The sequence below is a fragment of the Thermobia domestica genome, chromosome 12 (assembly GCF_964235325.1).
Source record: "Thermobia domestica chromosome 12, izTheDome1.hap1.1, whole genome shotgun sequence".
NCBI lineage: Eukaryota > Metazoa > Arthropoda > Insecta > Zygentoma > Lepismatidae > Thermobia > Thermobia domestica.
In genome coordinates this window covers 161,203,092-161,275,180 of record NC_137465.1, presented here as the reverse complement: position 1 = coordinate 161,275,180, position 72,089 = coordinate 161,203,092, and the positions used below count along the sequence as shown (strand labels likewise).

The 72,089-nt window shown below is 35.2% G+C and overlaps 1 protein-coding gene across 1 annotated transcript; it reads right to left on the bottom strand.

Moving 5' to 3' along the window:
- Window positions 1-13,337: 13,337 nt before the first annotated feature.
- Window positions 13,338-56,228, bottom strand: LOC145666795 (uncharacterized). Its single transcript, XM_081734354.1, has 2 exons — window positions 55,898-56,228; window positions 13,338-17,476 (listed from the first exon to the last, which is right to left on the bottom strand). Exon 2 carries the CDS (start codon window positions 17,459-17,461, stop codon window positions 15,941-15,943), a length of 1,521 nt encoding a protein of 506 aa, XP_081590480.1. The 5' UTR covers window positions 17,462-17,476; window positions 55,898-56,228; the 3' UTR covers window positions 13,338-15,940.
- Between the last annotated feature and the right edge of the window lie 15,861 nt (window positions 56,229-72,089).

Here is a 72,089-nt window from a genome sequence, read left to right as displayed (position 1 = left end):
CTCCCCTGGATCGCTCAATCACCAGATCAGAACATCATAGAGCCATTGTGGTCTCAGAAAGGCGTGTTCGGTCTCATTACCCTCCACCAGCATCCCTTAAGGAACTGGAGCATGTTTTGGAGGAACAATGATACAAAACTCCACACACCACGATTCAGGAGCTGTATACATCCATTCCACGTCGGATCCAAGTTGTTTTGGACGCAAAAGGAGGCCCCACACCATACTAGGTATGATTTTCACACTTTTGTAAATGTTTTAGATTTTTTATCCATCCCCTGTAGATTCGTTACTTCGATATCCCACAAGAGTTAGAGACAATTGACTTAACTTATCTATCGAAGTAGCCAACACTTTTATCCTGAATAATTTAAGACACATATAGCTAAAAAACAGGCCTTCAACATTTCACGAAGACAACAACTCTAATTCTTGTCTGCCTTTTAATTATACGTATGACGCAACTCCAGGCGCAACTACTCGCATATCGAAAACATTTTTAATGTAGAATCTACAGTTTTATATACATAATATGCTCAGAGAGTATCTTAGCTCTGCAAACGCAAGATACACATTCATATAAATCTATTACTTTTTTTTTATAAACAATATAATTAGTGAATAAAGGCTTCGACTTAGCAGAGAAAATAATAAGTGTGAAATTCTGTGTAATAAAATTCATCACAAGATGAATTCTGATCCGGGTCAAATGAACAAAGGATCACAAACACCCAAATGCCCATTACACAATTGTTAATTAATACTCTCAGGTGTGGTTTAACTAATTCCAATAAAAGTGAAATGAGAAGGTGGGAGGAATCCTAGTCCAATATTTTACTTCACATACGTTGTATAAATTTTGTGTTAAATTAAAAACTTCCATATAAGAAATACGAATTATTTCTAGTGGCTAATCTTTCTCAAACTATGTAAGTAACCTGGGTTATATACGGCAGGCATAAATGAAAATTTAGTTATTTAAAAATAATCCTCTTTATAATGAAGAATCTTCTTAAATGAATACAATCAATATACAATAATTCCCCAATAATAATATACAAATAATAAATAGGGAATATTACGGAAAACCAAACTGTATTTCAGCTAATCTTCTAACGTTAGGTCTTTTGATTTCAAGGTGAACTCACAACATACAAGGAGTTGCTTCCTATGTAACATACGCTCAATATTTTGACAAAATAATAATTTAGAATTGCTCTTATTGAGAAAATGATATACAATATTACAAAGTAAATCAAGAACTTACTTAAAAGAAGAGAGCAGAAGTTTTTATTGTTTCTGTCATTCTGTCTGTTGTTCGTATCCCAATCATTCGAGAAAATTAAGACACTGAATACTACCAACACCTATTACTTGCTACTGATACCGATTCTCCTTCTCGACTACCTTCAGGTCTTGTCTCTAGTATGTCTCGTTTCTAACGCTCTTTCAAGTTGGCAACTCAGTAGAAAGCTTCTGCTGCGATGTTAACAAGGGATAATAGCGATCTCCAAGGAAAACGGAGTCACCGCTTGATGGACCTATACTACTAACTAATAGTGATGAGCGCAAGACTCTTGGTCTTGTAGTTTTTGCAAGAGTCTTGCACGCAAGACCAAGACCAAGACCATACCTGCAAGACCAAGACTCTTGCGCAAGAGTCTTGCACAAGTACCGGTATTACTTGAATTCTTTTATAGAATTTAAAAAGGGGAAAAATCATTACATCTTTCACTTGAAGTTCTTGGCTTCAGTAAAAATGCCACTGGAGTGAATGTGTTCCCAGTAGTTTATGCAATCCGTGTGATCTTCCCCTGTAGCATATAGCTACAGTATATCATTTTGTGACTCGGTTGTTCGCGTTTTCTGTAGTTATTACTCGTTTTCAAGTCACACAGATGTCATTCTAATCGAAGCTTTTTGCATACAAAGAAACGTTTGTATTTCCGTTACTATTGACGCATTTTATAATTTATTATCCCTTATATTCAGAGTAAAATTTACCTATGAAAAGCATAAGATTTCTTAAATGCAAGACTTACAAGATTCTTGCATGCAAGACCAAGACCAAGGGTTCCGGTACAAGACCAAGACCACCCGGGTCTTGGTCTTGCATTTGCTCATCACTACTAACTAAAGCCGGGACAAATGAGGCTAACAAAAATCAGTGATTCTTTATAAACAAATCGTTCAGAAGTAGTTTCTTTTAAACTATTTTAACTATAACTTAATCTCAAAATTGCTACTACTAGACAAATTATGAAGTTTATCACAGAGCCAGTACTACAATCTTCTGATTGCTAACCATCAGGTGAGATACCAAGATGATACAACCTGGTCACAGCAGTAATACTATTTTGTGTAAAATGGTAATTACTCCCGTGTCCAGATTGTATCATCCCGTTATCTGATGTTTAGTAATCAGAGATATATTAGGAGTTTGTGGGACTGATCCACAGATATTCTATTCAGTAGGTTGAGTCAGATCACAGATTTATCATTTCGGAGAAAATTAAGCATTAAGCATTTCTGAAAATCTTACATTGTAGAAAGTATGCAGAACAGTAAATCAGTGGTAACATGAATTTTCAACAGGATATACTAATTAATGCTCCTCTTTCACATCTAATCTGAAAACTAATAATATTAATTTAGCATCGACGACCAGGATAGTAGCGTTAAGTTTAAATCTAAATCCTCAGAGGATAGAAATGAGAGAATGAGTCAATAGGGCCATAAAAATTTTCCTAGTTACACCGAGGAAGAATCTTGGTAATCTCCTCAGTCGAAATATTTATCTACGAGAGATCGATCACACTATCTTCCGAATATTAAGCTGATGTTCTACAGCTGAGTTTTGACCATTCGGTGTGAAGTTTGTGTATTTGAATTTACGTCAAATTCTAAAAACTAGTGAAGGTAAACAAAGAAAAGAAAGAAGAAAAGGGCAGTACACTTATTTTGCTGTAAGGAGTCCCGATTGACATGTCGGTTCTAACACTGTGTGATATTCGGGAAAGAAAAATACATTCCCTCTCTCTCTTTCAAAATGTGTTCACTTCATTATTTTAATAAAGTAAAGGCATATTCATTAGTCAGTTTTAGAGTGCAAGGGTAAAAGTAACCAAATATAATTGAACTACGGCCAGATTAAAACAAGATGCTGCAACAGGGGCAGTTGTCCCGGGCACCAGCAAACTAATCTGTGTGTTTATTGTTGTAGATGTAGATGAAGCGAATGCTAATCACAATATTTGCCCTGGACACCAAATGTCTAGTTTCCTCACTAATTAGGCTACCATATATTTAGAGCGTGAAATCGGGACATTTGTCTGAAATATTAAGAATACACGATAATTATTGGCAGTTTACTTTAAAGTGAAACTTAAGATTCAAGAGCAAGGCTTAAAATTTAAAGTAGACTGGGACAGCAAATTAGTGTCTTGTTAAAGTTCAGTTCCTGTTTCTGTGCGACGTTTATATCTTAAGAACCGTTGTCCATGTCCATCACTTTTTACTTTATTATTATTATTATTATTATTAGCATTAATAATAATAATAATAATATAATAATAATAATAATACAGTTTATCTAAAAGAAAAACAACTATTTACGTTATATGCGGTATTAAACCATATCTGGAACTTGTGATATTTATTTACTTCCATTGTTCTATTCGGCAAATTAGTGTGATCTGTACGAGAGGGAATGTTTTCGGGCTGGTAAAATTTGAGATGACTGCTACTATGCTATAAACTTGAGCTTTGGATCATGAAGCAAAATCGTTAGATCAATCACCACTCTACATCTAAAAAGTGAAAATTTTCTAAATTACAACATTGTGGAGCCTATGGCCCAGTATTATGGAAGTGATCTGGAAATATTCAAATGTTAGCTCAAAATCCTCCCAAACACAATTAAGTTGTATGAAAACGAGAGAAAACCAAAGTTGATTCCTTGATGAATTTAGTTGATCTTTGCATCTACAAAAGCGCATTCCTAGAAACCTACAAGCTAGATATCATCTTTGTGCAGGGGCGTATATAAAGGTCCGCCAGACATCGTATTGCGGAGGGTCTCAAGCCATAAAGGGGTTCCAAATTGTGAAGTGGGACTTAGAGAAGGGGCCCCACTCCACGCTGTCTGCGGGGAGGTCCCCCAAGCCTTTAGTTACGCCACTGTCTTTGTGACTATATCAATTTCTAGTGCTGCGTGTGAAAGGCCATTCTCATATTTGAAAAGAATAAAGACATTTACGCAATTCAATGACTGATGATAGATTGAAAAACTTAGGATTACTTTATATTGAAGAAAACTGCTAAATTGTTAGATCTTGAAGAAGTTGTTGATAAGTTTGCTGCTGCCCACAAGAAAAGAAAGATCCTCTTTTAAGTAAAGGCATGAACCTATAAGCTATTTCAATTACCTGTAAAAATGTATTTCTCTGCTTCCACTTAAATCAACCAGCCACACATATTTGAAACGCAGTGATTAAATGGCTACTTATTTATATTAGAAATCAATTGTATCATAGTTGTTTGAGATATTAAATTCTTACATTTTCGCTGTAAAAGAGTAAAATCATGAACAAAGATGAAAACATTCATCTTGAACACACACTATGACCGTCATCAGGTTATAGAAGTATTTTTGTTGACACTCTGTATATTTCTTAGACAGTAATTATTTTTTGAATTATACTTTATTATGCGACGCAAATAACTTTTTTCCTCAATGAGAACTGTTTTTCTTTTCTTCCCACGCAACAGGACAAAGGAGTCTTTTATCCTTCATTCATATATATATATTTAAAACATTGCTTTGTGGTGAGAATGTTTCAGTGAATGACAAAGGTTCTCAGTGTTTTTTCCTTATATATTAATATGCAAAAACTATGTTCCATAGTTATTTGGAACTGAATCAAGTGTTTTCTTCAATCGTTTATGGAAATACTAGCTGACCAGATGTTCGAACGCCAGAACGACGACAACCACATCGCTTTGCCAGTTCGTTATCTAAATGTTTCCACGCCCAAAGTATCGCAATGTTTTGTTCGTCGTGGCCAGTGGACTAAAAAATTAACGTCAATTCTTTTTTATATTTTATTTGCATATACATGCAGGTGATTTAACCTGAGTGTATTTTGAAATGAACTGCCAACATTGACCAGTCGGTCAATGAAGCTCTTATCTTGAACCTCTGAGTTCGAGGACTGTTATTCCGTATCGCCAAGAAGACACCACGTCCGTGGCATCGAGCATAATATTATGTTAAGGGGCACAAGCTAATTAGCCGATGAAGGACGCATCTTACGGCTAGCCCCAATCAGTGAAGTCCCGGGTTCGCAAACCCAGTGCGTATCAGTTGTAAACGCGCCCTCCAACATTTTTATTCTATTTTGGCAACTGTTTACATTGTTTTTGCTAGAGGCTAACGTCAATTTTTGTGGATTTGTGCAGCAGCCACAAGTTACTTTATGGGATTATCCCGGTGTCACCTCCACAGTGCTAATTCCCAATGTGCATTAACAGTGTGAGAAAAGTATCTATAGTGAAACTTTCTTATAATCTTCCATATATATATATATATATATAGGGCCTATATATATAAAGTGATAAAAGGGCTATAGTATAGTGAAAAAGCGAAGTGTAGTTTTATTAGTTAAGATAATTATATATTCAATTTTGAGTGTTGTGATTGTTTTTCTCTCCTACATTATTTTTATGGTGTTTTAATAAATAAGCATAGTGGCATTTTATTCAATGTGTTTTTGTTACATGTATAAATAATGTTTGTGTGCTTGTGGTCTAAGTGACCGTCTAATCGTCCGTGAGTTTTTCGAAATGAAACATCCGAACCTCTCGGTGCTTAATGCTCATCTCGTTATTGAAACCGACGGGCAAACTTGGGAAAAATTCTGTAATCCTTTTTTAAAAATGTCTTTCAATGTCTTAACCAGGTAAATCCAGGTCTCCTGAAAATACTCATTGGTAGGACAACGGATGACAGACCGCGGAAAGTGGATACAATACACACACACACACTATATATATATATATATATATATATATATATATATATATATATATATATATATATATGTACGTGTGTGTGTATTTATCTGAATAAAATCTTTTATTCATTGGATATGGCCCTCTCAAAATTTTCTTGGGCTCTTCATTGGCCCCCCTTGAAAAAAAATTCTAGCTACGCTACTGAGTCCACCCAGATTGGTCTAGTTTTTCTCTTATCTTGATGTCAGGAATCACCTCCCAAACGCTGTCCGTGTTGTTTTGAAACACCATATATATATATATTTCTTTAACCCTCGCAGGACCAAGCGTCAACCCGTTTCGCTGTGGACCAAGGGGGGGGGGGGGGTAAGAATGTCCACTGTATGATTGCACTTAAATGAGATTTTATTGTTGTGAACTTTAGTATAATTAACAAATACACCTTTTCATATAATATTTATGATTGTCCACATGGGTATTTAGGCTTATTTGTATGTAACTGTATGCTGAGTATTATTCAATAAAATTAATTGGATACATAGCTTTCATATATTATTATGTAAATCTAATACTAAATTTATAATTTTGGCAATGTTTACATCACACTAATTTTGAGTTCTTGAACAATGTACGCCAATGTTCATATGTTATTGATGTAAGTAACTTTGTAGTACGGAACTTTTCACGGAGTATTCAATCGGAGTTTTTAGTGTCGAGCTGACAATTCTCGCAAATGTTTACTTTCTCACTATGTTTCCCACAAACAAATCTGCTGCATTTGGTACACACGGTTGTTGTTTTAGGAAGCTTGTTTTGTTTTTCATGTTTCGTTCTCGCGTGGGAGTTGCATACATAACACCTACCTTTGACTGTTGTTGCAGACCGTGCAATGTCCTGACAATGAGTGGTGATTTTTCTCTTCAGTAAGTTTTTCATTGAGGAAACAATATTACGCTGCATACCCCTAACATTTTTGGTGCGTTCTTCAACGTTTGGCTTGATGAGTTCAATTCCCAGTTCTTGAAGAAACAAGTGCCTTCTATTACTTTTTGTTTTATTCCAATCAGGAAAGTTCATTGTGTACAAGGTATATGCGTTTATACAAGCAATGTCAATAAGCGTAAAAAAGACGGATAGTGGCCATCTCCGTGTACTTCTCTTGGTGCTGTATTTACGTGCCATTTGGTCGATTGTATCGACACCACCTTTTGTTGCGTTATAGAATAAATTTATGTCTGATTTGTTCTTTCCCTCAGTATCTGATATCTTGTCATCATTATGTTGAGTTGACAGTAGTAATAAGTTTTTTCAGTTTTTCCTTACCTACATAGGACACTATTGTTACCGGAGGTTTTCCACTGTTGAGATCAGTAAATGCAAACATATTAGAATGTACAGGGTGCGGCACGTAAAACCGGCCCGTCGTAATATTCTGGTATATTGTGTTTTTGGCAACACTTAAATAATCTACCTTCCTACCAAGAGATGGCGTGTCGAGGTCGGGTCGACTTACGTGGCCTGCAGCAGTCACGTGCAGCCGCAGCCAGTGAAACTTGTCGAAACCAGTTGAGAAAAAGGCCTCGTTGTGTTAAGCCGGGTGAGTGTCAGTGTGTGATAATGCCGTATTCGATACCCGAGCGTGTTGCCATTGTTGAAGGGTTCATTCTCACTGGATCTTTTGTGAAAACAAAGAATTTGTTTCGGGAGAAATTTCCAGGACGTTCTGTGCCAGCAAAAAGCACCATTCAGAAATTGATTGAAAAATGGCGGTGTACAGGATCGGTTCAAAATGCTCCCAGGAACAGACGACCATCTGTCTGCACACCTGAATTAAAGGTGCAGGTGGAGGAGATAATGACAAGAAGTCCTCGAAAGTCAAAAAGGAGATTGAGTCAACAGGTTCATGCGAGTGAGAGAAGTTGCAGACGTGTTTTAAGGGGACTGAAGTTAAAACCGTACCGGATAAGTGTTGTGCAAGAACTGAAGGAGCCTGACCTGCAGAAGAGGGTGCATTTCTGTTCATGGCTGTTGAGCAATGTTGCCAGTGGTTTCTTGGATCCACTAATGCTCATCATGAGAGACGAGGCGTGGTTCCACCTGTCTGGGTACGTAAATTCCCAAAACAACCGGTATTGGTCGACAGAAAATCCACACGCAATCCACCAGGTACCCTTGCATGATGAGAAGATTGGTGTTTGGTGTGCCATTTCCGCCACACGCGTTATTGGGCCCATATTCTTTGAGACGACAGTGAAGAGTGACGTGTATATGGGAATCCTGGAGGAGTTTTATACACACTTGACCGAAGAGGAGCGTCAGTTATGTTACTTTCAGCAGGACGGTGCAACATGCCACACATCAGCTGCATCATTGTCCCTTGTGCATGAGATGTTTACACCAGAGAGGACAATCAGCAAAGGCTTGTGGCCTCCTCGGTCACCAGACTTGTCCACATGTGACTTTTACTTATGGGGACTGTTAAAGGGAGGAGTATACGAAACAAATCCACACACAATTGAAGAACTCAAGACCAGGATCCAGGATGTCACCAATAGCATTACAACACAAGAACTGACAAGGGTATATATGAATCTCCTCAATCGTTCTCACATGTGTGTTGAAGTGGGCGGAGGACACTTTCAGCACCTGCTGTGAAGGTGAGTAGTCATATTCAATACATTACATTTCATTTATGTGTTGTAGTTAATCATATTCAATACATTACATTTCATTTTATGTGTTCACTTTACGGGCCGGTTTTACGTGCCGCACCCTGTAGTTCCCTATTGTTGATGGATTTCAGTTTCTCAGGAATGTGTTTCCCACTGCTTTGTAATGTTTCTACTAATGTTAGACCATGGTCAGTGTACAAATCTTCAGTCAATTCTACAGACGTGTAGTACCTGTCTGTAGTGACATTCCTACTTGTATTCTTTATAGGAGTGACAAGTCGTTTAACTACTTCTTTTGGTCCTCTTGAGGCAGTTGTTGTGCCCTCTTCCTTACCGGCATATACTTCTATATTATGAACGTATTGGTGATCACAGTCAGCTAACATCCTGATGAGTATACCGTATTTGTCAGGTTTCTCTTTCATAAAAACTTTGACTTACAATTTCCGCGGAAAAGGGAAAGCATTCCATCAATAACTGTATGAGTTCCAAGTTTATAATACTTTGGAAATGTGTCGTTCAGAAGGTTGAACACTTCGCGTAAAGGTGCAAATTTGTCCTTAGCTTTCCTTTGTTCTCTCGTAGCCTTGTCATCAAACCGAAGAATTTTGAGGAGAGAACGAAATTTGTTCCGACTCATGCTTGCAATGTATACAGATCATCCTAAATCCTCAGACCACAAATCGTGACAGTCTAAGTTAGTGTCATCATTTGCTCCCATCAGAATAAGCACTCCTATAAGTGCAAGCGCTTCACTTTCAGTGGTGGGGTCAGTATTTTCTCTAGATGCTTCTTCATTGGTATGTTTCACGATTTCTGATAGAATTTCGTCTGTGAAAAATTTCAGAAAAGATTCACGAATATTGTTTACAACACCGTCTGGCTTTAGTCCAGGTCGTTTACGTATAATATTTTGCTTTGTTCTTCGTAGACTAGGTGGTGGTTTATCAACGTACACTCTACCAGATTTGCTTATGTACTTTGTAGAAACATACGTTCCCTTACTATCGTTCACATTCGGATTATCACTAAATTTTGATGTTACCGATTCCGAGTCAATGGAATGGTAAACTTCATCGTTACAATCATAAATGATTTCGATGTCACTTACATGTCTTTTTCCGACAAATATCTACTCATTATTATCTTGTAAAAGAAACACAACGCACTGAAAACTATACAAAGACTGTTCACAGACTGAACAACTGTTCTCAAAGGAGTATCACCCTTGGCGTACTCCTAATGGCTAATGGAGTACTGCTAATGGCGAAGATGTAGACAGTCATTTGTCTACTATATGAACACAGTAGCCAGCTAAAAGCATAAATTAAAAAAAAAAAAATCCAAAATTCAAGGTACTTAATTGGATCAGGGGGGGGGTATTTTATGTCCACCGTCGAATTTTGCTTTTATTATTAACCAACGAAACAGAGGAGAAAGATTTGTCTCATCGAAACAATTATTTTAGATACTTACTGACACAAAATAAAAATATGGAGAAGGGGCTCACAAATATTCAACATCAAAACAACGATATTCAAAAGTGTGGACATTTTATAGCCCCCCTTGGTCCTTTGAGGGTTAAATGTGATGGTACTAGGAGGATCTCTTGCGTCATTCACTTCCTTCTATATACCTAGGTATTATGTATCATGCTTGAATGGAAAGCTTTAATGTGAAGATTATATCATATAGACTGAACAAAACAGTAAGTAGAAGGAAATTATTGTAAAATAATTTGATGTGAAGAGAGTGACGAAGAATAGTAACGCTGTAAAAATCCACGGGCACGGTTTTGGATCCATAAACTCACCACTCTCACCAAAGATTTAAAAGAAAAAATAGATGAAGCCTTTAATTTCCACGGTAATGCATTTCAGGCTAAAGGAGATGGATAATTATTGAAAACTAACAATCATAAAGGAATTAGTGGTACGAGAGTGTGGTAAGAATGCGGAGAATCTCAACAAAACCCACGGACACCGAACCAGGGACTCTTCGCAGCAGTGAGCGACCCTGCCTACTGACTTAGCGAACCAGCACTACCTTACAGTCCTCCATATCACATTCCAAATTCAAAGAATTCGGAAAGCAGAAAAGGTTCAATGTTGAAACCACCATTTCAATAAGTTTCAACCACTATTCTGGGCTTTGTTTACCAGTTTGTCATACACATGGGGATCAATCGCTTTATGAACTAATTTGGATTTTTTGATGAACTGGTTGTACCTGTAGAAAAGAAAATCATTTTTGCAGCGATTTCTTTATGAAAGAACTAAAGATTTAACGATTCGACTATCTACACTAACATTGTGAAAGTCCTCCAGATACGAACAATTTCAGAGTCTCACTTTGGACCACTTAATTTCTTAATGTAACTTATTCACTTAACTTTGAACATTTGTGCAAAAATTAAATAATAATTAGTTGTTTTAAGGAATTATGGAGTATGTAACTATTGTAATTCAATAAAATTCAATTTCGTTGATATGTGACATTAACACGTTTTGTGTCCGCTGAAATACCGAGATAGCATTCTTATATCTGTTTTTGTTGCCATGGCAAGTTTTGTAGAGTGGAAACGATTTGGGGAATCACAAGATCTTGTCAAGACTTTTAATTGTACAGATGTTTTATGTTAACTGCATAAGTTACATCAAGAAATGAAGAACAGACGAAGAAAACTTTTCAATTTTTAGTGTCTACAGAATACTCGTTAAGTCTTCATATTTTTATTGAAAAAATCGCTGGAAAAAATTTCGTTACGGAAAACAACCAGTTTGTAAAGCGATGTTATTTAACTTTAAAATCCTTTGTATAAAGAATGCTAAATATGTCATAGAACGATTCATATATACAGTAAATATCTTTATATGTTTTTTGCTTCAACATCAATGAAAAATTTAAGTATATAAGTAACAAGGGATATTTACGAAGAACTTTAAAAATATATTAGTAGCATCCGGAGGTGATTGATTGTAGTCTAGCATCAGTTTTCAGCAGTAATTATAGAAACTGAGACTAATGTTTAAAGTTGATCCAAGCCGCTCCGAGATCCAGGATTGAATTTGGAACCACACTTACAGGAAGCTGGGGTGTTACTAATGTGTGGCGAGTATTGTTTTCAGTTATATGCGAGTTTCTCACTAAAATTTCTAAACGATCAAATTTCAAGATTACATCTTACATAGATATCCATATCAAAACTTATATAGTACAATGAAACAAAAATATTGTCATTTATGGCAATGCTTGCGACTGTTTGATATTACCATATAAAAGTGAATATATATATATATATATGTTTTTTTTTTTTTTTTTTTTTGGAATTTAACATTTGCTTTTATTGTACCGAGGCTACATAAGTAGTGTGCATACAAGTCAACATATGTCACATCACGTGTACCTCCTGCGAAAATTGCACATGCGTTCTCCCTGCGAAAAATGGAGAGAATTAATCATTAAGCTACAACAAAACTACAAGCTTATATATATTATTTGAAGTATGAAGATTTCAGTAATAAAGATATATAAACGGTGTGAGGACATAAATTTAGCTTGTAATCAGAAGAATAAGAATTCCCCATTGAGAACCGACTGCGGGAACTTCAATGCTAAACATGATAAAGAAAAATAGCAGTTTTGTTTTGAGTATTTGGCATAGAGGTACGTCATTTGCCTAGTTGGAAAACAATAAAAGTTTTAAAAGATTAAAGTTAAAAATTGAACTTATGAAAATATAAATACTTAAATTAAAATTTAATATCAGAAAAAAAGTAACGATAAATGTAAAGTCAATTGATTAAAATTAAAAGGCAAAATTTTTACTACTGAGGATTGTCTTGAGTTGTGAAAATTAATGTAAAAATTAATAGATAAAGTTAAGGACATAGGAAAGTTATTTTACAGTTACGAAGAGTTCTTAAACAAAACTTAATTAATGAACAGAAAAATTAAAATATCGTGAAACTCAGAAATATCGATTTCAAGGAATTTTCAGAAAACACGACGATTAATTTCCTAATCGTTACCATTCTTTTACGATTATCAATTAAAAATGTAGTTATGGTTACCAGACCACTAGAACTGGAGTAAGAGACCAGTTCATTTTTCTTGTACTCTAAATTTTACATTCAAAACTGGGAACTAAGGAGAAAAAGTTAAGTTGAGAAGTAGGATTAAGGAACAATACTATGTGTTAACCGAGAAATTACTGCTTTTATATAAAGTTTACTTGGACATGTCAATTAGTGTTCTTACGATATAAAATACTCTGACCTGCTATGGCTTTAAGATGTCATGAACTGATAAAAAGTATTTGTAGCAGAAGACAGAGAAAATGTGAGAATAATACTGAAACGAGTTAGCCAATAATAGCTATTTTACCGGAATAGCTAAAACGGAATTTTAAAATTCCAATAGTAATAACGGAATAGCTAAAACGGAATTTTAAAATTCCAATAGTAATAACGGAATTTTAGAAATGGAAATAATTACTATTTCCTCAAGACGAACAAAAATCGAGTTCCATTTAGCTTTATACAACTCAAGAAAAAAGCGGTTATCAGTAACTATTAGAGTAGAATATAGATCTTTCTAATTCAGTCTGTAATTTGATTTCTAGTAGTTTCTGAATGAACAAAATCTTGATAAGCGTTCAATTTCTATATTCTAACTTTAACATAAATATACAGACAGGATTATTATTTGAGATTACATTCATTACATATTCTGTTCAATATTTACAATTGAATTACCAATATTGTCAAATACACTGACAATTTAACAATTTAAAAATGAAAAAAACGTATCCCAGCACTAAGCATAATTAGAGAGAGCTGAAGGCTGTTTCTAATAACCAAGGCTATTTCTAATTCCAATATTAAAAAAGAATAACAACAAAGAAAAAAACAATGACAGCTTTATCGAAATTTTTAAATACATTTGTGTAGAGATTATGATATACACCGTGTAGGTATTCAAATATTGTTTTAAAAAATAACCAATAATAATAATAATGAAAAAGACTAGGTAAGAAATAATTCTAATATGCATAACAATATTAAATCAAATAGAATAGACTAAGAAAGAATTTAGTTATTTCTGAAGTCTCTAAACCATATCTAAATCAGGAATTTCCTTAAATTCTAATACTCATAAAAATGTAAAGTTAAAATAATTGACTGACAAGGAAAGCTATTCAATTCTTCGACGAGTATCACATTGAAACTTGCACAAGTGGAAGGACATATTGAAAGATGGTAATATGGTTACTCTTACAATTCGCAACGTTGTTGAACCGGAAGTAGAATGATTGTTCTTCCATAGACTCTGAAAGTTATGTACTCTGATCATACATGTCAGAATGTGATACACTGAAACCTGTTTTCTCACAAAGACAAATATTGCAAACTCAAGGTGATAGTCAGTGGTGATTAGGATCTCTAGTACGTCATTGATGCGAACCGATGTCAAATGGAACACGATACGATACACCGATTGTAAGTTCCATACGAACACGCTTACTCGCTGGAGAAAAAGGTACAGGCTGAAACCACAACGCAAAAATGGCTTTCTATTATTATTATTATTATTATTATTATTAGTAGTAGTAGTAGTATGATTAGTATTAGTAATATGAGCAGTATGATGAGTAAAACTAATAATGGAAAGACAACAAATGTATTGTTGGGCCCGTTCAATAACGAAGGATTTCGGCCCGTCTTGAGTGTCCTCAAGCACTGCTTTAAAATCCACAGACAACCACACCGCAGCCGAGATTCGAAGTCAGGACCCTTGAGTCGCTGGCTTGACGCCTTAGTCCACACGAACACGAGGTCTGCAGGAAGAAGAAAAAGTATAGGACAGGATTTATCAACCTGGGAGTCACGAAGATAAGCGAAAGAGGTAAATATAATTAGAATCTAATACCGGAAAATATTTTTAAATAATTATTATTTTGATTTTTGTTCTGACAGACAATATTTATTTGTATATATACTGTCAAGAACAAGAAAAAAAATTGGTCTACTAAACATTTTCAACAGGTGCAGAGTTAGTTAAAAATCAATTTAAATGAAAAAGGTAAGATATGAAACTAATGAGAACTGCATATTGAAATACCAGAAGAATGCAAATACATTTTATTCTTTTATCATATGACCCAAAATTGAGGGAGTTATGAAGTTTCAAAAATTTCAAACGGCTTCCATTTTGAAACAGTATGAAGATCGGATCCGATGTTTGTAATATAAATGAACGGACCAAATTTGGTTTAATGCATTCGGTTTTAGGGAAGTTACTGTATCCACTATATACAAGAAATGGATTCTACTATTATAGAAATATATGTATATAGTGAGATCTCCGCAATAGGTATATTAAAGATTCGACACAAGCTTATTACAAGCCAGAAATTATAAGGAGCTCGCCGGTAAGAGGATGTTATAATATGGGAGGTCGTGATCGGAATTAGGTTAAGAACACTGGTATACAATTATTATTATTATTGTTTCTTTGTCGTCGTCTTATTATTATTCATGTTCGTGTTGGTTGAGGAGTCAGGCCAGCGTTTAAGGGCCCCGACTTCGAATCCCGGCTTAAGGTTGTTTGTGGATTTTAGAACTTATAGCAGTGCTAGAGGACAATCAAGACGTGCGAAAGTCCTTCGTAACTTAACGGGCCCAACAATATAGCCTATTTGTTGTCTTCTTCTCATTATTATTACTTTTACTCATGATACTACTGATATTAATAATGCTAATCATACTATTACTACTACTACTACTACTACTAATAATAATAATAGTCATACTAATAACAATAATAATAATCATAGAAAGTCATTTTTGTGTTGTGGTTTCAGTCTGTCTTTTTTCTCCAGCGGGTAAGCGTGCTCGTTTGGAACTTACAATCGGTGTATCATATCGTGTTCCATTTGACATCGGTTCGCATCAATGACGTACTAGAGATCCTAATCACCACCGACTGTTATCATCTTGAGTTTGCAATATTTGTCTTCTTGAGAAAACAGGTTCCAGTGTACCACATTCTGACATCTATGATCAGAGTAAATAACTTTCAGATGCTATGGGAGAACGATCATTCTACTTCCGACGACGTTGCGAATCGTAAGAGTAAGCATATTTCCATCTTTCAGTATGTCCTTCCACTTGCGCAAGTTTCAATGCGATACTCGTCGAGGAATTGGATAGGTTTCCTTGTGAGAAAGAATTTAGCTACTGCTAAACCAACTAAACAATATTCCAATTATAAGCACCCTCAAAATAAAAATATATCTCATATTGCTTTTCTGCAATTTGATTCCGGATGCTACCTGCATCATCAGCACTTATATATAAACAGGTTCTGATTGAGAGATAGGTTAAACAATTTTCCGAGGATAAAAGATTTAAGATATGCCATAACTTCAAAGTTTTGCAGTGGGATATACGAAAAGAGAGTAGATTAGGCCAATAATTTTCAGATGTCACCTCATCTAACAATGCTTCATCAATGTCAATGTCATAAAACGAAATTACACGTAATGTTTTAGATTTGAGAAGTATTGAACTGAAAGATATCGGTGGGCCCATTAACTTTCCAATGCTCAGAACTCTTATACATTCAGGTATTGTGTTAACATTTGACATTTCACTGACATCTCTACAAGAAAACATGACATTCAATTCCACTAAATTAGGACAAAATGATGCTAATTTAACTATATCCACAAAGCCATTCAATACAAAATCAATCTTTCGTATACTTTCACTGTATTTCAAGACAAAATCAAATATTTCTGTATTTTCTCCTTCATCTGGGATAAACCAATCTTCATTTATATATATTTCTTCAACGGACTGAAGACAAATCAATACATTCAAAATACTAGGTAACACTTTTCGAGATATTTTTCTTGCAATCGCAACCTTAACAATTTGTGGGCACAATTTAATCATCAATGCCAAGCTTTCGGTGATATCAAAACCCATTCTATAATGAGAACCGCTATCACAACCTATGGTCACATTCGTCAAATCATAAATAGGATAATTCCCTTTATTCCGTTTGTCTTTGTACATGCTATATAAAGCAATTGACACATAGGGATGGTTGAAGTATTTAATCTTTGGGACAGTCTCTAGGACTACAATAATATCCTCAACTGACAGATCTGAGTAGCATACGTCTAAACTAACAATATTGTTCGCCGTTCCCAAACGAACTTTATTATTGTAGGTAGTCCACCAACTGTTTAATAAACTACTTACATGACATAAATCTCTCATTAATTTATATGAAAATAACTTTTGTAAATCGTTATTCGTAAAATACAATTTTCCAATTGACCGAAGGTCAGTTGAAAGTATAATGGGAATTCCACTCGCAATGACTTCCTTGAAATTACATCGAGTTTCCTTGTGGTTCTGCACAATAGTGAGTTCTTTCAAACTTTTACATCTATGCAAAAACTGAAAATCATCTTCCGAAGAGAACATAACTATTTTCATAATTCTTGGTGTGAATAAAATTCTTGGATTTCGAATTACCTTTTTAATCTGAGGTATTTCTCTCAAATGGATGTACTCTCTGTCTGAGAAAATATTTAGAAAATATATTTCCATTAAGTGTGTGACGATTTTTCCTGGAAGATGATCACAAGGCCAGTATGTAGTTGAAGAACTCATGTGTTCTATCCTTTTGACTGTCGAGACTGAAGCTTCTAGGCTTAAGAAGTATAATGTTTGTGGTACTTGCTTTCTCTGAGGCATGATGATTTGATTATCCTGAAAGATAATGAATGAGAGGATATTCTTAAAGTATCATATTATACAATTTTTTTTACAGTGTTAAAACTACGAATAATTAGCAAGTATATTTATTTTATGTACGCGTGCGTTGAATCTAATATGAAGATCTTTTATTTGACAAGAAACAGAGGTATAGAGCACAGTCTTTTATCTTTAGTTGAAAGAACAAGTTTGTGAATTTTCTAAAAGAACTAAAAGAAATTATCCAGTAATAAAACTACTTAGTAACTATGTTGTTATAATTGAAACTAATAATAATAAATTTATTATTATTATACAAGTACTTGATGTTATTAAAACTGAATGTTAAGGCTTCTGTAGGTCTTGATCAAATTCCGATTTTTATAATTAAAGGTATATCTGAAATAATTGCTCCAACCTTGACATCATTGTTTAATTGGAGTTTATCATCTCATCTCTATTCAAATGTGTGGAAGACTGTTGCTGTAACTCCAATCCCTAAAACTAATGGAAGGACTGTAACTGATTATAGACCTATTTCTATTCTTGATGTAATATCTAAAATTTTTGATCAACAAATAACTATCTTTATAGTTCCGTTCAACATCGTATTATTGCTGAACAGTATAAATTTATGAACGGTAAATCTACGGAATTAAACCTGAATAAGTTTTTGACATTGGTTTCGCCTGTCGTTCATAATCGTGGTCAAGTCGATACAGTCTATTTTGATTTTGTTAAAGCTTTCGACAAGATATCTAGTTATATTCTTCTTAAGAAACTTGACTCCTTTAAAATTTTTAAATCTGTGATACTTTGGTTTGCTTCCTACTTGTTTGGTTGTAGATTTGTCGTCAGATATATGAGTTGCAAATCATCTGTGTACAATATTTCTTCGGGCGTTCCTCAAGGATCCAATCTGGGTCCTCTTTTGTTTATAATATATAAAAATGATATTGGTAAATCTTTAAAGTGTCCCTTTCTATTGTATGCCAATTGTTTGAAGATTTTTTCTAAAATAGTAAATTGTCAAGATAATTTGAAATTAGAAGCTGATATTAATTCAGTTTATCAATGGTCCATTCAGAATGCACTACCTTTGAACATGAATAAAACTATATTGTTTTCTAGGAAAACGAATGTATCCTTTTTTTCGTATTTAATCAATCATCATACAAGTTTCATCTAATAAACATTTAGGTATTATGATGGAGAATAAGCTATTATTTGATCAACATATTTCTACTATGGTATCTAAAGCCAGGAGGAATATTGAGCTTATTAAATGGGTTGCTAAAGACTTTAAAGATATTATAACCTGTAAAATTTTATATTGTGTCTATGTTTGATCTCACCTGCAATATGCAATTTTAATATGGATCCGAAATTTTGTTAGTATTACTCAAGTATTGAATCAATTCAAATCTCTTCCTTGGCCTGGCTTAAGATTCAAATTTAAATTGAATGAGATGACCATTGGGAAGATTCTCGCTAGGCTCGACTTGCTCTCTCTTGATGTTAGGAGGAATTTGAGGCAAATCAGGCTTATTCACAATGTAATACATTCTAGGGTGAAACTAATGGAACATCTATATATTAGAGTTCCTTCGCATAACTCTAGGAATTATCAATCTATTTTATGTAATAGCAAATTAATTGATAATGCACTATTTATTAGTGTAGAAAATATAAACAAAAAATCTCTGAGAATCGATCTATTCAATGTAAATTTTGTTCTACTTAAAAAAACAACATTTAAATTCTCCGTTGTTCCGTCTGGTATATTGTATATGAAATTCCAACTGTCTTTCGTTTGATGTACGTTTATTTTTATCTAATCATGTTCTCTAATATACATATTCTTGTGAAATTTTGTTTAATTTTATTAGTGTTCATTGTATTTTACTTTGTTATACATTACAGTTTTCTGTTTAATAGATACTTGAATGGAGTTAATGTTGAAATTTTACTTTGTAATCTAAGCTTGTATTAAGTTCATGTATAACATATAATTTTGTGTCTGGTTGAAATATTTTGATGTACACCTTGTCTCAAAAAGGTTGAGCGCATTCTTTATTGGTGTTTTGAGGCAAAAATTTTCTAAGTCCAGCTTCGGGTATCTTCGGGAAAAAGTAAGCCAGGTTCGAACCTCCAAGCCAGCCTTTGCAATCGGGAAAAAGTTTGCAAATGTGTTTTTCTTCTTTTAAATATAATAAGACTTGTTACCAAGTGTTTAAAAAAGCAACATTGATTGAAATACTTAATGATACAATATTTCGAAACCTTTTATTAATGTGAGCACATGCTTGTTTGTCATTTAGCTTTCTATACGTAACGGAGCATTTAAATACGTGGAAGAATCTTTCCATATGTAAAAGAATGCTCAAAGTTAAGAAATAGAACATAATTATCGCCTGAGTACTAAAATAAAAGTCAAAGTAGAACAGAAACAGCGTTTGTAATGGATATGAATGTCATAATTATCTTGAGATCCGTTATACATCGCTAGAAGCTTAGTTCTAGAAGTCCTTGTGTTAGCTCATTGGTAAGCTGTCGGATTTCAAATCATAAGGTTGTGAGTTCGAATCCCATCTGGGTCAGTACTTTTTTTAAAATTATATTTTCCGCAATGCATGAAAAATTATATAAAATAATTACATTAAAATACATAAGTTGTTTATATATAATATAATAATTGCAGAACATAGTAATTATTATGTTTAAAATATAACATCTGAGATAATTTTCACAGTAGGTCGTTATTATATATGAGAATGTTAAATACAAGTTAGGAAAATCGTTTAATAGCAATAAATAAGTTATGTAGTGTATTTATTTGCAGCTATTTGTCATACAGATTTAACTTCTCAATATTCTCATTACAGTATGTTATTTATATTCGTGAAATACAGTATATTCCTACGGATATAGAAAGTGTATGAACAGAGTATCCAAAGTCGTATCCTGCTTCAAGACACATAACTTTTCCCGATCCCCTTAACGTCACGGGAAGAAACACAAATTCTCTTTAGAACGGAATGTCGTTACTTAGTCTCATTCGAATACGTTAAATATGCTTTTGTGTATTCATCTCTCTCTCTCTCTTTCGCTTTGTTTATGTGTGTGTGTGTGTTGCGGGATATCCCAAGTTGAATACAACATTTGCAAAGTATATGAGCATCATTGTCATCGAATACCAGAAATTGAAAGTCGTGTTTCTTCAGGTTAGGTTTGCGTGTTCATGTTAGCTCACTGGTAGAGTACGGACTTGCCACTGAAGAGGTCTTGAGTTCAAAGCCTACAGCTAATTATCATTCTTTTGTTAGTAGGATTGCACAGAAATCGGATACAAGGAGTGGTTTACTTCTAGAAATATTTTCAGAAGCGTTTAGGTAGCCCTGAAAAGGGCTGGTTTTCGGGAGTTAAGGCGGGGACATTAATATTGTGTCCAAGACCCTTCTGAATTTATTACACGCTCCATTCTTCTGGGCATGGAATATATTACATGGGTGACAAATCTATCTCCTTCCCCTACCTCCAGCCATGCTTCGGAAACAAGATGCCACAGGTCATCCTGAGTTCTTGGTGGATCTGCCTCAGGCCAACTTTCCCTTAGAGTACGCTTCACTTCTGCCCACATATTTTCCATGAGATTGAGGTCTGCTCCACGAGGCGGCCAGTCGATTAAATCAATCTCAGGGTGCCCTGCGAACCATTCCTGAACCACACGGGAATTATGTATTGGCGACTGGTATTGCTGGAACTGAATTACACCATCAGGCTGAAATACTCGTACAGATGGCACCATGATATTACTGATAATGTCTAAGTACTGAGCATTGTCCAGATGTCCTTCAATTCTATGAAGCTGTCCTGCTCCGCGTCTGGAAATCCAACCCCAACATAAAATAGATACATGGCCACTGCGATTGCAAGCAGCCACATATCCATGGTCATATTGGGTGCCTCTCGGACGATACACAAAACGGCGTCCCTCCTTTGATGTTGTGAATATGGATTCATCTGAGAAAACTACGTTTTCCCAATTGAGACCCACATTCGCCTGTGCAAACGCGAGACGGTAAATTTTGTGGTCGTCTGAGAGTTTTTCCTTCACGGCAGCAACACGGCCACGTAACCCAGCATGACGAAGCCTTCGCAGAGCTGTATGCTTACTACCAGGAAAGAGAGAAGCTTCCCTTAGCTGTCTAGACGTCCTTAGTGGGTCTAACCGGGCTTCGTTTACTAATCTCGCATCTTGGGCTTCGGTTGACACATGCGGACGACCAGGAGATCGTAAATTACCAGTCTGACCTGTAGCACCATATTTCCGAATCCATTGCCTTCCTGTAGAGGCCGGGACACCTACTCGCCTGCTAGCTGCAGTTGCAGAATAACCTTCCAACTCCCATAAAGTAATTACTGCTGTACGTCTATCCATAGTTACCAATGTTCTGAGTTGTGAGAAGAAAGCAATAGGTAAAAGCTAGTACCTGACGTGTGATTGGTTACTTGCACGACACGCCTATTTGGCGAACGACTTGGTCAACGACTCGCGAAAGAAATCTGAAAATGGTGCGCCGTAATAATAATAATAAAAACAGTTTTTATAAAGGAATATTAATACATACGAAAAGCTGTTTAAAGAATGAATTGTTATACTGACTTTACACGTATAAAAACATATACCATATACCAAACATTGAGCGATATGATTATAGCTGTTTTGAGGCGAACACTTTCGAAGTCCAACTTCGGGTGTCTTCGGAAAACAGTAAACTAAAGCTGCTGGTTCGAACCTCCAAAGCCAACCTTAGTAATCGGGAAAAGATGTACAGATATGTTTTTCCTTCTGTTAAATATAATAAGACATGTTGAAATGTTATTAAGTGTAGAAAAAAGTAACATTGATTGAAATACTTAATGATACAATCAGTGGCGTAGCACACTTTTGCGGGCCCCCCCGCAAAGTATAGAGAAGGGGCCCCACTTGTAAAGCCGACACAAGTAATGTGGAATTTCTACTTCTTTAAAACCTTATTCATCGCAAGACTTCGGGCCCCTATATATCGGGGCCCCCCGCACTGCGGGGGTTGCGGGGGCAGCTGCTACGCCACTGGATACAATATTTCGAGACTATGTATTCACACTCTCGTTTCGTCATTGTGATTTACATACGGAAAGGAGCATTTACGTATGAGCTCAGTTATATTTCAGAAGCAGCTTCCGAAAAGCGGTCATGTTAGCTCAGTGGTACACCACCGAGCGTTTAAATCGTGAGTTCGATACCCGTTCAAGTGAGATTCCTTTATGATATTCTACTTTCCTCAATGCATGAAAATTATGTAAAATAGTTACATTACAATTCATCAGTTGTATATATATTTTCATATCATCAGTTGTATATATGAGTTGAATATATATATTCATATCATCAGTTGTATATATCAGTTGAATATATATATTCATATCATTTCACGACATAAGTAATTCTTATCTTTAAAATATAACATCTGAGGTATTCACAGAACGTCGGTGTGTTATGTGTGAATATTGAATACAAATTTAAAAAATCGTGTAATAGCAATTAATAAGTTATGTAATATATTTATTTGCAGCTACTTTCATCGCAGATAACTTCTCAATATTCGCATTACAGCATTTAGGTAGAGCATATCGAAAATCGGATCGTGGTTCAAGACAAAAAACTAGCTAGCCCCAAACTGTCACGTAAGAAATTCACGAATCGCAAAAGTAAAGTGAAGAGATTGAGAGCGGTAATTCCTTAATCGCTCTCTCTCAACTCTCTCTTATCTGCATTTATACATATAAAAGTGTATGTATGTATGTTCCATCATAACTCATGTATGCCTAGAGCAGGGTTTCTCAACCTGGGAGTCGCGGCCCCTAGGGGATCGCGAAGATAGGCGGGAGAGATAAATATAGTTAGAATACCAGAAATTATTTTTAAATATTATTTTTAATTTTGTTCTGATAGGCATACTTTTATTTTTTATACACACTGTAAAGAACAATAAAAAATAAGTCTACTGAACATTTTCAAAGGGTGTAGAATTCGTGTTACTATTCGGTTCAAAGTCTCTTGTCGTCGCGAATTCTGTCGAAAAATTTGAAGCTTAAAATATACAAAACGATAATCATGCCTGTTGTTCTGTATGGTTGCGAAACATGGTCGCTTACTCTGAGGGAAGAACATAGACTGAAAGTATTTGAGAACAAGATCCTTAGACGAATATTCGGACCCAAGAGGAACGGGAATGGGGAATGGCGGAAACTTCATAACGAGGAACTACATAATTTATACGGTTACCCAACATTGTTAGGGTCGTCAAGTCTAGGAGGCTTAGGTGGGCAGGTCAGGTAGCTAGAATGGAAGAAAGTAGAAACGCTTTGAAAGTCTTGACTGGAAGACCAAACGGAAAACGACCATTAGGAAGACCTAGGGGCAGATGGGAGGACAATATTAAGATGGATCTCGCTGAGATAAGAATACAAAGTAGAAACTGGATCCAATTGGCTAAGGATACAAGTCAGTGTAGAGCTTTTGTGAACGCGGCATTGAACCTCCGGGTTCCATAGGCCATAGAGTTAGTTAGTTAGTAGAGTTGTTTAAAAATGAATTTAAATCAAAGAAGTATGATATAAAACTAATGAGAACTGTATATAGAAATACTAGAAAAATACACATGAAACAAAACCTGCACATTGAAATACAATTAAAATTAAAACCTAATGAGATACCTAAGCATGGTGTAATTTCACTAGTGCAGTAATGCCCGGTTCAATCTTCATGACGAATATTATCAAGCCATTTTCAACTGATAAGCGATTTCTTATCTTTGTTTTAATGTTTACCATAAAAAAAAAGACACTTTCGCACAAGTACGATATAGCAAATGGAATTATTACTTTTAAAGCAGCAATCACCAGACCAGGATATTCTTCTCTCCTCATCAGGCAGAACTTGTCCAAGTCTTCGTTACAGAAAACCAGTTGCAAAGACTTGTCGCATGATCATTCTATTATTTGGTCAAGAAGTTGTGGGCTTAGATCGGATACGTTAATGGCCTCTTCAATGAAGGAGTTTAACATCCATCTTGAACCAGCACCTTCGTCGTTGGGAATATAGATATTACAGTTACTGTATCCACTGTCAGTGCCGGGCGCCGAAAAGAGGGGCCACACATTTCGGAGGAAGTGTGTTACTCAAGTTAGGAAAGTGCATGTGCACATGTGTAAAATAGAAGGAAAAACGTAATAAAATGTGCTCAAAATTAAGGAAAGGTAGGGTTTATTTTGAAAATGTTATTGAGCTTCGTGCCAACCATGGTGGCGCTTCGTAGCTAGTCTGTCGACGTCACTCATATATACGGTTACATCGTACTATACTCTCGCCCCGGGCAATGTTTTTCCATGGCACTGTTCACTATAAACAAAAAAATGGATTCTACTATTATAGAAATAGGTATGTTAAAAATCCCACACAAGCTTATTATAAAACAAATTATAAAAGGGTCGCTGGCAAGAGCGTGTGATAAAAGGGGATCGTGATAGGAATTAGATTGAGAACCACTGGCCTAGAGTAATTTTAACCACATTTCTTATAGTTTCAAAAAGAGTGCTGTCGGGTTATCTATGGTGAATGGGAGGGGGATACATATAAAAGGTTGCTAGAAAATGATCGATATTAGATTCATAGTTTTCGGGGTCGCTTAGATAAATAGTGAGACTTTCAATTTTGCTTAACTCCGATTAAGCTCTCATTAGTAGGGATGGGCACGAACGACTTTTCTTTGAAACTCGACTCGACTCGAAACAGACATCTTTGAGGTCTACTCTTGGACTCGGCGCGAAAAATATCTTCCAACTCGACTCGGATTAGAGTCAAATCGAACCAAAACGAGCCAAATCCTGTGTGTAGTCCTACCTAGACAATACATAGACAATAATTATTCTATCATCAATTATACTACTGTTACTACAAATAATAATAATAATAATAATAATAATAATAATAATAATAATAATAATAATAATAATAATAATAATAATAATTATTATTATTATTATTATTATTATTATTATTATTATTATTATTATTATTATGACAACACCGTGTACAAACATGAACGATAGATGGTTAGTAAAGGAATACTAAAAGCTAATTGACTGCCGACGTCGGTAGTCATGAAGTCTACAAGGCAAGGACATCGTTCATTACCCTAAGCTGTAAGCGTCGGTGGACTACAGATGGTCAACTATTAACCTCTCGCCAGAAATTGGTGGCCCCGCAGCGACGATCCGTGATGGCCCAAGTTCCATTTTGAAAACTTTACTACCAGCGGCAGAGACGCGATGAAACGCCAACGAACCACAAAATTACTCTCCCAAAATATGTTAAAATGCCTATATGTGTGATTTGTTTATATTTAGGTGAAACAAAAAAACACAAAACAAATACCCCGGGGTGGACGCGAACTATCAATATTACGATTACGATTACGATTACTACGTGTTCTTCTGACTTCCCCACGGAAACGATCATAAAAAGCTTGGTTGTTGAAGGATAAATCATTGACGTCTTAATTTAGCCAATCAGACAAACCCCTACATCTCGAGTTCTAGGAGGTCATACCGTGAACCGTTTCAGATTTATTGCTTTCTGGTGGAGTACTATCCATGCGCAAAATTTGAACATAATAGCCGACATGCATCTTCGGTGCCTCTTATCTTTAGTACAATTTTAACCAGAGATGGTGTGGGTCAATGAAAATTTGATCCACGACCCACCATGACCCACTCTGACCCACCACCCAAATGACCCATTGGCCCTCTGACCCATCAACCATCGTGATCCACTCTGACCCACCACCAACTATGAATCACTCTGAACCATTGCGACCAACTCCGACCCACCAAAACCCATCGACATCAACTCTGACCAATGACCCACGTCCTCCTCTCCATTGACTAAAGAGATTACACTTGTAATAAAACAAGACTGTGAAATTATCACTTATCGGAGTTTGAATTTCTACCGTCATTGGCTCAAGCACCTCTTTGTTACAATACTGGTGGGTCTGACCTTTACGATATATAATGGCAAAGTGTTTCTCATCTTCCGAATTAAAATGAATTTATCATATGTAATTATTTCTTTGTTGCCTTACAGACACATTTCAGTAGAAAATAGGGTGAAATTTAAAAGTTTCGAATCAAGGAAAAGTAGACCAACGTAAAAAAAAAAAAAAAAAAAAAAAAAAAGAGAGAGAAACTAATTTTCTATATAATTAAGCATGCCGTACTAATTGAAAATGCCCATGTAATTAAGTTTAGAATACAAATTTTATGGCCATTTTCTCTAACTTTATGGCTTGATTGCCTTATGCTCGGAACGCTCCATATATTAAACACCAGCTTCAGCAATTATAAATAGAAAACAGTGGGTAGAAAATTCAAAAAGAACTTTAGTTTGCATTACTCAATTTTTTTCTCAACTAATATCAATCGTTTTCGATTATTTTTACAAATCAACCCACTACCAATTTCCAATATATAGAAAATGCACCCCCGTCCCCCCGCTCATAAAAGACAATTTTAAAAAATGCCAGGGCATATTCTCTTTATTTTTAATAAAGAGTTATATGCTGAATTTCAGCTCTCAGTTGAACGGCTTGTGAGATACTAAATTTTTCGCAAAAATTCGGACTTCTACTCCCCCTAAGGATATGTATTATAATGAAAGTGACACGCGTATGATAACTTCCCAGTTGGGATTGGAGCCTAATTATATACCAAACGTCAATTCATTTGACTTTGCAATTTGACCGTGATGATTACGCAGACATAATTACTTTCAATTTTTTATGATACATATCCTTATTTCATATGTTACAGATGATTCAAAAATATTTTTTCAAGCAGTTAGCTCCTCTAGAATCTCACAGGCTGCATCCCAAAATCCAACTCCTACTATCCTATGACAATCCAAAAGTGACTGAACTTTTTTTATTAGGAACAAATGACAAAAGAAAAATGGAGATCTTGAAAGTAAAATGTAGAAAAGCTCAGTGCCCCCAATAACTCCATATTTCTCCGCCTCTTCATTCCGAACTTAAAAATAAAACTTAATTCGAATATGGTTAATTAGTGAATTTATTACAGTTAAATTCCACTCACTACATGCTACAGCTACAACTATGTAAGAAAAAATAACAACTGTGAAACATGTTCTGAATTACTATTACATTTCTTACGCTATTATTAAACATATTAGAATACTAAAAGAGGATTGTTCGTGAAATAGTATATTTGCTCATGATTTTTAACTTTTTCATACGGAAAAAAATTAAAATATTATTCAAGTTTTAAAATTTGCACTCTGCAAATATGTTGCCCTCTAGGCAATGGGACTAATGTGGACTAATGGGAAATGCTGCACTGTTAGCGGCGCTGAAAACTTACGATTCGATTCTAATATCGGTTGATTTCGATATCTTTATGTCGCTACGTAACCACCCTGGGTGCTAATGGGAGCTTAATTGGACTTGAATTGAAAGTAGAGCTATTCACCTAAGCGACCACGAAACTATGGATTCAATAATAATATCGACCCGTTTCTAGCATTTTTGATATGTATCCCGACAGTACTCTTTTTCCAGACTGTAAGAAATATAGTTAAAATTGCTCTGGATATATCAGAATTATGTTGAAACACACACATAAATCCACTTTTATATTCTGTATAAATAGAGAGTGAGCGAGCGAGCGAGCGAGAGAGGGCGACTCAAGGCATCACCACTTCCACATTGCAAAAGCATATATCAGGAATTGAATTGAAAATCTATGTAAAGACTTTCTGCTGTGGCATGCTTCATAAGGACAATTCCAGTCTGCTCACGTGACCTTTGGGGTTCATGAATTTTTTTGCGAGCGTTCCGACTTTGGATTCTCTGTTTATGCATCGAATAACTTTTCAAGAACATAAATGACATTCTATATTATGAATGTTGAGAATTACTCTCTATATGACAAATAGCTGCAAATAAATACACTACATGATTTATTTATTGCTATTGAACGAGTTTCTTAACTTGTATTTACATCCTCATATGTAATACCGACCTACTGTGAAAATTATCTTAGATGTTATATTTTAAACATAATAATTACTATGTTCTGCAATTATTATGTTATATATAAACAACTTATGTATTTTAATGTAATTATTTTATATAATTTTTCATGCATTGCGGAAAATATAATTTTAAAAAAAGTACTGACCCAGATGGGATTCGAACTCACAACCTTATGATTTGAAATCCGACAGCTTACCAATGAGCTAACACAAGGACTTCTAGAACTAAGCTTCTAGCGATGTATAACGGATCTCAAGATAATTATGACATTCATATCCATTACAAACGCTGTTTCTGTTCTACTTTGACTTTTATTTTAGTACTCAGGCGATAATTATGTTCTATTTCTTAACTTTGAGCATTCTTTTACATATGGAAAGATTCTTTAACGTATTTAAATGTTCCATTACGTATAGAAAGCTAAATGACAAACAAGCATGTGCTCACATTAATGAAAGGTTTCGAAATATTGTATCATTAAGTATTTCAATCAATGTTGCTTTTTTAAACACTTGGTAACAAGTCTTATTATATTTAAAAGAAGAAAAACACATCTGCAAACTTTTTCCCGATTGCAAAGGCTGGCTTGGAGGTTCGAACCTGGCTTACTTTTTCCCGAAGATACCCGAAGCTGGACTTAGAAAATTTTTGCCTCAAAACACCAATAAAGAATGCGCTCAACCTTTTTGAGACAAGGTGTACCATTTCTTTTTAATTTGTTTATTTTGTATTTACTATGGTGTAACCCTCCATTGTATAGTGTTAGGCAAAATGTTTCCTCGAACATCAGTAAATGAGAACAGAGGTGAACGGAAAGCTTTTGCGAATGCGGCATTTAATATCCGCATTCCGTAGGCCATAGAGACGATTAGTTACTTAAATTTGTTAAAAGTTCGAAGAAATATAAAATACCAAATATATTTCATACCCATATTACTTTGAGATAAAGCTACTTTACTATCATATTCGTATTGTCAAGTGTATTCTTCTCGGTGGTTGAATTATTCTGTATACATCATTATCTCGTTTATACCAACTTGGATAATTCCAACCAAACTGTATTGAAAACTGATAAAAATCGGGGTAAATCGAAGTTTTGAACTCCCCTTTGGATAATTCGAAATAATATAGCATAAAAATCTTTGAGGAATGCAGTTTCAACTGGTTTTCTGTTATCCAGAAGCATCCTTAGGGAAGAGTGGCATAAAGACACAATCCATCTGGTGATGATAAAGAAGATGAAGAGGAGATAGGTAATAAGGAAAGGACATTTTTCGAACTAAACTGAAGTTCTCGAGATGCTTGAAAATTCAGAAAATTTATTGAATGCCCACCAAATGTTATTAATGACGTACACACAAATAAACGAAATTGAAGATTTTGATGACCATGTAAAATAACCAAATGAAAACAAAACTCACGAACTTTCTAAAAGTAAAAATAGATAACTGCGGTTGTTACTCGTATATGAGTGGTTCTGTATGTTTATTCTGTGTATGTAGAACTGTCCTTTAATGTGTTTTCCATGGTATGTGTGGCTTAACTTATGTGTAAATAAATGGCTTTTGTTTGTTTGCGGTGTTGGATCATGTAAATAATATATTGACTTAAAGGTAAGTTCTACTGCATTTCAAGCGCATATATTCTGAAAACTCTCATAAAATGGAAATGAACTCCGAATTTAATAAGTCAACTTTATTAACTTATCAAAAGTAAGATTAACATTCAAAAAATATTAACAATGAAGAAATAGAATTTCAAAATAATTTGGTTAAAGGAAATAGAATTCAGTTTTAGAAATAGTTCTGATTTTAGTGTGCGAAATTTACATATCTTGTAGATTTGCAACATAAATGGATAAATGCGAGAACAGTCAACAATTTAATAAATTACATTCCATCCACACCTTTACATTCAAACTTTTACTTCAAAATATTAATACAGTGAAACCTTTCAATAACGGACACCAATGGGACATGAATTTTTGTCCGTTACTGAGAGGTGTCCGTTACAGAGAGGTTACAGCAATTTAATTTCTCGCAACGGTAATTGTATGGAGTAATATACAGTAGATATATTATGTATGAGCGTAAATACGTAAAATTCAATATGAAAATACTCTATTTAGTACGTATTTGAATTACTGGAAGGGATGAAGGAGAAATTAATTTATGTTAAATAGTATTATTGCTGGGGGATGTGTTAATATATTCGTATATTGCAAAAGATAATGCATGTATGATCATTTTCTTCCTACATGGGAGGGGAAAGCGGGAGGGGAAGAGTTTTTTTATTTATTTCAAATTTTCAGGACCTTCTCAAAAGATGCGTTAGGAACCAACTAACCGGCTAAACTCATTAGCTAGTGTCCTCTGAGAATCCTCAGTACGGTTGCGGAAAAAATATCTGTGTGTGTGTGTGTTTGCTTGTGTACTGGCGGAATGGATATAAAGGCAAGTTATTGGGAGTGCATATGTTTGTTGACTCAGCCCCAATCGCAAAGAATATCATCTTAGAGAAAGTTGCTTTACTAAGAATGTAAGAGAGGAAACATTGTTCGTTGAAACTGTTATTGTAAAACAAACAACGTTTGTTTTGTTATCTATGAAATTGTCGGAAAGATGCAAGGTCCAGAGGAAAAAGGACTAAATTTGTTAGGGAAGGGGAGATCTTTCGTATAGAATTCTTGACTATACGACTGACCCTGCATGAGTGTTATAGCTTATTGAAGGTTTTCTAGAATTTCCCCCAGAAAGCAATTTATTGAGGTCAGAATAAAAGAATTTGAAGTTCAGCTTGAAGGTGTTCTGTTTGATGGTTCACCGGTCTAGACTCATGATAGATACACTTGCGGGGAAAATACTTTTGTCTCCTGTAATATATCGCAGAATCGAGAAAAAATCCTGTCCGTTATGAAGAGGTTATTGAAACGTTTGGGGGGGAAAAGGACTGTCCGCGTCCGTATCTGAGAGTGTCCGTAAAAGGGAGGGTTTTGTTCCATAAGAGAACATATATTTTTGCCGGGACAAAAAAATCTGTCCGTATTATAGAGGTGTCCGTTAAGGGAGGTTTCACTATATTATTGGACGAAATATACCGCGCTATTTAAACCACTTATCCTTTAATTTACACACCAAGTACAATTCTCTCTTATATTCGGCTAGACTCCGGCCATTCTGACGGATGTAAATGTCCAGTCACTTTTGTAGTTTAGGTGTTTCACACCAAGTATTTAGCTTAAATAAAATATAAATTCTGACCAACCTTATTATTAGTAATCTGTGCTAGTTTCAGCAATATAACATTGTTTTCATCGTACAGTTATGCTTTGGTCAGGTTTTATTTTGATTTAAGTTTAATAAGTAGTTCCAAAGTCAGAATAAACCGTGTTTAGATAGAATCATCTCCGGGTCTGAAACAGAGGGTGAGCCATTGGACGGACAGGAGAAAGAGGAAAATATCTAGAACACAGTAATCAGTTTTGTTAAGAGAGTTTGGTGGAGGAAAAACTACGGATAGTGAAGAAAGGAGTAAGCTTAAGCTGTGAAACGTGGATATATATATATACACTATGTGATCAAAAGTATCCGGACACATGGCTGAAAAAGACTTACATGTTTTTGGCGCCCTCCATTGGTACTGCTGGAATTCAATATGGGGTTGGCCCATCCTTAGCCTTGATGACAGCTTCCGCTCTCGCACGTATACTTTCAATCAGGTGGTGGAAGGTTTCTTGGGGAATGGCAGATCATTCTTCACGTAGTTCTTAACTGAGGAGAGTTATCCATGCAGGTCGGTGAGGCCTGGCACGCCATCGGCATTCCAAAACATCCCAAAGGTGTTCTATAGGATTCAAGTCAGGACTCTGTGCAGGCCAGTCCATTACAGGGATATTATGGTCATGTAGCCACTCCGCCACAGGCCGTGCAGTATGAACAGTTGCCCGATCGTGTTGAAAGATGGAATCGCCATCCTCCAATTGCTCTTCAACAGTGAGAAGCAAGAAGGTGCTTAAAACATCAATGTAGGCCTGCGCTGTGAGAGTGCCACGCGAAACAACAAGCGGTGCAAATCCCCTTCTAAGAAAAACACGACCATACCATAACACCACCACCTTCGAATTTTACTGTTAGCACTGCACACGCTGACAGATGACGTTCACCGGGCATTCGCCATACCCACACCCTGCCATCGGATCGCCACATTGTGTACCGTGATTCGTCACTCCACACAGTTTTTCCACTGTTCAATCGTCCAATGTTTACGCTCCTTACACCAAGCGAGGCGTTTGGCATTTGCCTGCGTGATGTGTGGCTTATGAGCAGCCGCTCGACCATGAAACCCAAGTTTTCTCACCTCACGAATAACTGTCATAGTACTTGGAGTGGATTCTGATGCAGTTTGGAATTCCTGTGTGATGGTCTGGATAGATGTCTGCCTATTACACTTTATGACTCTCTTCAACTGTTGGCGGTCTCTGTCAGTCAACAAAGAAGATCGGCCTGTATACTTTTGTGCTGTACGTATCCCTTCACGTTTCCACTTCAGTATCACATCGGACACAGTGGACCTAGGGATGTTTAGGAGTGTGGAAATCTCGCGTACACACTTCTGACACAAGTGACACCCAATCACCTGACCACGTTTGAAGTCCGTGAGTTCCGCGGAGCGCCCCATTCTGCTTTCTCATAATGTCTAATGACTACTGAGGTCGTTGATAATGAGTACCTGGTAGTAGGTGGCAGCACAATGCACCTTATATGAAAAACGTATGTTTTGGGGGTGTCCGGATACTTTGAAACACATTATATATATATATATATAGACTGTATATATACTTGGTGATGAGAGACTGAAAAGATTTATTACCTTGTAGCAGATCGACTCAAGACTGATAGACCACGCACACCGACAGAGGGGGCAACCACTGTGACAGTATTCACATCATTCACACTAGCGTGCGCAGGATATTGGGAATGTGGGTGCCAGATCTGAAGTACCACCATATGGAATGTCGTCCTACCCCCTTTCCCCTAAGAAAAGATAGCATCATTGCATCCGACGCTGCGTCGATGACGCACGGCACACATACAGACGGGAAATAATTTCCACGTAATCTCTTGTGTTTGTAATAATTCTACATAAAAGAGTTTTTCTAATGGGGGTGCCAATGCACCAATGGCACGCACGTTGCGCACGCCTGTGATCATTCAGTAAAAGTACCAAGAGAATCAGCGTAGTGTAGCCCGTGAAAGTAGTGTAGTCGCATTATGTCAATTAATAAGAAACACTCTCATAAGGTGCAACTTCGCCAACAAATTGCAGAAGACAATCTAAATCGTCGTCTGGAATTTGCTCAATTGGATACAGACGAGGTACGACATTTAAAAAAAAAAAAAAAAAAAAATCGCCTTTGATGCACTGTTTAATGATGAGCAAACTTTTGTGTGTCAGGAGAGAGCAACAAACAGAACGTGCAATACTGGTCTGTTAGTAATCTGTATTCATTTGAAGAATTCAGTTGTCTTCCTGAAGGCAAGGGGATAATGTGATGTGGCGTGTGGGGCAGTCACGTTGAGTGTCCATTCTTCATCGACGAAACCCTAGCTGCAATGGGTTATCGGTGCATTAGAAGACGAGATCTTGTTATTACTGCTGTCGGAAGATACGTCATTCTCTAAGTTTTCCAGCACAATGGTGCTCTACCCCATTACCATACCTGTGTCCTTGAGTACTTCAATGATCAGCTCCTAATATGTGATTGACCGGCAAGGTGTTATGGAATGGCCCCCTCGTTCCACTGATCTAACTTCACTTATGGGGTCATGTGCAGTTTGTTGTGTACGCGGTGAAAATTAGGGATGTTCAGCGTATGAAGAAACGAATTGTAGATGCATGTTCTAACATTACAGCCGATACCTTGGGCAAAGTTTTGCATGATTGGGAACTCAGACTGTATCTGATAATCGACCGGAATGCGGAACATATTGAACAGCTCCTTAACAGTGAATGGTCCTTGCCGTATGACTAACCACTGTTGTTGCGGAGAAACAGTCGTAAATTTGTAATGATTACTGCTATAGCGAAAATAACATTGCCTTTAGATTTCTACGAAAATATGCTATTAAAATAATACATTCAGTAGCGTATTTAAGGAGGGGCTTCTAGGCTTAAGCCCCCAAAATTTTATTTATTATTATAAAGTAAATAAAATATCTTGCAGTTTTTTCACATTTCCAGGAATAAAGTTAGCAAAGCACCTTCCGAAACAAAATCGTAAATACGCTACCGAATACATGTATATTGTATATGACGTACTATGGTTTCCATTTAAGACAATTTCCTAAATTTAAGATGACGGACGTCATTGTGATGTGCCCTCAAATATTTTTCTCATCTACATTGCTACTTGGGTTATACTTTGCAGTATTTACAACGTACTAGGATATTTGCACACTTATGTACTGCATTGCATTGCCCTCCGTCTGTTAAAAGAACAAGTAAAAGAAAGGTAATAAAAGAGTAGAAGTATCTGACTCATCATCACCCAGGTCATACTACTGTAGGTGGAAACGTGAAATTTGGAGAGTACCTCTTTTTCACGAAAACAAGTAAAGATTTTTGGAAATATATATCCTAAAGTTTTACAGGGAAGTTCTTTTCATTTTTATGTACTTATTATTAGAGCCCAGATTTCCATGCACAAACCAACCCCGAGATATGCATGCAAATATGCACGAAAATATATATAAAAAAATATGCATTAACAATTTAACATATACACCAAGAAAATAAAATATCAATTTCTTACCAAGATTTCTTTCTTAAAGACCTCTGTTGCAGTGAACTATGAACATCTTCCTTATGTTTTGTTCTATAAACCCTCTGCGTTTATTAACCCTTTTATTATTATTATTTTTTTTTTTTTTTTTTTTTTTTTTTGGTAATTTTTAGGCTTTCACTCAAGTAGCTACAGTACCAACACTATTGACGCTAGAATCATGGTTCATACTTTTTTTTTTTTTTTTTTTTTTGTAATGAAGCAGTTTCTAACTGCATCAGTCAAATTTCCTTATTACGTACCAAATGCGAGAAATTCCCGCTCAAAGTGGAAAAAGGGGATTTTTTGAAAAAATTCCTCTTTTATCGCGAATTTCTTCGCTCAGGTATATGACACACACATGCGAATGGTACAAAAAAAAAAAAAATGCTTCATTGTGAAAATAATGAGGAACGAAGAATGTACGAGGAAAAATAGTACTGACGCCATAGCCGATTTACCAATTTTCCCTCGATAATACATTTTCAGTCAATTTCTATCCAATCCGCTTCAGCTTAAAAACTAATCATTGTAGGAACATGAATCGTACCTCATCTTGTTCGGCATGAATCGGCCTTTCGAACGATATAACTTGCATATCCCTATCGTGCACCTGAGGGGAGAAAATTCACCCAAAAGGAAATTTTTTAATAAAAAAAAATCCTTTTTTCAATTTTGGGCCCCTCTGTGCGCCACGGGTGGTAACACTCAGCGCCCAAAATATTTTGAAATTTACTACATAGTGTATGTAATAACTGTACGAAATATCAATCTCATATCTTGAAAACTAAGGGCGAGAAAAAATATTGACCTATTTCTCAACACTACGCATGTTTCCTATAGCATGAAAAAACGCCGAATTCTAGATAAAAATTTTCTGACATATCCGTAATTGTCGTAGGAACACGAGTCATACCTTGTTTTCTTTGGCATGAATCGGCCTTTCGAACTGTATAACTTGCATATCCGTATCATGCACCTGAGGGAGAAAAATCCCCCAAAAGGGAAATTTTTGTATTTTTTTTTTTTTTTTTTTTCAATTTTGGGCCATTTCCCTTACCGTTATACCGTTCAATAGGCCGATTCATGTGGAAGAGAACGAGGTACGATTCATGATTTTAGGATAAACGGAGATAATACTGTAGATACTTTACTAAACTAATTGACTAAAACTGTGTAAATAAAGCAAGAATTCAAACATTGGAAAATTTCCTGGCACATTTCTATTTACTCTAGGATCATGATTTGTATCTCGCTTTGTTCCAAATAAGAGTAGGTTTCCAACGGTACCGGTACCACTTCTAATATGTCTGTAAATCCCTGAGGGGAGAAATTTACAAAAAAAAATGGAAAATTTTCTCCTGAAAAAAATCCGTTTTTTCGATTTGGGCGAGATTTTCCCGCTTCTGGTACACAATAGGGAAATTTGAATGCTACATTTGGGAACTCTGCTTTATAACGAAACCAACGAGGTGCAAACTATGTTTCTAAGATTAATGAGGATGCGTCACGAATTTTGTTTTAAAAAAAGCTCTAAAATTTACCCTTTTTAAAAGCCGCCTTCGTTGTTTGTGACATCACTGCCGCCAGGCATCGCAAACGTGACTGCAAAATGCCCATAAAACATATTCTTTGATGCTTCCATACATGAATAGATGAAAAAAAAAAAAAAAAAAACCCGGCAAGAAAAGCTTTACTAGAGATTTATAAAGCAAATTCCGAAGGTCGACGCCATGGCCTGTATACAGGCCAAAAAAATTAAAAGGGTTCATGAGAAACGTTTTGTAGTATCGAGAAGTTCCTTTCTACATCAGCAGAAGTCACTGGTGGATTTGAAAAACGCCAATGTCTTTGTGTTAGGCCCTCTTCCAAATCCATGTTTTTTCACCATTAAGTACATTTTCAATGTCACAGATTGTTTTGTACCTGGTATCTTTGCCTTATACTCAGACCCATATTTATAAATTGTACGCCCCTGTGCTGTAAATAATTTGCCGCCTCCCGCAAAAAATTTGCGCTTCCCTGGAAACGACCAATATTAGAGTTGAACTCATAAGGCCTTTTGCAGAGTCGCATTGACGTATGATTAACGTCATACTAAAGGCCTGACTACTGCGTTAATCGAACTCTTTAGTATGGCAGTAATCACGCGTCAGAACGACTCTGCATAAGGCCCATAGTTTTTAGGGTCTTTGAGATGAATAGACTGAAATAGTGTGACGTCACATCCTTCTCGTTGCCATGGTGATCGCCATTTTATTTTCTAAACAAAAGTACCCTAAATACCTAAAGAACCTATGTGCAAAACGAAAACAGTGATGAAGTATTTCGGAACTGCAAACATTAGAGTGGAACAAATGTTTCTTTTCAAATATTTCTAATGATTAAAAAAAAAAAAAAAAAAAAAAAAAAAAAAAAAAAAAATAGAAAAGGTAATTAGAAAAGAAATATGTTAAATAATCTTACGTCCATGACAAGCATTGACACTGAAATTAGCGAGTTCACATGTCTTGTGAAATTTTCCCTCTGATGTGTATTTTGAGAATTTCTATATTTTCAGGTTAAATTAAACAAAGTGTACTCACCCTGTTCATAATCAGATATTAACTTTAAATAATTCAGGAAAATGTTTAATTCAGTAATATGAGTATGATATACTATTGCAAATTTGAAAAGTATATTGTTATATTGAACCATTCAGAATTGGATGTGTAATTATTGTACGTTTTCTAAATGCTTTAAAAAAAGCTGATAGAGAATATAAGAAAAGATATTACCTATATCCACTGATGGTCTGGATTGAATATTTGTAAAGGCTAGCCTTTTCTTTCTTTCGTAATGTATACTTAGAAATAATATTGTGCACTCCCATTATAAGCAGTAGACATTAGAGGTGTAAATGCCCCAATAGAATTAACATTAACATTATTCTAAAAGACTTTTTTTTCTTTTTTAAAAATCATATATTTTTACAGCTTTCTCTGTGCCGACAGTTTGTCAATCTACACGTTAAGGAGTTATATTGCGTATAATTGCTTCTTATGGTGGATTACATGATAATTGTGTTTACATTAACTATTCGATTTCTACCTTATTACTTATAAAAGTGAAGCATTTAGAAATAAGCTCTTTAGCTCCATTAGCTTCACGCGTTTGTATAGAAAAAGAACATGGCAATCACCATAGTAACGGGAAGGAAATGACGACATCACTATTTCAGTCTATAGTAACAGTTATAACCCAATTCAACTTCAAAGTCATACTCCAATCCCCAGGGAGGGGGGTGAGACTCTAAAAGTATTTGAGAGCGACAAATATTAGTATTGAATTCATAGTTTTCAAGGTCGCTGAGTTTAACGGTGTCAGTTTTAATGATGTTCAAGTTCATCCTCACCCCTTTGGGTGGGGGTGGGAGAGGATGACTTTTTTAAAAATAATAAGATAAGCTAGTTAATTGGTAACTACCATAATTAGAGCGAATTAAACACACTAACATGTTTTCTCGCGCTTGCGCGTAACTCTGTGGGTTTCTAGTTTATCGTGAATCTTTAAAAAATACTGAGGACTGCGGTGGTTCAGTGGTAAAGTGTTCACCTCTGGTGCACAGGAACCTTGGTTCGATCCCAGCTCGCGCCGAGTGAGCTTTGTGGTGGAAAAACACAGTGTGCATGGGTTTTCTCATGGTTCTCCCGTACCTCCCACTTTCTTCATTCCACTATTTCATTCATCATCATCACTGTCTCCTTTAGCCTCACTGGCCTTACCGTGGGACGTAAAACTTAGAGCTTCATTTCATTTAAATTTAAAAAATCCAAAATTCTGCCGCCCTGTGCTCGAGCACAGAATAGCACTTACCTAAATACGGGTCTGATTATACTTGGCAAAGTTTATCTGACGCTATTTTCGCAACACTGTAAGTTTCATTGGACGAAGTGTGCGATAGTTCGCCCATCAAAAAGAGTGAATGCTGCAAAGCATTGTTACAGGATTCCAACTGTCTTATAATTTCAGGTATTTTCGAGAAGTGGTTGTGTATGTACAGTACTTATTTATTATTATTATTATTGCTACTTCTAGAGAAATATATTTGTGACACATAAATAACGACTGCATCATTGGGATTTAGTGGGCCTACAACTGTCTTTACTTGATTAAAGTTATCTGCATAATACGATACAGCTTCTAGCCACGAGCTCCATCGGGTTAAATTAAAACTGGTTGCGGAGGTACCGGAACAATTTTCGAAACCCGTGATGGAACTTTCACAAATATTTTCTTTGCATTTGGTACTTCCGGATATTGACATCTGATTGTTCTGCTACGCGATGAAGACCGTGTGCAAGACAAGTCAGGTGGACTTATTTAGAATACCATACTTTATTCCATTATTCTACAGCCTTACAACATTTTATTCTACATCTGCGTTACAAAGTGATTCAGTTCACTTTAAATATAATCTGCTTTCTTGTGATATACTCTCAAATATGCTAGTATGCAGCAATAAAATTCGGAAATACGCAGTACCCTGCAAAGTTTACGAAATATGCATGGACATCGAGATTCACTAAAAATATGTACTTATATGCGCTACCATATGCGTCTGAAACGAATTCTTACAAGTCGTCGGAAAGAAAAAAAATGTTTTCCATACGTTTCTGCATGTTACTATAAACATGCAGTTTGCATATAAATCCGGGCTGTACTTATTATTTTATTTCATTTTTATTTATTTTTGCACCAAGAATATTGAGTCTCATGAATCCTTGAAATCAGACCGTTGATGCTCGGGATATAAACTCTTCGTTGAAGAATAAGGGAAAACATGTACCAGCGTTTTTGAAAATTGCGCTCCTAAGGGAGATAAACTTAATTAAAAATATTGGAAGACATGTCTCAGCCTTTTCGAAAATTCTACTTCTAAAGGGATAAAGGGGGTAATTTTTGTAAAATTGAAGTTTTTCTTTATTTATTCACGAAGTACCGAATATAAGGATTAACAATTTGGAGATGTGAAATTCGGTATATATATTGGATGTATATCAGGTGTTCTAGAAATGGCGCCCACGAACAACAAAGTACTTTTCTGCAAGTAAAAGTAAAGCAAAAATATTTAGGGGTCTATAATTGTATATCTTTGAGGTCTTTCCCCGGAGACGCGAATTGCACTACGTGGCAACAAGGTTTTAAAGAAAATGAAAAAGTATCGAGTAGTGAGGATTGAATTTAGAAGATATAAATACATTCGTAACCATTTAAGTAGTGAAGGTGTGTACATACATACATATACGCATTTAACAGTTTACTATTTAAGTAGGGATGGATTATTTAAATATGTTTTCAATTTGGTTCTATTAGATCCGTTGAGGTCTACCAATCCAGCAAATAGTTAGACCACATAAATTCTTCCCAGATGGAAGTTAAAGTCGATATACGTTGACACTAGCATCACTTATTAGACTGAGAACGCAATAACTGCTTTATGGATTCACGGAGCAATGCTAATGGCTCCAAGTTATCGAAACATTACCACTTTGTGAAATTTTGATTCCTTACAGCATCCGAAGGTGGTCCAGCAGAGTATGTAACTATATAGCATTTTCGCTTTATTTTGACCTAAATATCATTGTTGTCCATGGACGCACCTTTTAGAAAACAAACAAACACACAAACACAAACACACACACACACACACACACGTGGTTCAGTGTTTTCGAAAATAAGGTTCCTGAAAGGGGAAATAAGGGTAATCTGTATTATTACATTAAGTAGTAAAATGACTAAATCTAATAGAAAGTACCTATCCAATAAAGGACTTTTGTCTCGAAATTATATATATAGATACAGTGGCGTATTTAGGGTTGCTACGGGCTCAATCCCCCCCCCAGAAATTCCACGTACAACAAGAATCCTTACCATTTCTAAGAAAATCTATAAGTGTTTATTCACGTGTTGTGCAGTCCCCGACAGAAAATCCTAAATACGCCACTGTATATATATATATATATATATATACATAGAATTGTAACTGAGGAAACAATTCCGTACCTCTGCATTTTCACCCCTGCCTATCCTGTAAAAATTGACTTTCGAGGTTTCCGGAAAAATGCGGACAGCTCCGGAGGCAGAGACGTGTCCGAAAAATTTCGGAAACTGTATTTTTCCGACTAGCTAAGAAACCTATAGGTCTCCGGAAACAATCGGAAAAGTTTTCTGACTTGGGTCGGAAAAGTTTCCGAATATCTTCCCGGCAGTTTTCGGAAACATATGTCTTTCTTAGTGAGTTGGAAAAGTGCAGTTTCCGAAATTGTTTGGAAATGTCTCTGCCTCCGGAGCTGCCCGCATTTTTTAGGAAAAGTTTCATAGTAAAACCTTTCCGATTTCTTTCGGAAACATTCTAAAATTTTTTTCTTGCGGAAAGATGCCCGCTTTTAAATTTTATACAGCATGTAGACCTCCTGAATTTTATGATTCATCAAAGATGCTAATACAGAGTTTATTATATCATCTTTTTTCTTTCTTCTTCTTCTTTTTTATTTCGATTGTCTTCGATTCTGTAAATCAAACTTATATGTCTTCTTTAGAACAACATTGAAACTTTTACGCTGATTAAAAAAATACCGGCTTCCTGCATCTTTGATGGATCATAACAAAATTCAGAAGGATTCCGTGCCGCATAAAATGTAAAATCAGGCATCACTCCGTAAGAAAAGATGGTGAGCCAAAACGGATCAAATACCGCAGGAAAGTAAAAAGCAGAAGATAGAACTTAAATAGCCTGTTTGTTCCAAAATCACTGTTATTTTTAATATGACATTACATTCTTGAAAAAAAAAAAAAAAAAAAAAAGTTTCATTGTAAAACTTTAAGACCAAAACCATAACATATATTTACCATCATTCAACCTCAGTATATACATTACCCTCATTCAAAAAGGCCTATATCTTTTTAAAATATCCATATGACGTAGAAGGGTGCAATAATTACAAAGACTATTCACCAATGATGACTGTACGTCACATTCTTAAGGTTGAATATATTAGATTTAAGAATTCTGTATGTACACTACAGTCTTTCTCAGTTTTTTTTTTTTTTTTTTCGTACAGATATATTGTATGAATCCATATGTAAATACATTGTTCATATACACTTCCTTTTCTGTAAATCCACACTCTGTAATCTCACTTGCAGTTAATCTCTGCAACTGTAATTTTGACTTTAGTTTGATTCTTAAATTTTGCTTTAAACGTAGATTTAACGAATATGTGGATGTAATAAGTATCGAACACTTCTATGATTGCGCGTCATGAGTTAGCACACTTAATTCAGATACTTAACGTCATTTCACTGTGTATAACAATGGTTAATGGCTACCTTATGAGGAAATTTGTACTTAACAGGTTAGACTATTTTTTATTGTTTTTGTACGTAGATACGTACCACACAGGTAAGAATACATGGTACTTAGTTTATTTACACAGTGGTCTATTAAAATAATATTACAAATTTGTTCTTTAAATTTTATAAGCATGTGTATTCGTACAGCAATTTATTTATTTATTTTTATTTTTTTAACTGTGAGGGAGAGTTCTGTGTAGTCGAAAATGTTTCGATCTACATGTATTATAAGTATTCAGTCATATTTTGAGAACTAATTTGAATTGGAATTTTTTGATAGTTTCTAAATACCATATTTTTCATGTGCAAACCATTAAAAAAGAAAGAAAAAGTTTTCCTTGCTCAACGTTGTAATGGACCGGTTTGATCCATTACAGTGTTTTGTGTTGTTTTTCTGTTTGTGCCCTTATTCTTCATATTTACCTATTCCAAATGTTTGTAATTATTGTTAATGTTGAATTTGATCAATGATATCAATCTAATTACCAAAGTAAAAGATGACATGAAATTTATCTGCACCATTGAAATGTTGGCAAAATTGATAGTGAAATTAATGCCTGCTTTTATTCTTCTTCTTTGACAGTTGAAGTTTGATCTTTGTATATTAGAAAAGAAACATATGTAATTAATAACCTAAGGAAAAATACAACACCTGGGATTGATGGGATTTGTTTTAATCATTATAAAAACTTACCTCCCTCCGGACTCACTATATTGCTCAACTACTTTAACAATATATGGAATTCAGGCAAGATACCAGCACAGTGGAAAAAAATTTTAATAATTCCTATCCCGAAAGTAAAAGCATCTCAAAACACCAATAATTTTCGGCCAATAGCACTACTGACATGCTCATTAAAAATCTTCGAAAATTTATTATTGAACCGGCTAATTTGGTTCCTAGAACACAATCAAATTTTTCCATCAAATATTACTGGATTCAGGAAAAACTTCTCAACATATGATGCCTTATCTCTCCTTACGGCAGACATTTACAAATCCTTCTACTTAAGACAAAATATTTTAGTTGTATCACTGGATATTCAAGGAGCTTACGATAATGTGAACTTAGACTTACTACTACAAAAGTTACATCAAATACAAATTCCTGGGAAGATGATCCGAATAATTCACAATTCATTAATTAACAGAAAAGTTTATATCAAGCTGAATAATTTTTACTCATCGCCAAGACAAACTTCTCTTGGGCTCCTTCAAGGAAGCAAACTCAGTCCAATTTTATGGACTTAATGGGAAAAAATTGGTCTCCATGTAAATTAATAAGCTTTGCGGATGATATACTAGTAACGTTACCATCTATTAACATCAAAGCAAGTATCCCAAAGTTAGAACAAAATCTAAAACAAATTAATTCTTGGATGTATCATAACGGTTTGGATCTTAACTGGAATAAAACAAAGTTCGTAATTTTTACAAGGAAGAAGTCTTCAAACTATTTTAATTTAAACATAGATAATGTAACAATTACTTCGGAAAACTCACTTAAATATCTTGGAATAATTTTAGACAAGAAATTAACCTGGGACCACCATGTACAATACTTACTGGCCGAAGCAGTGAAATACCAAAAATTACTAAGATGCTTATCATCAAAAAAATGGGGTATCAATCCTATCTCCTTAAATACCATTTTAAAACAAGGATATATAGCAAAAATCTCTTACGGTAGCATCTTTATGTCACATAATCAAACACAACTCAACAAATTGGAACAAATTATTTACTCACTGGCGAAACTAATTTTCTCACAGCCTTCCTTTTGCCCCAAAAAAGCCTTGCTAACAGAACTTGGATGTAACCCAATCCACGTCATCATCATGAAGCAAGCCTACAGTTTCATCTTAAATATAATGGGAAAATCTTCTTCTCAAATAATTAAAAATCTAGATTATATCAATGACATATTGGGAAAAAGAAAAACTCCATATAAAAAGAAACAACCCTGGTTCTTTCAGGCTTTCAAGAGGTTGAGACACATCAACGCTCACATACAAAAGGTTCCGTCCATCAACTGTTTTGTCTGGGACTATCAAGTCAATTTAACACAGATTACGCCCATCCTTCCAAATTTCTTGAAGATATATCACCCAGAACTAAGAAAAGGAATCTATAAAAATATTTGGCAAACGACACTTCAGACTTTGGAAGAAGGCACAACTTTAGTCTACACGGATGCTTCGAAATTCCCAAATTCTCATGTTGGAGCCGCAATATACATACCTGACAAATCAAAAATCATAAAATATAAATTGCCGAAATTTACCTCAATTTATGAAGGAGAAGCATTTGCAATTCGTCAAGCTTTTCTCTATATTCAAAGACATAATCTACCTAAAACAGCAATATGTACGGATTCATTAAGTGTACTATTAGCATTGAACTCAACTCATTGGACGAAAAATACCTCTTGGACCATACTAAATATTAAATATTTATATACAAAAATGAAGAACAATAATTTTAATATAACTTTAATATTTGGAAAAGCTCATGTTGACCTGGATCCGAATATGACCATTATTGACTTAGCTGCTAAACATGCATGTAAGGAAGGTCTTGCTTCTTATATTAAACTGGCACCACTCAACTTTAAAAATGTAATTAACCACTTCATAAATTCCGATTTCACACAATGGAGAATTAATAATAATGATCTTCCTGGTAAATTATATTGGGAAATCAAGGATCATAACAACTCAAGTCGAATACAGCAATTATCCACATGGTCGAGACGTGAAGTCATAATATACTATCGCTTATTGTTCAACACGGCCTTAATACCAACAAAATTATACCAAATCAAGAAAAAGAACACATACCATTGTTGGTGTGACAAGGGCATTGGAACATTGAATCATATATTATTTGAGTGTGATCTATATAGTGACATCAGATCAACATTACTTCATCAACTGATTTCGACTTTGGGACATTCCCCATTTTCCTATAAATTTATTCTTGGTACTAACAACTGGAAAGCAATAAAAGCAATGGTTCAATACTTAATAAAATCTGGCATTAACATATAAAAAAAAATCAACATAATTGCATGTTAATTTAATAATTTTTCCCCCTTATTTTCACAGGTGTAATCAACTAAACATCATGCCTTATCATACATTTGTTGCACAAAACTTGGTGGGTGCAAAGTGATCGTTCAGAAAACACCAATAAGGGTGTAGAAGACAAGACAAGACATATGTATAAAATGGGTGATTGAAGTGTTTGTGATACACACATTTTCTTGCAAAGTTGTTACTATATATATTTTGTTTCTGGACATAGTGTAGTGTTGTAAATAATGTCCAGCTAAATCTAAACGTCCGGAATCCGTAAGGATTCCGTGAATGGATCCTTTTCTCTTATTATCATATACGTATGATTCCTATCATATCATATCAGGAACTTCTATTTAATTCTGAAATAGCTCATACATATGGCGATAGCAGTTACAGTTTTAATATCGATATTCAGGTGCTGATTTTATTGTGTAATGCGTTGACTTTAAATTTCATGTCTGATAGGCTTCATGTTGTTAAGGGAGATCATTTATGATATATCCTGCGAAGATGATGATTAATTATAATATATATAAATATTTGATGCAGTGGACCAATGAATAAAAATATGAAATAAGCTATGATAATTATGTGTATTGTATACGTAAAATGATGATTCTCCTCAGGCACTTGATGGCTGATGAATGTAAATACGAGTTGTACGTCACGCATCCCTTAAATACATCTTTAGCGTCTTACCTGTATTTAATCGTATGTAGAATCAGAAACTGTTATCGACCTGAACCTAATGGGGCTAATAGAGAGTGATCTATTTGTATCGTAAGTTGCTTTAACTATTTTATTTTCCATCTTTAATATAACTGCAACCTCAAATATTCCTGATATGTTACAATGTTTCTCCTCCTGGTGTGGCTTTCCTGCGTGGTGCAACGTATCTGCAGTCTACAAATCCGATGCTTGTAGCTGATGAAAGTAATCATTTTGTGATCTAACATAGCATCAGCCAACAAATATAAGCAGTTCATAAAGTGTAGCAGTACAACGTGTTTCCATACTTCTAGATAGAGAACGATTGCAATTATTTTTACAAATTTAGTAAAAACATAAATTTGAAAAGTAAAAATTACGTGACTGCATCAGAAATCAAACCCGTGACCTTTAGATTGACTTTCCAGATGCGGCATCAGTCGATTCATCTTCCAGATTTTTTTAAAAAATCAACTGATCATTCCTCATTTTCCTGAGCACACGAATTTATTCTTACAGTTTTTTTAACCCTTACCAAAGTAGACAGGAACACGAACACAAATATATCCAGGACACTTAAAATTCCAAAGGCTCTCCCACCGGGATCACGTACACAAAAGGTGCACGCATTATCGTTACACCAGCTGGGAATGAATATCAGCAGCACACAACCTTCACTCTTAATGTCGATATTCGGCTGTCAAGACCACATAAGGAGTAGTATAACTTTCATGTTGTGGTAGGACTACCTTCGTCTGATAATAGTGATGTGTTCTAACACAGCATATAGATTTTTCACTTTCGTTCTGTCATCTTTCATTTCAATGAGGCAGCCGCTGTTAGGGAACCTCCCTGATATCTAAAATACCTCCTTAGCATTCAAATGTACCTTAAGAATGTTTTCATTACTGTTAATATTTAAATTCTAAGGAAGTAGACAAAACTAAAGTTTTTTTTTTTTTTTTTTAATAAAGTTCGTTTACTGTGTAGAGCACAGAAGTAAAAACAGCCCTTGCACCTTACAGTCACTTGTAATTTTCTTATTCGGAACCTCTGTGTAAGCGAGGATCTCCTTTTGTTTGGTATTTTCTTTGCACAACAGTTTCGAAGGCATTTATAAGGATTATTTGAAAGTTAACAATTATGTTATGAAAGCAACTAGAATATTAAGGTGGCTGAAAACTGTTGCCTCTACCTCACTCTTTTGTATTTTTAATTAACGAAAAATCAAAATTGGTCTTTAAAATTCTAACTTAGAGGATTCAAACTTTCAGATATATATATATATATATATATATATATATATATATATATATATATATACAGTAAAACCTCCCTTAACGGACACCTCTATAATACGGACAGATTTTTTTGTCCCGGCAAAAATATATGTTCCCTTATGGGACAAAACCCTCCCTTTTACGGACACTCTCAGATACGGACGCGGACAGTCCTTTTTCCCCCCAGACGTTTTAATAACCTCTTCATAACGGACAGGAATTATTCTCGGTTCTGCGATATATTATTCCTCACAAGCGTATCTATAATGAGTCTAGACCTGGTGAACCATCAAACAGAACAGCTTCAAGCTGAACACGAAATTCTTTCTTTCCTGCACGCAATAAACTGCTTTTTGGTGGAAATCCTAGAAAAACTTTTATAAGCAAAAGCACTCATGCAGGGTCAGTCGTATGGCCAAGAATTCTAAGCGAAAGATCTTAATTTCCCTAACAAATTTAGTTCTTTTTCCTCTGGACCTTGCATCTTTCCCGACAATTTCATAATTTTTTTTTTCGAGAAAATCACAGTTGGTGAGTTTGTTGTCCACATTTTCAGTATTTAATAATAATATTGCATGCTCTTATTATGCTATTTTTTCTTTTAGTATAGGAGGTATGTGAATTAATGGATTTTTTTTTCTTTTTTTTTACAGAGTGATAACATGTACTTAAGAAAATTACTATACATGCATTATCTTTTGCAGTATACGAATATATTAATACATCTCCCAGCAATAATGTTACTTAACAGAAATGCATTTCTCCTTCATCCCTCTCAGTAATTCAAATATGTACTAAATAGAGTATTTTCATATTGAATTTTACGTATTTACGCTCATACATAATGTATTTACTATATATTACTGCATACAATTACTGTTGTGAGAAATTAAATTTCTGTAACCTCCCTGTAACGGACACCTCTCATTAACGGACAAAGATTCATGTTCCATTGATATCCGTTATTGAGAGATTTCACTGTATATCTATCTATCTATCTATCTATCTATCTATCTATCTATCTATATATATATATATATATATATATATATATATATATATATATATATATATAAAGAAATCAAAACCATATTACTTTAAATCCTTGTAAATTTCATTGTTCAATATGTTTCATTGTTAAAGATAACTTTAACTAAAGAAAATAAACTAGAAATGAAATTAAAAAAAAAAAAAAGTGTCACAATCGAGCCCTTTACTTGATTCTGACGTGCGTACTCTGAAAGTTTGAAGTCTCTAGGTTGAAATTTACAAGAGCAATTTTGATCTTATGTGAATGGAAAAAATAGGGAGATGTGCTTTATCTATTGTCGAGGGTAACCCCTTTCGAGCTATTTTAATATTTGTTTACATATCTCAAGAATTTTCAGAAACTAGCCAATTAAATTCAGTTTTGTCAAAGTATTGCATACACTGCATGGATATTATATTATACTTATGTATGGCAAATTCCGCGTTAGTTTGAAGGAAATATTTATATTTTACATAAATTCACAAAGCTTTGCAACTTTTATAGTCTTCTTCAGGTGACTATTTAGTAGCAAATTTTGATTAAAAAGTATAAAAACGAAGTAGTACAGCTCTTATTCAGTTTAATGTAAAATCTATCATGTTACGACGTTATAACATAGCAAATTTAATAGCAAACTGACTAAGTGCTGTACTGCTCCATTTTTACACCTTTTAATTTCGCATTTATACAAATATGCTCCTGTGTGCTGGCTGAATATTAGTTTTAAGTAGCTGTGTGGCTACTTTATGGAAGCTCATATATCCTAGTAATAGTCACTCTTATCGAGATTTTCAGCAAGTTTATTCTTTTAAGTCCCTCCTCATACATATATGGGCCGAAAGAAGGTTACTTAGTCCAGTTGCAACTTAACTCACCGGTAAGTTGTCTCTGTGACAAGAGGGCTCATTTCAATATCCAGTTTCCAGAGTAATTCACCTTCCAACTTTAGTTCATGTAACCCAAAGTAAGATTTGGAATAAGGTAACTTGGATTATGAATGGGAACTATATAACCCAACCTTGCTTTCTGGGCCAAAGTCAAAATATTTTAACAAAGGAATTTGGTGGTCACGCTTTTAATGCTCCATGTGACTATTGCATTTTAAAACGAAAAGTGATTAACCGTGTGAATATAGTTTACACAGGTTTGATTTAAAGTCGTCACTGTAACAGAAGTCCAAGGTTCTTTGTTTGAATTCCAGTGATATATTAAAATCTTTTATTTATGCTTTATATAAAAGAATTCTTTGAACTGTTTTCTTGAGTGCTAGTTGTAATCAAATGCTTTTGTACATTTGGAAAGTTAGACATTTTCAATAATTGGACTTAACATGCAACAAAATGAAAGGATTTGTGTGTGTGTGTGTGTGTGTATAATTTATATTACTAAAAACAATACCAGAGTGTACGAAATTAACACTTTTTATGTTAGGCATCTTACTTTATTCAGCATCTAATAAAATAAAGTGTTATTGCTACATAAAATGACTATTTCTAGTGATCTTCGATGTAGGATAACATTAGCATATCTTAGTATATTTGTACATATATTTCTTACTTGAGCATATTCATTCCATCACCATGCATTTTTCTGTTCAAAGGCATGTTTAAATGGACAGGCCTAACTTGTGTTCGGTAGTAGGAGTTCAAGCCATTGTCGGAACGATTAGTTAAAATTTTCTGCCGCATGTCTTATCAGATTCAATTATCAATGGGTACAACCACAGAGCTTATTTTCTTTTACTGTAGTATGATATTAGAGTAAGATCGCCGCCGTTATTTCATATCACCTGCTCGTATCAGTTTTTTCTTTTGCTCTACAATGGGAACTCCATATCAAATTTGAGCCCTATTTTGTCTCGTGAGTTTTATCTATTTATTTATTTATTTTTTAATTAAATGAGTCAGTTTCAGTTGCGTTCAATTTTATCTCAGTCTTATCTTTCTTATTTTACTTCATTAGTTGTCATCAGCGCTTGTATGTTTTTATAACTGCAGTTCATTAATTTAATTTCTTGGGGAAGGGGGCAATGTTTACTCTCCATTTCAGAACACTATTCCTTCGAAATGAAAATGAAACGAAATCTTTAAGTTTTATGTCCCAGGCATATGCCGGCTAGGCTAAAGGAGACGGTGATAATGAGAAATGAAGGAAAAACTGTAATGAAGAAAGTGGGAGAACCCCGAAGAAACTAACACAAACGGAGCTTGTCCACCACAGTTCACTTTGCGCGAGCTAGGATCGAACCAAGTATCCCATTCATCAGAAGTGAACGCTCTACCACTATACCTTCCAATGCAGGTGAGATGTATTCATGAGATATATGCCACTTTAGTCAGTAAAGTGTTATTTTGGTTCCAAGCTTTCATTTGATACTTCGATATAGAGACACACTTACCTCACTTCAATCAATAATGAAGGATACGTAGAAAAAAATAAATATTTCTTATTAGTTCAAGAAGAGGTCATATCAGCCCTTTAGGTAAGTCTAGGACTTCGGAAACAAGCAGCCTTGACCTTAGAGAAGGTACCCTCCCGACATTCGCCTTGTTGGAGTGAGTAAATCTAGGAAAATCTCAGTCAGGATGACCGGTCTGAGCAAGGTTCGCGCCCACGTTCTACCCAAGCGCTGCGTGGTAGGCAGAAGCGCTAACCCTACACCAACAACTGGGTACATGAGATTTTATGTTGCAAAAATTTTTAAAAATATATATATATTGCAGGTACTCCATTTTGGCGTTTGAGCTACTTGCCGACTACAATATAGTTGTTTTTACTTTAAAGATAGAAAATTCAACTCATATATCGTTAAATATGTAGCACAACTTTCAATCCAATATTATGGTTTGAAAATACTATATGTTTTCATTCGTATAGTCATTTTTACCGTATATAGATTTTGTTTACCATGGTAAATTCAACCATATTTTTCAACTAGGATTGACTGAAATAGTTGAATTTACTAACTTATGGTATTCGGTAGGTTGATTTTACGACTGTATAGTTGCTTCAACCATATTGTTTCAACTACATTTTATGGTAAATTTAACCCTTAATATAGTTAGTTGTCCTTATATTAACTATATCTTTTGGTAAATTTAACTTTTTTTTGTTAATCGAATCATATCGTTTTTTCCTGTGCATTTACTGTACGTATCCACAGATTTGTAAAATTTACAGAACAAATTTGTAATAGTATTTTAATAGGCGTAACGAAATTTGTTGTCTCCTTACCTGTAAGATACGTAGCTACGTAAAAATGGAAGTCGAACCTGTTATGCAGGATTCCTCTATAAGGTAGCTAGTAATCATGGTATGTGAAGTGAAGTATCTGAAGTCATGTGCTAACTCATGATGCGCAACTATACAAATGTCTGAGAGGTAAGAGATCCACATAATTGTGAAATTTAAGTTAGTAGTGTGTTATGTTACCTTAGGCATTTGTGCTGTAGAACCACACGAAAAAAAAAAAAAAAAAAATGTTCACTATTTCGTCATATTAGATTAGATAACATTATATTAGATTAGGTTAGGTTGAGTTAGAAGTCAATTACCTTGAAAACAAAGGCATGTAAACTTTTACAACTTAGAATAGAAAATCACTATATGCGTATAAATATGGCGTCCGGATATATGGTATAAAAACCTAGGCCTAGGGTCTATATGCAGAAGGAATTTGTCTTTGGATCTGTACATAAATCTGCACCGCATCGCCAACTGCTAACATTATGCAAACACGACAGTGAATTACCAACATAAACTTTGCATAATTAAAAGGGTCATATTTACGTACAGCAATGCTACAGTATTTTCTGGAATGAAGCATAACCAATTGCTAACGCAAATGTAAACTTCAACCGTTGTTCTTGTTTTCGGCAGAACTTGCACGGCGATGCAAATGTAAATCTATGTTAAATCTTGTGTTTTCAAAAGTTGTCCGAACAGAGTAGCGGAGGAAGGGGATTTTATGATGACGTAGCTGTTAAATAAAATATCATCGTGAGACGCGGCAATACGATGAGCTAACTTATCCTAACTTTACCCTAAATTTCTCTGGTGCGTAGGGTCCGTTGTTCGATTGCCAGCCACGTAAATATGTTTTATACAATATCTTGTCCGTGGGTTTTCTCAGGGTACTCCTTTCCTCCCCCATTCTAATACCACCAATTCACCATCATAATTCACTTGCTTCGTTCATCGTCTCCCTTAGCCTAAAGCGCATAATCTTGGGACGTTAAACCGAACTATTTCATTTCATTTTTCTACTCTATTTGTGAAAATACTGGTTAAACATTGAGCTCACGTAACCTAACATACTCTTCCCTACCCTACATTTGAAAATAACTGCAAAGCTTTGAGCTACCGTAATTTAACTTAACCTGCACTACTGTACCCTACGCTACCCTAATATTCTCTCCTCTTGCTTATCATACCCTATACTTGAGCGCAAAAACCGAACGTTGAATTTAAGGGAAGACGGTATTTGTGTGAAGCTTAGCGTAGTTTGTAGCCAAACGTTATATAAGAAAAAGGGACTACCCACTTTTACTTAAAATGTCGCTTAACAGGTGGATAAAGAAGTGCGTGACTTGTATTATACGAGGAGAAAGATTTGATTTAAATCAAAAAAATCAACAAAAATGATTTTTTAAAAATAATTTTTTTCCACCCTGATATCTACATACTAAGTTTGTAATTTAATATCTTAGTTTTAGCGTACTGATTATGATACATTGACCTTAAATTTTACATCCAAAGCAATAACAGGATTTTTCCGTTATTGTTTTACATTTAAAGTAATGACGGAATTTTCCCGATGGCTAAGGCGAGAGTTTTCCAATTTAAGAAATTTATTGACTGGATTTCTTTAAGCTTATGTGACCATTTCCAGCATAACCCTGTTGTTGCATATTAACACCAAGGCGAAACTAACTTCTTTCTGTCAATATGTAATATAAAAACATACAGCAAAACGATTTAACCCCTCCCCCAAAAAAGGGTTTTTGGCTTTTTCAAAAACGACCATGGTTCTTGCCAACCCTGCTTACTTTTGTATATAAGAGGTTAAAAAATTCTTATTATATACATTGGTTAATCCTTTGGAATTCATAATGCAAATATGTTAAAAAAAATGAATTGTTTGAAATATCTTTTCGAAATTCATGGTTTATTTTCGAGGTTTTATATTATCAGCATCAAGCACTAATTAAATGAGTACTTGTGTGATTGAGAAGCGAAACAAAGTCTACTTTATGAATTTAAAGCAGAATTTTGAAAAAAGCCCAAAATTTCCCAAGCAAAAAAGCGAAGCAGAAAAAACCGAGTCTTTTTCCAAAACAGCTGTTTTCTTTCGAGCCCTTGCATCTCTACGTAAACCTCATAGTTTTATACAACTTCTGATTATTCGTGGATAAGTTAACCTTTTCTGACAAACTGTTGGTGCAACGATGTAAGATTCTTACCCAAAGGTCAACGGATTATCCTATCCAATCATAATCGTCGGTTGGTGCAACCGAGCATAACTGTGGAAACGTAGTAAAAATTTAAAACAGAGGCAAAAACGATGTTCGTGGAAAAATGAGATCGTGAATATAAAGAATTACTGTCAGTGCACAACATATCGAAATGAAATTTGAGTGATAGTGAAAGTATAGCATGTGTAGGTGTGCTCTTCCATTAGCCTCTTTTATGCGTATACCCCCCGTCGCTGACGCGTCTGCTCCCTACGGACACACCACCTCGCTGTCGCTTAGGACACCCTGCTGCGCTCCTGCTCTAACTCGATTAGATAGCATTCGTGCTTTTCATTATGAAACACCGAGCACAAATGAAATTTTTCAGATTGTGCCGGTTAGACAAAAAGAGACGGTGATGATGAGAAATGAATGAAATGATGGAATAAAGAAAGTGGGAGGAAACGGGAGAACCCTGAGAAAACCCACGAGCACGGTGTTTGCCCACCACAGTCCACATAGCGCAAGCTGGGATCGAACCAGAAACCCCAAGCACCTGAGGTAAACGCTCTACCAATGAGTCACCGAGCACAAGTTGGTTCTTGTTTTATGAAATAGTTTTGGGATAATTTTGGAACTGGGCGGCCAAAATCAGGTAAAATCACCATGTAAAAATTATTGCAGATATTTTATGTATTTTTCCACTATCTTCGTTTAAACGTATGCCCCCGTCGCTGACGCGCCTGTTCCATACTGAGACCTGCTGAAGTCATTCTGAAAGTAGTAATGAAGCTCATCATTTAGTGCATGCCCTGTTAAAAGAAATACAAAGCTGCACACTAACCTCTGACCTAAACTAACCTAACCTACTTAAACAATAGAAAAATATAGAAAATATACACGGTTTTGATACTGAGACCTGCTGAAGTCATTCTGAAAGTAGAAATGAAGCTCCTCATTTAGTGCATGCTCTGCAGAGACGTACGCAGGAATTTATTTCGGGAGGGGTCTAAAGCGTTTAGCTGTACCGTTCAAATACAATTTGAGGCTAAATTATATGAACAGTTCTAAAACAGCCTCTAAAAGTAGACTACATTTACAAAAAAACTCGTGATTCGGGGGGGGGGGGGTCCGGATCCCTAGGACCCACCCCCTGCGTACGCCCCTGATGCTCTGTTAAAAGAAATACAAAGTTGTACCCTAACCTCTGACCTAAACTAACCTAATCTACTGAAACAATAGAAAAATACAGAAAATATTACAAGAAAGTACAAAACTTAAGCAAAATATTCCGGCCCCCCAGTTCCAAAAATATGCCGTCGTTTTTATGACATGTGTACACTGTATTGATACAGACACCTGCTGAAGTCATTCTGAAAGTAGTAATGAAGGTCCTCATTTAGTGCATGCTCTGTAAAAAGAAATAAAAAGAGGTACCCTATCCTGGAAATGTAAGAAATATGTGAAAATTTGGTAGAACCGTCTGCACGAGTAATGCCGAAATTACTTACTGTATATTCACACTCTTCGTTTACAAATTTTGTTTTCGGTAGATCCGACTGCTCGAGTGAACCCCTCTTTTGTTATTGTGATGGGCCGAATCGAATACAGCAAATTCGATTCATTCGATTCTCCCAAGAATTCGGATACCTCGAGTACTACGAAAAAGAATTCGAATTCTTTTTGTATTCGCTTTCGTTACTTTGTGCTCCTGTACTAATCCTTTCACAATTTATTTTCGGAAGAAAAAGTGTTTGTTTAATATTCCGATCCACGCTAAATCTGCATCATGAGAATATCACTAATAACAAAGAATTATACGGTTCTCTCATTTCCTTGCCTCCAGCCCCAGAAAGCAACAGACTTCTGCTGTTAACTCGGATACTTTAGTATTCGAATTCATCTGCAGTGTTACCAATTCAATCGTATTTTAGGTTATCTACTTTACCCCACATCTTAATTCAGCTACAAGAAATGATGACTTCTATTCTTTTACAGGGTTCCTAGACCTCATCTTTTTAAAATATAAAAGCGAAAGAAACGATCGCTAACATACAATAGCAAATAATTTTTTACTTTCCCTTTAGTCTTTTCTTTCTTTCTTTCCTTTTCGTGCAGCTATGGTTGGCAAATTGTTCCCGTTGCGCCTGCGCAAGAGTGCGATTTCGGATGAAGAAATCGCTTCTTTTGAACCGAATACACTAGGCCTGGCAGTAGTGATGGGCTGAATCGAATTCTTTAGCGAATCGAATACGTATTCGAATACTGTACAAACGAATCGAATTCGAATACTACGAATACACCATATTTTATATATATATATATATATATATATATATATATATATATATATATATATATATATATATATGTGTGTGTGTGTGTGTGTGTGACCAATTAATATTGCACATTCATAATCACCTTAAGGGATTTATGGGGTAATAATGGAAGAAATCTCAATAAATTATTATTATTCAAACGTTTTCATGGTAGCTTCTGTACAAATACACACAGTTGTTTATTATTTCTTCATGATTATCAATTTTCACAGCTGATTGGCTAAATAGTTAGAAAGTAGGTGCAACAATATTTATTGAATTTATTACACAAGATGAGGTTGAAACTACGTTTTCACTCTACAAGCTCTCATCTCACACTGAGAACTCGGATTCGGATAGCTGAACTCTGAAGAACTCGGTGAATTCGAATTCACGGAAAGAGATGGGGATAGACAGAGAGAGTATTTCAGGAGGAGGGTTCTTTCACGCGCGAAGTGGATTGGTTGGATATTGAACTGTTGTTTCTTGTACTGCACGAGAGTGAACCTTGCTGCCTTGACAATAAGGGATAATTTTGCAAACAGTAGGAGACGTTGACAAGTAGGTCAAGGCGGATGGGAACACTTGAATAAACCAAGTTTTTACTTCTGCTATTATTGAGGCACAGCGCTTAGTGTATTCGGTGTATTCGATTCAAGAAGCGAATTTACCCGAATTCGCAGTGTTGCACAGGCGCAACGACAACAGTATTACCAACGATAGATAAATTACAAGAGAGAAAGTATTAGGCCAAGAATAGTTCTTTAATTTAATTTCTCAATAGAAAAAGGACTAGATCAATCACTGCGAAAGAATAAAGAATACTTGTAGCTAAACGAGAATGTGGAAAAGGTAAATTAAATAAATAAATGTATATATATATACAGTGAAACCTCTACTAACGGACACCTCTGTAAAGCGGACACCTCCCATAACGGACATATTCTGTAATCCCCAAACATTGTAATAGGAAAAAACATATTGGCAATCCTCTCTAAAGCGGACACTCTCTAGTACGGACACGGACAGTCTTTTCTGTCTTTTATAGGTATTATTTACCTCCGTATTACGGACACTTTCTCTAGAAACAATTGAAAAGTTCAGTAAAAATACATTTTTAGTAATTCATACATGTGTCACCAAGGGAGCATTATGACAGCACTTTGCCTTCTCAACTGTCTGCTTGCAATTCAGACGAAGCGCCTCTGTTTAACAACACTCTCATGTCTTTTGCTTGCATCCCTTTCCCATCCAAGTTGTATTAGACACAAAAGTGATTGATAATATGCCGCCGTTTGGAATGACATGTTATCCTACTGTCCCGCTTGAATCTCTAACCAAGCGGAAGACAAGTTTGATATTTTTTGCCCGCGGGCACGCATATTGTCCTAAAAAAAGACACTAGTAGACTGTAATTAACCACAAATTAAACCGACATACTGAAAACGTAATAAAGTGATAAATGTAAAATGCAGAGAACTATAACATCTTATTTCCATGTTATCCCTCGAACATAGAGTATTGGATGGCGGAGGATAATGCGGGTATAGTAACATTTTGACAACATTCGTAAATATATGATTCATGCAAAAAATATTTGTTTCGAATTGCATATTACCTTGTTTACTCATTTACGTAAGAACATATTGAAACCTCCCTAAGGCGGACACCTCTCTATAGCGGACAATTTTTTATTCCCCACGGCTGTCCGCTTTAGAGAGGTTTCACTGTATTTTTAAATACTTAATTTGTAATACCGTAAGGTGAATCGAATACAAATGGCAAAACACTATGCTTGAAGTGAATGCTTCGAGATGTACAGTCAGTGACAAAAGTTCTTTCCCTTTAATAAAAATTCCTTCTGCGAATAGCTTTGGAAAGGATTTGAGTACAGTTTTCACTAAATTAGAGATGGCGTGATTTTCTGCAAATTACAAAAAAAAAAAAAAAAAAAACTACTCAAATTAGTAAATTCGTTTGAAACTTATAAACGAAAGAAATTTCACCGAAAGGAAAAAACCTTTGTCGCTGACAGTACATCTGGACGCTAGTGTCACTGATAGGAGAAAAACGTAATAAAAATACGTATATTTCAATTAGATGAAAGAACAGTCATTTACATTATTTTGAAATCATTTATGCCAATTTAAAACTATCCTATACATTAAGTTCCATTTAGTTACATTGTTATAAAAATAGCAAAATTAACATCTTTGTTATATTCTCCGCATTAAAAAAAAAATATATTTCGTTACCAAAGCCTGTAACTTCGGCGTCAGACCGTCACGTCTGATAGATTACGTCCTTCGGCGATTACTCTTCCTGGAATAGGGATGAGAAAGGCAGCAGTACGAGTCTTTGTGAGATAATCACACTGGCGCAAATCCCGGGTGATGTCCTTCGGGGTGTGGTACATGCCTCCCAATAATCAGATTTAAAATGTGTTTTTAGGGGGAGGGGAGAAATGCGATTTGTACCCGACCGTCACAAAGGGGGAACAAACCCCCTCTCAGTTTGACCTTTTTGGCACACATCATACACGAACGGTGGAAAAATGGATAAACTGCTCCACTGACCAAGGAAAATTAAGCTAGGTGAACACTGAGGAACCGGGCTCGATGCTCCACCTGCACCTTGTATATACAGAGATAAAAACAATAATCTTTGTTTTTAAGACTTTATTTCCGAGAAAAATAAACAGAAAAAGCAAATATTTCAATGCATATGTATAGATATTCTAGGGCGGGCACATATATAGTCTAGGGGGCTCAGGCCCTCGTTAAACACGAATGGCTTCAACACTGTAATGCAGTCTTGCGACTTGTCCTTTGGACATTAGTACGAGCTTGACATCAACTTTGCAACCAATTTTATATATTACGAATTACAAATGGAAAAATGCTTTCTTCTTGCATATACCTTCCTAGAATATTAGAGGGTATGTTATTAGTAATTAATGCGAATTAATATTATTTTACAACATTTACATGAATTGAATAGTAGCATAGTAAAATTTTGCAAATACGAGCAACTTAAATAATTATATCTCTTTGGAAAAAATAAACCGGATTGATTATAAATGCATTACATTTAATGGAAATCAATGAAAATTCCGAGCAATATAAACTTTGCAACTTCTCAGTTATCTCAGAATTAACGTCGCTCCGGGGACAGAAATTACGATCATTGCCTTATTTTAATGTACTACCATGAGCAAAATAAATGACGCGTCTCTTTATTTTGAAGTTTTTTTGAAAATATCTCCGTTTTCTTTATATGTTCGAAATTTCGGAAGGTTTCCCCAGCAGGACAGGTTAATAACAAACCCGTTTTTAATATTTGTGTTAGATATTAGCTTAAAATAAAGAAATTAGAAGCAAAAAACATTAAATCGACAGAAATCTCGAGAATTACCAACTCTGCTAAAGTGGGAAATTTTCAAGAACGCGAGGGAATTCTGCAGTTCAACACGAAGCAGCGACATCTATGTCATTGAGAGAAGCGTGGATTAGATCTACAAACGAAAATTTTAACGAAATATTTCTAGTATGTCTTATTATATGCATTATCAGCGAACTCCAAATATATGAATCTAGGCTAAGTATTAACGTATAGATAGTGCAAATAGTGGAAATTACCTATGGAAAAAGACGAATTGTTAGCCCAATCGTGATGAAAAATCGTCTTTACTGTAGAACAGGTTCAGCTTACGTAAGAGAGCAAGTAGCTCAGTTAGGTAAAGCAACGAGTTTGTATACCGAAGGTAGACGGTTCGAATCCCGTGGAAGTACTGTTGTAATTTTTGTCACTAAGGTTATTTTATTTATTTTTTATTTGGGAAAGAATCAAATTGTAACATATGTGTAAAACTCATGACGATACCAAAAAAAAAAAAAAAAAAAAAAAGAGAGAGAAAATATCGTCGCATTTGCATTAGTGTCTCTAATTTTTGTTTGCAAACAGATTCGTAATTATTTCCCCTGTGCTCACTGATGCATAACGAATGTTTTCCAGTAAATGTTAATTCTAATTTGGAGAATTTTATAGTTTTACAATGTTTCTCACTACATAGTCTTCTATCTACGTGTTTGGATATTTTGATAACAGATTTTCCTATTAAATGTTTAATTTTCTCTATAAATATTTGTCTTAAATTGAAATTGTTTTGAATTTACTACATAAGCAAAGCTGCCCGAAGGAGGGGAGCTCAAGTAATAGATATTCTACGTAAAAGCAACCTATTGTAGAATGATGATGCTTCTTACCTTCAGCACATAATCTTAACGTTAGAGAGTCAGAGAGAGAAAAATCCTGGTTTTTCCTCCTCTATGACCACCCATCTTAAACCTCTATATATCATTGTTCGTCTCACATAATTTCGGCTCTCCAAAGACATTCATATTTATTATTATTATTATTATTATTATTATTATTATTATTATTATTATTATTAATGAATATGCCACCCTTACATAATGTTGTAACTTTACACATCTTAGTTTAAAGTGCTTTCTTTAGTAATAATTTTAGCAACCACGTCACAAAATTTAAAATGTATGAGGGGGCACGACGTTTTATTTCCCCTCCTCTCTTTTCAGCACCCTCCAACACAAGGTATATAATTTCTGAGAAGCAGGGCAGACAAAATGAATAAGAAATATATTTAGAGCATCCTTTCCTCCTTCGTGAATGTAATATCACGTAGCATTTTTTATTCTACTGAAGACGGCCCTAGGCCGTTATGGTTAGGTAACAAAAGAAATACCTAATATATTTATTGCGCCCCTTATCTGTAATATTACCTCTTCTTTATTTGTTCGAGGCTTCCTTACACAACCAAGGGTGACAAAAAGAATAGGAAAAGTGTCTAAAGATTACAAAAGACTTTATATTTTGTCAGAAACAAGGCAGTATATACACAACATTGCTTTCGTTAACAAGTGTTTCACCCTTGAGTCACTTATAAAATTATGCAGAATAACTTTTGCCGATCATTGTTCTAGAGGGATTTGTCCAGGATGGTTTGGTGTCGAGCTAATAACGATAAGTATATTTATTTACATCACTGTTAAAGAAATAGCAAACTTTCTGAAAGGAACTTACTTAGGAAACAGATCTTCCTTCTACTTAGCCAGAGCCCACTCTGAAAAATTGCATCTGGCATTCTGAGTGAAAGTTCTATGGGACTATTAGAAAAATATATTCCCGTTTTCACGCTGATGGTAGAATTTCTTAAACAGTTATTGAATTACGTTCGAAGGGTAGGCGTAAATAGCGCCCCCGCAACAATGTGGCGTGGGGACCGCACAAGCTGCAAGGCCAAAAAATATACAGAAAGTACGCAGGGGCGGAGCAGGCCAAATTTTCACACGGGCAAAGTGACTTTTTGGCGCCCTTCCCCTAGTAGTAGCCTATATTTTACATTTTATCATAGTGTTTTTAATAGTTTAAACCAGGAGCGTCATTTCAGATTTTGCTTTGGGGGGGGGCAAGACCTCTTGATATAAGTAAAATTTCGCGTTTTTCACTGATTTACTACTATTCTAATGATAAAATCTATATACATCTCAAACTCACGGGGGCAAATGCCCCTCCCTGCCCTCCCTAAATGACGCCCCTGTTTTAAACCCATTTTCAAAAAAAATCCATTACCTAGGAAAAGTTCACAAAGAATATGGCCCGCTATAAACAATACCAACTCCACCCCCCCTGGTCTAGTGGCTAGCACGCCTGCCTTCTGTGGTACCGGGTCCAATTCCCGGTGGATTACTGTTGAACGATAAAAGTGGTTCGGATTCCACTATAATTAGTATCCACATCTCCCTTGCCCATTAAGGCATAACCGTGGAACGCTAAACTCAAGCAAACAAACAAACAATACTTAATTCCCGGCACTCTTTATTCTACATGCCATCTCTCAATTTTTCGATACAGCCCCCTTAGTACTATGAAACTCTCTTCTTCCATAGTGAAATGGAAAAAGATCATATAATTGCCACTACTTTACAAGAATATAAACCAAAAACGACTGTAGAAAGCACATTATAAAATTTACTTTTTGAGGCTCGTTTTGGTGCCCCTCTTTCTCTGGCGCCCCGGGCAGTCGCCCGGCCCTTAGTCCGCCCTTGAAAGTACGGATGCATAACTAAGGACTGCGGAGGAGAGGTTAACCTTCATGTTATGCCACTGGTTTGACGTGTTTGAAATGTTCAGTAAGTGATCAGTTGGTGAAATAATTTCGACGGTTACTGATGTTTAAAGTTTAGCTAAGACAAAGCTACCTAATCAAATACATTTGATATCGCGATGTCACAATTTGATTTTTCCTCACATAAAAAAGATAAAAACAATAGTAATAAAAACCCTTACTCGTACTGGGCTCCTAACTAACTAACAACCTAATTCTTACAGACTAGTTGCTCTGACCAACTGAGTTTCGATTTCTTACGCGAAAGAAGTCTGTTATATTAAGAGGCATGCTTTTCATTATGAAAACTGTTCGAATACGAACATGGCTTAAGAACAGGGACGGAACTGAATTACCACTCGATTGACCTTGAGGGCAAATCACCAAAGCGTAGCTATAAACGTAAGTTCACCATGCATTTCTCTGGAGTTGTGTTCAGTATTCCTATCTGCCAGTCATGCTTGTTCGTAGGAGTAATATGTTACAAACCTAACCTTTCGATAGAGCACAATGACAGAGAATCAAAATTAATGAATTCTTGCCCTTGTGAACTTGGGATACCACCATGTGCAATAAAACTGTCGCGTCTTCTTAAGTGATACTTTATCGAAAATAACTCGTTTTCCTTTATATATCCGAAGTTTTTGAGGGTTTCAAAATGAGGAAACGTTACTGACAAACAAGGACGCATTTAGGGGTGGGTCCAGGTGGTCCGGACTCCCCTCTGAAATCCCAACTTCTCTGTAAATTTAGCCTAAATTTAAGGATTATCTTTTAAATTTTATTATAATTTATCCTAATATTGAAGTCGGACTTCTCCCGAAATAAATTACTGCATACGTGCCTGCTGACAATTTTCAATACATTCCTTAAATAAGTAAAATAACTAAATTAGGAGCAAAAAGCTTCAACACGGGCTAACTTTTGTCCACTGCCAATATTGTTAGAAGGGATATTAATAGCAAAAGCTGCTAGGCAATGCTGAACCTTGGAACTTCACTCCGAACAGCAAGCTTATTATTGAGAACTACATATGAAACATTTTATGAAAACTTATCTAGCTTTTACCTGGCATGAAATTATTATATACACCAAAATTCACTCTCCTAAAGTGTGTATCTAAAGATTGCTCTACGTATCTACGAAGCAATGAAAATTATTTATCGAAATATGTGAGCAGGGAATTCTAACAGCCAGCCATTTTATTTAAATCGTAGTAAACCCTGTAACCGGGCGTTAACGTGAAGACAAAGCTTGGTCCATTGGTAAAGTGTTGGAAGAATATAAACTCAATGTTCGTAGGTTCGAATCTATCCACTCACCATAACATTTTGTTCTTATGTGTAACGATGAAATAAGAAAGAAAAAATGTATAACCGTTAAGACAAAACTTCAACCAAGTCTGAAGAGAACAATACTAAAATAGTAATACAATGACGTCAACCAAAAATTATTTCATGTAGCGTTTGGACGAAATTACAGCTGTTAACAATTGCAGAAATAAAAAGAGGCTGTAATGCAGTCTAGACTTCTGAATGCATTTACTTCCTGAAAACTTCCGTCTCGTCATTGGTATGCCGTTAATCATTGTAAAACCTTTCAATTGGAAGTGAAATGACACAAACTAAAACAGTTTTAAATCAATAAATGTCTATGTGTAAAAGTAGGTGTCTTTTATCTGTAGTTCTGAGTTCCTTTTACTTTGAAGTGACAAATGAGAGAAGAAAGTATGGTGTTCGAAAAAAAAATCAAATTTGAGATTTCAACGAATTTACACGTATTATAGCCCCTAACACCGAAAAAGTTATTTTTCGATACATGTCCATCAGTTCGTCCGTCCGTTCGCTACACTTTTCTGTGCACTCGCCTAGAAGCCATACCTGAAGCCATACCTCGCCTAGAAGCCATACTTGAAGATACCGTAAATTAGTTGAAAAATTTACGGTATGTTCAACTTATCTGCACCAAATTTTAGTTTAAGATTTTCATAGTATTTCCTATAGTTTTTTTTTCTTTCCCTCCTACTCCCAAAACAAGGGTAGTTTCCTGTACGATGAAAATAAAAAAAAAGATATTTTCTCATAACTGGCTCTAACGATCTTGTTTTCTTTCTTTTTTTATAAATCAATATTTAATTAGCAACCCTATTTTGTGGTATAAGGCATTTATCTGAGAAAAATGTACAAGAGGTAGTTTATACTCAGGGGGTGAGTTTTTTCTCAGTGATTTTCTCAAAATGGACTCAAATGTTTTCGTTCATATTTCATAAATAAAGATTTCATTAATAACTTATCAATATGGCATAACTCGTTTGTCCTAAAAAAATGCGAGGGGTAGTTTATTCTTGGTGGAGTGTTGTCTGGGCGATTTTCTCAAAAACGACTCAAAAGAGTTTATTCATATTTCAAAAATAAATATTTCGTTAATAACCGAACAATATGGCAAAACTCGTTTGTCCTGAAAAAATATGCGAGGGGTAGTTTACTCTTGGGGGTGTTTTTCCTCCATGGTTTTCTCAAAAATGAGTCAAGCAATTTTGTTCGTACTCAGAAATAAATATTTCATTAAAAACCTAGTAATATGGAATAACTCGCTTACCCTGAAAGAATCCTCAAGAGATAGTTTATTCGGGGAGTTATTTTTCCCTCACGATTTTCTCAAAAATTACTCGGACAATTTTATTGATAATTCATAAATAAGTATTTGATTAATAACCCTATATTTTAGTATAAGTCATTTGTATGAAAAACAATTACAACGGATAGTTTATTTTTGGGGTCAAGGTTTTTTCCCCGACAATTTTCTCGAACGACAGGCGATTTTGTTCAAATTTCGCAAATAAATATTTCATTAATAACCAAAAGTATATCTTAACTCATTGTTCGAAACAATTCACAAGAGGTAGGTTACTCCTGACGTGTTCTTTTTGAACGACTTTCCCAAAGTGACTCATTTGATTTTTTTCATATTTCATAAACAATGATTGCATTAATTGGTCTATTATATGTCTAATGAAAATGTGCTCAAAGTGTGAGTTAGTTTTGTAGTATGGATTTTCTTCAATCGAAGTTTTTATTCGATAATCTGACATTCGATGTATTTGAATAATACGATAATTTTATTCGTATTATCCAAATACACACTTCAGTAACAACTGCGGCCTAACACAGTTAAGAAATTGAATTGAAAAAGTTTAGTGCGGTGGCCCTGTAATTGAATATTTTTTGAGAAACTCCCTAGCTTTTTGTGGTAAACTCAGGCTTTTCTTTTTCGAGCGACAAAAGAGAGAAGAAAATATAGTAATTGTGAAAATAATATCAAATTCAGATTTCAACGGACTTACATGTTTCATGGCGTCTACATACCGGAAATGTGATGATTTCGATACCCGTCCTTCCGGTCCGTCCGTTCAGTACACTTTTATATGCACTCGCCTAGAGGCCATACCGTTCAACTTATCTACACCAAATTTTAAACTTAGGGTTTACTTAGTATTCTTACAGGAGCTTTTCCATTTTTTTCCTACCACCTAAAATAAGTGTGGTTTACAAACAGCCGAAAATCGAAAAACGCTATTTTCTCAAAAATGGTTTTAACAATTTTGTTTATTTTTCATTAATCAATATTTAATTAACAACCCTATATTGCAGTATCAGATATTTCTCTTAGAAAAATTCACGAGGGGTAGTTTATTCTTGGAGGTGACTTTTTCTCGACGATTTTCTCAGAAAAGACCCTGGCGAATTTTGTACACATTTCATAAATAAATATTTGACCTTACAACATGGTATAAGTCAATTGACCTGAAAAATATATGAGTAGTAGTTTATTCTTGGACTTGAATTTATTCCCAATGAGTTTCTCAAACACGACCAGTTGGCAACCCTGTATCTCGACAACGAAGCTGAATTCGAAAACTACAAGAGAACCATTTGTCTCCTTTTGATGTCACGAATCACCTCCCGAAGTTTGTGGACATCTTTCAGGTTCACCCTTAATGAAGCTTCTTTTCGAAAAGTTAACTATTAACTTTAGGCATTGTTTATCTTTTTTTTAAATCACAAATGTCGTTATTAATTTTAAGGCAGAGAACTACTTCTGAGAGAATAGATCTTGAAAAATAATTTTAAAACTTAGACTTTTGTTTTCGAGACATTCCAGACAAGTCGAGACATTTTACAAGCTATCTCGTGTCCAAAACATTTGCCTCGTATTATCTTGGATGTCACAAAGCGCGTCTTGTCTCTTTCTCGAGACATGTCTTATCTCGTGCGCATTCGTTAACACTTGGGAAGGATTATCTTTCAACTCAAAGCATTGTTTTTATAATGGTTGCATATTTATGATAATTGCTGTCCACATAAATTACAGTCCTTTCAGTTGAATTAATTTTTATTATTATTATTATTGAAATTGCAATATCTAGTTTAACGTTGGACGATTATGCACCTACGCTAAGGGAGAATGATGATGAATGAAATGGTGAAATGAAGAAAGTGGGAGGAAAATGGAAAATCTCAAGAAAACACATACCCATGCACACGGTATTTGTCCACCTCAAATTTCACTTGGCACGAAGTGGAATCGAGCCACGGACCCCCTGAACCAAAGGTCCCTGCAATGCTTTATTATTAATAATAATAATAATAATAATAATAATAATAATAATAATAATAATAATAATAATAATAATAATAATAATTGAAGCGAGCTTAACGAGTTTCAACCGTACGACTCAACCAACGTTTGGGTGCCAGTTCGTTCGTCTGCTCCTCTCATAAAACACATTTCATTTTAATGAAACTAGTAAGTGCCTTCTTTTAGCTCTGCGAAGTAACTATTGCTTGGAATATGAATCTGCAAAACATAAGAGGTAAAATTAACCAAATGGTGCAAGTTTCCACTTATATATATAAAACAATTTTGCAATATCAACTACGTGAATCTTGTCCCATAAAGAAGCCGAAACCCCTACACCGAAGAGCCCTCCGAGATTTGATCATTGTCCACACGGACTGAAATTGTCATTTGAAGCCAAGACTTTAATATGAAGCCAATAATTTCTTTAAAATAGACGGAAAATTCGAAAGTTATAAGCATTTTCATATTTTTGCCTTTTCCCATAAGGGAGCCGTAGCCCCCTATACTGAAGACCCCCCCGGAGATTTGATCATTGTCCACTCGGACTGAGTTTGTCATTTGGAACCAACACTTTAATACGAAGCAAAATATTTCTTTAAAATAGACGAAAAATTCGAAAGTTATAAACATGTTAATAATTTTGCCTTTTCTCATAAGGGGGCCGTATTAGCCTACACTGAAGAGCCCCACGAGATTTGATCATTGACCACTTGGACTGAAATTCTCATTTGAAACCAAAACTTTAATATGAATCCAAAAATTAAACTTTTACATCAATTTAAACTGACTGGGTTCCAGTTCCCCCCACTATTGTTTAGTTTAGTTAACTGGTAATTTGTGACAGCTTCACATCATCAAAAGAATGTTTCACTTCCCCTCCCCTCCCCCAGGAGTTCGTGCTGGATCCACCACTGGAATCAATAGACACTCTTCCTATTCTTTTTGTCACCCTTGATTGTGTAGGGGCTCCCTCGTACAAATAAAGAAGCGGTAATATTACAATCAAGGGGCGCTATATATTAGGTATTTTTTTAGTTACCTACCCCTAACCGCACAGGGCCATCTTTCGTAGAATAAAAAATATTACGTGATATTCCAATCATGAAAGGGGAGAGGATGCTGTAAATATATTTCTTATTCATTTTGTCTGTCCTGCTTATCAAAAATTACTTTCTGTTGGAAGGCTACTGAAATGAGAGGGGCAAAATAAAAAGTCGTACCCCCTCCTACATGGTTGCTCAAATAAGTACTAAAGAAAGCATTTTAAACTAAGATATTTAAGATTTAAACTAGGAAACTAAGATATCCTACATTATGTAAGGATGGCATATTCAGGATTATTATTATTATTATTATTATTATTATTATTATTATTATTATTATTATTTGAATGTTTTTGGAGCACCGAAATTTTGTGAGACGAACAATGATATGTAGAGGTTTAAGATGGGTGGTCATAGAGGAGGAAAAACCAGGATTTTTCTCTGTCTGACTCTCTAACGTAAAGATTATGTGCTGAAGGTAAGAAGTATCATCATTCTACAATAGGTTGCTTTTACGTAGAATATCAATTACTTGAGTTCTCCTCCTTCGGTCTACTTACCTTATGTAGTAAATTCAAAACAATTTCAATTCAATACAAATACATTGTAAAACTTTTCCGTAATTAAACATCTAGGGAAAATTAAACATTTAATAGGGAAATCTGTTATCAAAATATCCAAACACGTAGATAGAAGACTATCTAGTGAGAAATATTGTGAAACTTTATAAAATTCTCCAAATTAGAATTAACATTTACTGGGAAACATTCGTTATGCGCCAGCGAGCATATGGTGAGCAGTGAGCACAGGGGAAATAATTACGAAACTGTTTGCAAACAAAATTAGGGACGCTATTGCAAGTGCGACAACGGCATTTTTTCTTTTTTTGGTATCGTCATGAGTTTTACACATACGTTACAATTTGATTCTTTCCCAAATAAAAAAATAAAAAAAATTACCGTAGTGTAGTGATAAAAATGATAACGGCACTTCCACGGGATCGAACCCGCTACCTTCAGCATACAGACTCGTTGCTTTAACTAACTGAGCTATTTGTTTTGTTTACGTGAACTGAGCCTGTTCCGGTAAAGACGGTATTTCATTATGATCGTCCTACCAATTCGTCCTTTTCCATAGATAATTTCCACTATTTGCTCTATCTTTATGTTAATACTTAGCATATATTCATATATTTGGAGTTTGCAGATAATGCATATAATAAGACATACTAGAAATATTCGTTAAAAGTTTAGTTTGTAGATTTAATCCACATTTCTCTCAATGACATAGATGTCGCTGCTTCGTGTTGAAATGCAGAATTCCCTCGTGTTCTTGAAAATTTCCCACTTTAGCAGAGTTGGTAATTCTCGAGATTTCTGTCGATTTAATGTTTTTTGCTTCTAATTTCTTTATTTTAAGCTAATATCTAACACAAATAATAAAAACGGGTTTGTTATTAACCTGTCCTGCTGGGGAAACCTTCCGAAATTTCGAACATATAAAGAAAACGGAGATATTTTCAAAAAACTTCAAAATAAAGAGACGCGTCATTTATTTTGCTCATGGTAGTACCACTCAACATTCACCTAGTGTGACTCAGGGAAATCTCTCAGCATGGTCGGGCTAGCATTCTTATACTGGTATTCTCCGATAACGACGAAAGACGCTTTCACGGGACCAGCCAACACCACCTAGATTTCTGAAATCTAGGTTGTGTTGCACCAGCACGTATGTTTTCAATGGTGCACGCAGTTAAGGTTTTGTTTTGGGAGGGGAAGGGGGGATTGTAAATCCGAAGTAGAGTTTTGCAATCTTAGTAAAATATTTCAACAGAAACAGTTTTAAAGTTGAAGTGCCTGCTCGACGATTTAAATTTGAAAAGAAAGTTGATTTGAAGGAGTGACACCCCACAATTAGGGAGATCTGGCGGAATCCCTGATAATCTTAAATTAAGTAAAAGATCGATTAAGGTGCAGTTGTGAGTAAAAATGAATCATTCGCGCATTTTGAGATAAAGTGGAAACATTTCAAATACAGTTTCCGTATCCATGAAGGCATGTAAATGTACTTTTGCAGGGCAATACAGAACCAGATTACTTTGATAGTAAGTAAGTATTTTGAAGTGAAGAGAGAATTTGACGCTCTTTTCCTATTTCTCCATAAACATCTTGCGTTATATTTCTTTCCTTTTTTTCTTTTTATGCGAATTAATGCTGAGCAAGTGGTAGCGAGTGAAGTGTGATTAGTTCAAGACAGGTTACATTCTTTCGTTTGTCATGGTTAATAGAAAAAAGAAAATTTTGTGTTGAGAGAGAAAAAAGAATTATTCCTTCATTCATTAACAGGCCTTCAGAGAAGAAATGGATGCATGACAATGGTTATTTGGTTTCACAAATATTGGATTAGTAGGCATGTGAGATAAATAGAAGATATCAACTGTGCAACTAGCACACGCCTAATATATTCTCGACCTACGGTACGAAGTGAGGTGGGATGATCAATCTCACGGTAGACCACCTTTATCTTCCGAAGGTGCCCAGGAATACCAAGACGACGGCGCGACGCTGGCACTCAATTTGATAGAAGGTTGAATGCACCTCAGAGCGCCAGGCATAGGAACAATGCGAGAAAGTCTGTAGTATCCTGGCCGGGATATGAATCTGGACCTGATTCGTAAGATGCGCTACCGTCTGAGCCATGGCGACTCATAATGTGAGATAAATGTTTATTCGTTTTTCTACGACACCGCTTCAACCATTACTTCTGATCATATCGCCAACCACATAATAAATATCACGATTTTTATACCTCCTATTTGCACATGAAAAGATAGATTTTTAAGGGACTAAGAAAATTTAAGAGGCAGTCCACCTACCCCTTTAACTGACTATGTGCCTGTACATAATTTGATATTTTTAGCAATTTTTGTGAACTTTATAAAAAATCTTAAACATAAATAAAAACGAAATAATTTAAGTCGCAAATCTTCACATATTTTATAAACGCTTTTATTGTTACGGAATGTCAGCAGAGTTGCTCCAATCATGCTTATATTATCAATGTCTGTCCAAACAAAGAGCTGTTCTCAGACTAAAAATTAATGAATTTGTATAAAATACAGACAGGTACGAGTCGGCAAATTACTATATAAGAGGAAGGGCAAGGAGCAATGGGTATGTGTATAACGTTTTGTTTATTTGTTTATCGCATTCTTTCTTCTGCATGGAGTACGGCCAGGCCTAGTGTATTCGGTGTATTCGATTCAAGAAGCGAATTCATCATCCGAATTCGCACTCTTGCGCAGGCGCAGCGGGAACAATATTGCCAACGATAGCTGCAAGAAAAAAAAAAAAAAAAAAAAAAAAAAGAAGGGAAGAAAAATTAAAGCGAAAGTCAATAATTATTTGCTATTGTATGTTAGGGATCGTTTCTTTCGCTTTTATATTTAAAAAAAAATGAGGTCTAGAAACCCTGTAAAAGAATAAAAGTCATCATTTCTTGTAGTTGGACTAAG

Excerpts from the sequence above, each read along its gene's own strand:
- LOC145666795 (XM_081734354.1), bottom strand. The coding sequence starts at position 17,461 with ATGCCTCAGAGAAAGCAAGTACCACAAACATTATACTTCTTAAGCCTA.